The sequence below is a fragment of the Leiobunum rupestre genome, chromosome 7, assembly GCF_980474605.1.
Source record: "Leiobunum rupestre chromosome 7, qqLeiRupe1.1.hap1, whole genome shotgun sequence".
Taxonomy (NCBI): domain Eukaryota; kingdom Metazoa; phylum Arthropoda; class Arachnida; order Opiliones; family Sclerosomatidae; genus Leiobunum; species Leiobunum rupestre.
The window spans coordinates 42331610-42382225 of NC_143390.1; the positions used below are offsets into that span (position 1 = coordinate 42331610).

The window sequence follows — 50616 nt, forward strand, 5'->3', positions numbered from 1 at the left end:
CTACTGATCACCACCCTAACAATGGCGACGGGAATGGGATACCCACGACAACAGTAGACGCCCTTCAAGTAACATCGCAGCATCAGTATAACAAATCCATCATCGAGACATCATGTCGGTCAACACGAGGTCAACAAGCATCGGACAATTCCCACCTTTCGACACCTCAGCCGACCACTGGACAATATACGAAGAACGGTTAGAACCGAGAAAAAGAAAGCCATCCTACTCACCGTCATTGAAGCACCCACGTACTCAATCCTGCGAACCCTGATCGCACCCGCCAAACCGCAATCGAAGACGTTCTCCGAAATCATTGACATCCTGACGAATCACTTCTAACCGCTGCCGACTGAGATCGTGGAGCGCTGCAAGTTCTACAAGCGAGATCGAAAACCTGGGGAATCTGTCAAGGATTATATAGCCGTCATCCGCAAGAAAGCAGAATTCTGCAATTTCGGTGACACACTCGACACCATGCTCCGTGACCGCATAGTATGTGGAATTAACAACGACCACATTCAGAAAGAATTACTAGCATTAAAAGGTATCAATCTTCAGACAGCAGTCATCAGAGCGCAGGCTCTAGAAACCATTGAGCAAGACACCAAAGTCATTAATGATCATGATAACGATGACAACACCGAAGTACACCGCATCTCGTACCAGTCACGGCACAAGACCACCTACAAGCCCACCACAACGGGACAGGGTCTGGATCAAGACCACCACAAAAGCGACAACCTCCGCCGACGCGAACCAGGACAAAGGACATTCCCACGTTGTAACGATACGGAACACACACACGGGGAATGTCCATACACGACATACGTATGCCGAGAATGCGGAATCCAAGGTCATCTAGCCAGAGTGTGCCGCAAGAAGTCAAACAATTCCCGCAGACAGCCAAGGCGATCACACACGGTGAGAGACGACCAGGAACGGCGGATAAATCAAGGACGATGGCCTTTCATCAAAGACAACAGCAACACACGCATGAACATGATCGAGTGCCACGGTCGAGAACACGACGATCCGAATCATCAAGATATATACATCACAGCCTCATCAACAGCAAACCACGCAGAATATGATATTTTCATGATCAAGGAGAACAGCCACGATGACGCCAATCGACAGAGCAACAGCCCTCCTCCATATGAGACAAGCGACTTCACACGATGTCCACAGAGCAGACCACCACCGGCTATCAGAATCAAATGCATGGTCAACGATACACCAATGTCATTCCAAATGGACACCGGATCCGGCTACACGATTATTTCAGAAGCACAGTTCACTCAGATACGTCACCAGGGAGTCATAAGACCGGGCCCAGCAAATTTAATGGCGTACACAGGACATCCACTCGATATCAAGGGCGAGGTCCTGGTAAACGTAAAACACCGCAACAAGAAACTGAAGTTACGACTCATCGTGGTAAGTGGGCAAGTGACAAGCATCATGGGTCGAGACTGGATCTTCTCCGACTTGCAGATATTACCCGAGATCTACCAGTCAATACAAGCAGTCGACTCGCCGAACGACGCACTATCAACATTACTAAACAAATATGAAGACATTTTTTCACCGGGCATGGGACTTCTCAAAGACGTCAAGGTGAAGCTGTACATATCTGAAGACAACGAGTTACAGTCACTAATGCAATCGTGCGAATCATGTCGACAACGCGCACCGATGCCAGCTCAACGATTCGTACCGTGGCAACGAGAAATCCTCCCATGGCGCATAGTCCACATCGATTTTGCCGGACCGATCGAGAACCACTACCTCCTAATCACCGTGGACTCCTGTTCCAAATGGATGGAAGTGGACATTACCAAATCAACGTCATCCGCCACAGTTATTCGACATCTGCGACCACACATGGCGCGATTCGGAGTTATCCCCACACTGGTATCGGACAACGCCACCTGTTTCACGAGCGAGGAGTTTAAGACGTTCGTAGCCGCAAACGGAATTAACCACATAACGTCAGCGCCATATCACCCAGCTTCGAACGGTCAAGCCGAAAGATCCGTCCGAACGGTCAAAACAACGCTAAAGAAAATTACAGGGAGGACGACCCCGGCGATTGACGTCATCAACGGAGGACTGCACACATTCACTGACGGCAGCCTAGAGATCAGAATAGCCAGAATTCTCATGAATAATCGGCGCACTCCAGTAAACGGTGGGGCCATCTCCCGCAGATATGATGTTCAACCGTACGATACTCACAAAATTGGACTTATTCAATCCGAAGCATATGCCAGTCAGAGCAGAGGCAACGCAATTACCAGTTGAGCAACCAGTACTCATCAGAAATTTTGGTAGAGGGAAGCGATGGGTACCAGGATACGCCACCAAACGCATAGGCAGCACGATGTATGAAGTCAGAGTTGCCGACGGTAACACGATCATGCGACGACACCGAAACCAAATATAGTTCACGGACGAACCTGCCAGAAAAGGGAAACCAAACATCACGACGATGGACGATGAGACAAGAACCAAGGAAATGCGAGCAAACGGCGAAGCAGGGACCACCCAACGCGGAATGAAACATCACGGACCGACCACCAAAGCAGCTACTGCGACTCGACGCACCTACCACGAACACGAGTAGCATGACACACGAGTTTGATCACGACGCCAGAGCAGAGCCACGTAACCGAATCCAAACTGGCACATCCAAGACTAGCGTCAACTACACACCGGACGAGGCCAATCACGATGCCAGCCCAGCACCGAACGATGCGGATACACTGGGGAATGGAGTCCCTGCGACCGATGTCACGCTACCTCCGCGGAAAGCACGCTCAAACACGGACTCAAATGTGGACGTGCAAAGCGACACAACAATGGAGCCACGAAGATCTCACCGCTCAAGAAAACCCACAGAGTTCTACGGCATGTGGCCCACCATACCCCCGGATGCGAATCATGACTTTCTAAAGGGAAGAAGTGATGTTGAGTAAACAACAAGATAACGCGCTTATCATAGTTCATGTTTGTATAGTTTTTTTATATGCACTATAAATACGAACGCGTTCTGTATATTGGCAGTTCCACGCTGACTGCTGAACCATGTAAATAGTCTGTGAATAAACGTCTAGTTAAGATCTTATCTCTCTCAGTTATTTACTACTGATCACCACCCCAACAGAAAGTCAATGGGCGTTCAGACTATAGAACGTTTAAAGGCCAATTGGATTAGCCACTAGGGCAGTGCGAGTACTCGAACATCATCGAGTACCCGATTACTCGAATAAGCTGCTCTCTAAACTCGTCGAGTATTTCTTTTTTCTATCCTCGTTCAAAGTTAAAAGAGGAGTTTTTACAACTTTTTGGTAGGCAATAAACGGTACCTACAAAGTTGTCGAAACTGTGGTTCATTTAAATTAAAGGAATATTTTAATTAAATATCATAATATTTTTAATAAAACCATCTCCTAAACAAGTACTCGTTAAAAATATTACTCGGAAGTTTTTTTTGTTACTCGACTCGAATAAGAGAAAGTTTCCGCTTAATCAAGTACTCGATTACTCGATTCGAATACTCGATGAAAAAAATTGATACTCGATAACCGACTCGATTGCCTAAAACCACTTCTCACATAGGCCTATTAGCCACCAAACTTATCCAACTAATTGGCAGTGGATTAAGTAGTGTGAAGAACATCAAACGTTGGTACACGTTTTGCTGGACCAGCACGCAAATGTTTTCGATTGGATGACCGATTTTAGTGTGTTTTGTTTGAGATATACCATTATTTGAAATTAGGTATTATTATTTAATAACTTTATTCTTTTTTCAAAATTTTCCAAAGGGGAAGACACTTGATTTTTGACCCTTCACGCCGCCGCCGACCCAACTCAAATCGGCGCTATGCTCTAATTATAGTAGACGACAATAAAAATACGAATAATCGTTATCCCTCGTGCGAACAATTGTCGTGCTACAAACCAAAATTGAATATAAACGCATTGTTTGGTGGAAAAGCGTAAGGTGGCCCTTTAATTGATATATCAGATATGAACAGATAATTTGGCTCCAATAAAATTGCATAGTCTGAACGGTACTTCAGTGGGTGAAAATTTCGTCCTCCCTATTTTGCGAATGGCTTCGTCTTCTGTTTGGCCGTTTCCCCTTACGCTTGGAAGTTGACGACGGAACAGACTACGTTATGACGTAGGGGAAGTAAGCATTCTCAAGGTAGGGGAAAGTCATTTACACTCACTGACTTTCAAAATTGATCTGTTGTACCGGTAATTAGATTAGTAATTGTAACGCACAAATTGATTTTGAATTTTTAGCTAATTTACTTCCATAGAGGGTCTTTACAACGTAACTCGTGAATTTATTATCAAACAGGGTTGCCACACGTCAGGGAAAACAAGTAAATCTGGGAAAAGTCAGGGAATTTAGAAATTGGCCTAAAAAGTCAGGGAAAAGTTAGGGAATTTTAAGAATTTGTAAAAATTCATGGAATTCAATTTTAACTTGACACTTTTTGAAGGTAATTTTACTCTAGATCTATGACAAATTCTATTCGATTATCATTTATTTCCTTGAAAGTTTGGCTAATTTTTTCAACATTGCAATAATCTTTTTACTGAAATATAAGGCCATTCAAATTTATAGGGAATAGTCAGGGAATTTGAACCTCAAAAGGTGCAGGTTCCAAATCGCTGTACCATTTAAGGGCATGTTCCAAACATATGCAAGCTAGACGTTTGGTCTCAAATCTCCACTTGAAAATTTGGTCTCCGGTCTCTGATCTAATAAAGGCAGCAAAATTTGTCATGTTTTGTCGCCAATATCTTGTCGCACTCGAATATCGAGTCTTTGGTTCCCATTAGAATATTTGGTTCCGGTTTCCAGGTCTCCAGTATCCGTGGTTTCAATTGTTTCCGTTTGCAGGACCTCCAGTATCCGTGGTTTCAATGGTTTCCGTTTGCAGGACCTCCAGTATCCGTGGTTTCAATGGTTTCCGTTTGCAGGACCTCCAGTATCCGTGGTTTCAATGGTTTCCGTTTGCAGGACCTCCAGTATCCGTGGTTTCAATGGTTTCCGTTTGCAGGACATCCAGTCTCCACATTAATAGTAAATCTAGGGTTTTAGGGTGGGATCGAGACTGGCTATTGAGCTCAATCCAGCCGCCAATGTATCATTCTAAAAGCGCAGTTCGCCAAAATGGCAGTGGTCCAAATGGACAGTTCCCTAACTAAACTCAGTTTATAATAAAATGTTCCTTAAATGGATAGTTCCTCTAAAGTGCAGCCGACGGCCGTAATGATTTTCTTAAGACTGAATATTTGTGCCCCTCATTAAAATTAATATTAAGATGAGAAAATAGCTATGGCAATTTAAAAAAATTATTTAAACAAAATATTTAAAAAAATAACTTTTATAAGGGAAAACGTTCTAAAATACCAGTACCAAATAAGTATCTTCTAAAATGAAAAAACAAACAAATACCTATCTTCTAAAATACCAAAACTAAATACGTATCTTCTAAAATACAAAAACCAAATACTTATCTTCTAAAATACCAAAACTAGATACGTGTCTTTCAAAATACCAATACCAAATAAGTATCTTCTAAAATACAAAAAACAAAACAAATACGTATCTTCTAAAATGCAAAAACCAAATACTTATCTTCTAAAATACCAAAACTAGATACGTGTCTTTCAAAATACCAATACCAAATAAGTATCTTCTAAAATACAAAAAAACAAAACAAATACCTATCTTCTGAAATACCAAAAACAAAAGAAATACGTATCTTCTAAAATACCAAAACTAAATACGTATCTTCTAAAATACAAAAAAGAAATACGTATCTTCTAAAATACAAAAAAGAAATACGTATCTTCTAAAATACAAAAACAAATACGTATCTTGTAAAATACAAAAATAAATACGTATCTTCTAAAATACAAAAACCAAATACTTATCTTCTAAAATACAAAAAACAAATACCTATCTTCTAAAATACCAATACCAAATAAGTATCTTCTAAAATACAAAAAAGAAAACAAATACGTACTCTTCTAAAATACAAAAAAGAAAACAAATACCTATCTTCTAAAATACCAAAAACAAAAGAAATACGTATCTTCTAAAATACCAAAACTAAATACGTATCTTCTAAAATACAAAAAAAAAACAAATACGTATCTTCTAAAATACAAAAAACAAATACGTATCTTCTAAAATACAAAAAAAAAACAAATACGTATGTTCTAAAATACAAAAAACAAATACGTATCTTCTAAAATACCAGTACCAAATACGTTTCTTCTAAAATACCAGTACCTAATACGCACGTCGGGGAAGCGGCGAAGTGTTCCCTCCTGCTGTTGGGACTGGCTACGTCTGGGTTGGTTGTAGTGGTCGTTCAAGTCCCACTCTACTTCTCTGCCTGATGGGTCGGCAACAAGGGCTTTTATACCCCAGTCCCCGTAAGCGAGCGGGGGAAGTCCGAGTGGGGGGGAATAGTCGGCTCCGGGACTTCCAGGCCGGTTCACGGTGTTTTCCCCGGGGCTCGGTCGATCACCCCGGGTTTCCCCTCTGGGCTGCTGTTGTTCCACAGGGGTCCGTTACATAGGTCCCCCCGTCGGAAGGGACCATCCCGGTCTGAAGAAATTGGACATCCCTCTGGTGTGCGGGCTTCAGGTGGGACACGTGAACGACTTCCTTCCTGGGACGTCCTCTTCTGGAAACGGTGACGAGCTTGTAGATCACTTCTTCAGTCTGACGTAGATTTTTCGTAGGGACCATGGAATTGGTGAAGCAGTTTCTCGGCTCTGCCGCGTCGGCGGGTGGGTCGATGAAGATAGACGAGGTCTCCGGCGGTGAAGGAGCAGTCCCGGTGGGTCTCGTTTTAGAGTCTTGCCTGGCGTTGTTGAGCCTGGGAGTGGTGACGTTTTCGGAGTTGACCTGGGCCGGCGTAATAATTGTGGAGAGAGCGGTCCAATACCAGCTCGAATGGTGTTGTTCGCGTTGACTCTTGACAGGCGGTGTTGTAAGCGAACGCGGCTGCTTGAATTGCCTCGTCCCAGTTCTCTCATATCAGCCAACGTCTTGTTTAGTCGCTCCGTTAGGCCATTGGTCTGGGGGTGGTAAGCTGAGGTTCGCACCATCCGTAGAACCTCAGGGGTGAGCTTGGTCATAAACGATGTGCCTCTATCGGTCAGTAGTTCTTTGGGAGCTTCGTGGCGGAAGACGATTTGTTCGACGAACAAACTTGCTGCTTCGGCAGCTGTACCATCGGGAACGGCACGGAACCCGGCCCATTTGTCAAATAGTCTGTGCAGACTGGGAGCGTGGAAAGGGGCCAAGGAAATCCATCCCGACCCGTAAAAACTGTGAATCTGGGCATGGCAGTAGCTGCATGAGTTCGGCAGGAGCCAATGGTGGTTTGTTGCGGGTCTGGCATGCGGTACACGTCCGGACGTAGTGCTGCGTAGTAGTTCTCATTTTGGGCCAATAGTAGAGCGGCATAAGATGGCGAAGGGTGCGAAAGAATCCCAAATGACTGGCAGACGGGTGGTCGTGAGCTGAGAAGAGGATATCGAGGCGTAAAGAATGTGGAATAACGAGGCGTTGCGGTAGAGGACTTGGTTCTGCAGGGTGAACTTCTTGGCTTTCTTCTGAATTGACCGGGGAGCGTCCGGCAAGGTTTACGCAGTAACGAGATGACGGGCTGTAGTGTTGCTCTTGTTCCTTTGTCATTGAGGAGTCTGAGATCGTAAGGTATGTGATCGTCGAGTCTGTTTGGCAGGATCTCGTTCCACAAGGCGGCTGAGACAATCGCCGTTTCTGTGTTTGTGGCCACTGCGGTGTCTAATTTCTTTATCCTGGCCCTGTAACTGCAGTGCCCCCGAGCGAGACGTCCGTGTGGATGCCGAAGACTGCCCAACCAGCAAAGGGAATGATGGTCGGTGATGATGGTCACGTGGCGTCCGTAAACGTATGAGCAAAACTGGCCCAACGCCCAAACCAGGGCCAGGAATTCCTTCTCTTTGGTGCTGTAGTTGCGTTCCGTCTTGGATACGGCTTGGCTCGCGTAGGCGAGAACGTATTCTTTGCCGTCCTTGCAATGGCTCAAAACGGCTCCAATTCCGTCGTTGCTGGCGTCTGAATACAGCTCGATCGGTAGTGATGGGTGAATGTGTGCGTTGATTGGTGGACTGGTCAGTAGTGATTTCAGGGCATGGAAGGCTTTGTTGTGCACGGCTGTCCACTGGAAGGGGACAACGGGACTGGTAAGCTCGGTTAGCGGTCTGGCGACTTTGGCGAAATTCTTGATGAAACGGCGGTAATAGGAAGCGAGGCCCAGAAATGACTTGAGATCCCTTCGATTCTGGGGTGGCAGGGTATCTCGAACAGCGGCGATCTTTTCTGGGTATAGGTACAAACCTTGCGAAGAGACCACGGGTCCTAGGTACTTGATTTCGTCCATGGCGAAGAAGCACTTGCAAGGCTTTAGAGAGAGCTGGGCTCCCTGAATTCGCTCGAACACTTCACGGAGCTAGGTTAGGGTTTGTCAAAAGTTCTCGAAAAGACGATGATGTCATCAAGGAAGACAAATCCCACGAAAACAGCGTCCATTGCGCGTTGAAAGGAAGCGGTGGCGTTAGCGAGTCCGAAAGGGAGCACATTGAACTCGAACAAACCGTCCGGAGTGGTGAACGCGGTCTTTTCACGGTCCTGCTCTGCAACTGGGATTTGCCAGTAACCGGAAAAAAAGGTCCATTGTAGAAAAATAGCGCGCCCCTTGAAGGCGGTCCAATGCGTCGTCGACACGCGGCAGGGGTAAGCGTCTCGCTTCATTATCTCGTTGAGACGGCGAAAGTCGATACAGAAGCTCGGCGTTCCGTCGTCTTTCTCGACCAGCACCACTCGGGAAGCCCAGGGGCTCGAAGAAGGTCGTACCACGTCGACTTGGAGCATCTGCTTCAATTCCTGTTGAATGATGTGTCGTTCGGTTCACGGCAAGTAAATAGGAAGGTGTTCTTCAGTGTTGATGGTGTGATCTTTCAAGATGGATGATCATAGTGGCCCGGATGGATCGTGAAAGCAGTTGCCGTATTCTTGCAGGAGATGATCTAGCTGGGCGCGTTCGTTATTGTGGAGTGTTTGTGCGCGGCTGACCTTTCGTGAGAAGCAGTGGGACGTTGGTCTGAAGGTCGATGTGCAGATGATAAGGTGGGCTGAGCCCCGGAATACGGGTGGTTGTGGACGGCCGGATATCACTGGCTCCTGGCTCGAGCGTCGTAGTACTGGATAACGCGAGTAGCTGGCTTGACTGGGTTTGCGGTGGCCTTGTCCCAAGCTCGCCGTCGGTTGACCGCGTCCTGGGCTTCGGTAATGATCCGCACGGCGTCGCAAAGTTCCTTCAAGGTACTGGGCTCCTCTCAGTATACGGCTCCGACTAGATCAGTTTTGAGGCCTCGCATCAAATGCCATACCTTTTCGGGCTCGGTGACGATTCTGCCTAGCTGCTTGCATAAACCGAGAACATTCTGGTAGTACATCATGAACGGTTCGCCCGAGGCTTGACGGCGTGCAAAAAGTTGTTCCGCTACATATAAGTAAAGTAGCTGAGATCATGACGTTTTATTCAACCTGAATAACGATTCCCAAATCAACGCATCCCACACAGATTCCAAGAGTGTGCCAAACTCCAACAAGAAATAACTCGTGAGGATCTAAAAGTGTCATCAACGGCACAAGTAACATCGAGTGTCGTCAAAAGGCCCTGGCAGATCAGGGGTCTATTACGAAAAAACAACGAAAGCAGTGGTGTTGTGGACCCTGCCTTATAATGAAGCGTACCAAGTTACACAACCATCACAAGTACCATGCCTTAATTCTAAGAAATGTCTTCATGGATGGTGATTCCCTTTTTAGAAGTTCACGTTAGCAGAAGTGCGTTAATACCACTTATGGGCCCTAGATACTGGGGTCTTCTTACAGCCCCTCGAGAATTAACACAAAATGTTACAATGTAAGTTGCCCCCCCCCCCGAGTGGGCAAATACTACACCATGCAGTAAAATCCTTAAGTAGACTAATTTCCACATTAAAAGTAAAGTTAAAGTAAAACATTCACAGGTTGATCTCACGTTATTAATATTTTTGCCGTTAGGGGTGCTTTTAGTGGTTTTAAATGGTGTAAAATCTGTACTCTGTAGGAGCCTCTATTTCAGTGGCGATAAAATAGGGGTACAGGGGTACTTTATATCCCGCAGATTTCAGTCGGAGATAAATGTACATATTTTTACCTGCCATAAATAATAAATCCCTTTTCAATTTATACATTTGAATTAGAGACAATACTTCTTTTTTTAAACTAACGTGGCCTTCTTGTTGAAATGTTGCTCTTACGTCACAGTCTCTTACTTTCACGAGCCTACTAGCGCGCGCTACAGTCGCGAAGAATATAGGTTTTTTAGCGCGCGTGCAAATCGCTCGTGCCCAAAATACACTTATAAAGCTGTGTCTTGTGACGTAAGAGCAACATTTTAACAAGTTGGGCAATACCACTTTTTATTTTATAAAATCAACTATTTTGGTTCAGGAGGAAACACGAAATTCATGAGACGTTTGAATCAATTTCATTTATTTTCTGGTAAAGCAGGGTATACGATGACAGTAAAAGAGTAGCTGTTTGGACAATATTAACAAATTAAATTTAAATATTTTGGGTTTTTCTTTTGAACCCCACAAATATTTAAAATTAGTGAAACCTTTTGTGGATTAACTTTCAAATTCCTTAAAATTTGTTACTGTGAGTACAGAAATTGAAAATCTAAGGATGAATCACCATCAGGGGAAAGGAGGCCATAGAATCATAGTAAGGGGCAGTGGCGCCGATCCCATGGGGGCGGCGGGGCCGAAGCCCCCATTGGGAAAAATCAATGGGGGCTCTGCCCCCATTGGTAAAACCCCCGATGTTAAAGGCCGTTTACTTTTAAGCATCCGTAGCAAGAAAGTGTTGACAGCAGCCTCATTCCAAGTTTATTAACGAGCTTCGGCCCCCATTGGGAAAAAAAGCGATCGGCGCCACTGGTAAGGGGTCCAAAAATAATAAAAATATGGTGCCCCCCTACTTACTTGGCCTATCTGTCCAAAAATACCTGGCATCGCTGTGTAAACTTGGGGAAAAAACGTGAATATCCAAGAATGACCTTGACTTTCCTAAAGTCTATATTCCAACGTGGAGGTACCGTCGTTATGAGCTCTGGGAGTTGGTTGCAACAACTTCTGCGTAGAGTTGCAAGTTCTCTCCTCATTGGTTAAAGGGGTTTTCCCTTTCCATAAAAACTTGTAGAGTTTAACGATTATAGTAAGTGTAGGGAGCTGTTGGCTCGCGGGGCATGAAGGGCTTTCCACCACCCTCCTACGCATTGTAACCCGTCCACCTGAATTAAAGGCAATAAAAGTCGCTAGATGGCTTGAGCCTAGGGTGGTGCCAAGAGTATTAGCCTGGCTAATTGTTATTATTCATTCCTTTTCTATCGTTTCTAAAATAAAACAAATTTGATAGTATCTGCTTTTGAAAAATTTCTATAGACGGCGCTACATTAAATTGAGTAGTATCATAACGCACGGAAGAAGTTCCGGTGTCGTCCCGTTTTTAAGTCAGTATTAGAGCGATCAAATTGTTTTACAAAGCGACTCCTTACGTTTGTTCCGCGTGTTTTGTACATGTTAATTAGTACATATTTCAACATTTTACATTATTATGAAAAGTAATACATTTTGAGCCGTGATGCGGTGTACACATCCGCGATTCGGCGGGAAATTCGCGTCCAATGGAATCTGCGTAGATCCTGCGTAGGTATGTTTCGTTTTTATTATTTATATGAATACTTCTCTCAAAAATATATATTATAAACTTCTGGTGTTACTAAAAATTACTTTTACATGTTCCTATAAAATAACGAATGATATAAAAATAAAAAATTCTTAAAATAAAGTTTTAAACTACAAATGGAATCACAAGTCCATATTATTTACTATTACTTTGTGGATTTATTTCCAGTTTCTTAGAAAATCACATTTGTAAAAACACTACAACTGTTGATACAATTTAATATAATTGTACTTTCACAAACCGAGAGCGCTTTGATATTCCGAGAACTGTCTTTAAATAACGTTATATACAAAAACCAATTTTCAAAAAAAAAAAGTTTGTAATTAATGTTCGTCGATCAAAGGCGTGGCGTCACCAGCGGGAGTATTCTCAACCATCGGACTAGGAAACGATCTGGGAGTAGCTTGCTTGCTGCTAGCGGATTTCGACGAGGGCGTCGTCTGCTGCTTCTTCGCCCACTGCTCGGCCATCCGACCCCAGTCGGCGGCGGTGGGAGCCTTGCCAAGCGACGATGGCGGTTTGGTCGGCACCGCCGGCGTCAGTCGAGGGATGGGTCTCGGAGCGCTGCTGGGTGTTCTCGGAGGCATGGCTTGTCGGGGTGTTAGAGGAATCGGCCTAGGTGTCGTTGGTATTTGGCGTAAAGTTTGACTGGGATGAGCCCAATTGGTCTGAGGACCGTATCTCGGCGTAGCGGCCACCGACTGAGCCGGAGTGTTCAACGTGTGGTAGGAAGGCGTCATGAGAGGAGTGTTCATGGGTTGTGACGGGGTGTAAGGCTGATAGCCGAAATTTCCGGCGGGTGTAGCGTTTCCGCCGAAATTGGAAGCGTTTGACGGGAAACCCGGAGTCTGTCCAGCTACTTGAGAAAGAGTGTTGAAAAGATGACTGGGCATACTAGCCGCCGCCCTTTGGATAGCTTGCGGGTCGACGTTGGCCAGGTTGATGCTCGGCGTGGCGCCGATGTACGCCGAGTTTCGGCCAGCGGGAGTTCTGGCGATCGTGCTTGTCGGAGTTCCGGGCACCGGGTCCCTGAAATGCTCTTTGAACCATTTGAAAAGCGAATTTGTAGAGTGGAAATTTCTTTGGCGATAACGGAAGCCTTCGGGGGAGACGGTAATGTACTCGTTGCGAGGTTTTACCCTCGGAAGATACGACAGTATAAATTTGCCGGGGAATTCCTTGGAGGCCGAGACGTAATAAGGGATCTTTGACGGGGCTTTCTTCTTCTCGTCCATCACCATCTTCTCCATCGCCTCTCGATTGCCTCCGTTGGCCTCTCGGAAGTAACGGAACCCCGTCAACTCTCTGGCGTAGGCCGCCATTGGCTGAACGTGACGCGCGATAATTTCGTCCAAGTCTTCGAATTCTTCGTTGCCGATCCACAAAGATTGGCCGAGACTGAAGGCCTTTTCTTTGCCTTCTTCTCGGACGTCAATATGCTGATTGATGCCGTCGAACACTTTCCACGTGACCGTCAAATGATCGACGCCTTTGCTACTGGGACGTATGATCAGATCGCCTTGGTCCATCTTGGCCAAGGCGGCTTCCGCTTCCTTGAAGCTAATGTTGTGAAACGAAGGATGGACAATGACTCTTTTAACGTAAGCCGGCCTGTTTTGTCGTTTCTTCTGATCGTCTTCGACCTTTTTGTCCTTATCTTCGGTTTCAAAGTCGTAGTAGACGTCTTTCTGCGGCCTCCATTCGCCGTTTTTATCGGCCAAATCGGACGATTTACAAGTCAAATCCACGGAGAATCTTTCAATATTTATCTTGGTTATTCGGCAATTGACGGTCATTCCCACTTTAACCCTTTCTTCGGGATTCGTCACCCTTTTATCACTAATGTTCTTGGTCGGGATAAAACCGGATACGCCATTGTCTAGGTAAGTTCTAACTCCCATTGCTTGACCGGGACAACTTCCGGCGTCAAAGTGATTCCAAACTTCGCTCAACTCCGGGAAATCGTTTTTAAGGCAGAACGGACACTGCCATAGACCAGACTCGTTGTCACGAATCGGATTGGCCTGGTCGAGTTGTTCGCCTTGCGGCTTACGGCGCGCGATTCCCACAACCCTGGCTAAGACCATTTTGCCAATGAAGAACGTCTGCGGAGTTTCCTTGGTCAGCATGTTGAAAATATCTTCGGGTGCCGGGGGTTGGAAGTCGATTCTGAGATCTTTGTACCTATGATTTAATTCTGCCCTTATATCGTACAGGGTAATACTTTTATTTCCGAAGCCTTGTCTTTCGAGTTCTTCGGCGAAAGCGTCGAGATCCAAGTCCTTCAACTTTTCGGGATTTTCCAAGATTTCTTCTAAAGCTCCGGCGGGGTTGACGTCTTCCGACATGTCGTCGTATTCCAAAGCGTCCACCGCCATTTTTCTGGCCCATTCGTAGGCTTCGGGATGAACTCTGGAACCGTCCAGAACCTCGACGTAGGCGTCGCTGTCGCCTAAGGAACTAGTGTCAATTTTAATGAAACCGGCGCAGTTGATAAACACCTGCGGTCCCATTTTGCAAAGGGTAACCAATTGCGTACGCGACTCTAATCTGTGGTGGTTCTGTTTCAGAACTTTAATCAGTTGGGTGGCCTTGCGAGGACCCAACCCGCAGACGAATTGCATCAGGTTTCCAGCGTGATTGTGGGTAATGGTGTAATTCACGTCTACGCCTACCTCGTTGGTTCTATTTACGAATTCCAAGTAGAGCGCGTTCAGTAGAACGTCTTTGCTTAATTGGTCTTGCAAGGGATGGAACTTCAAGCACAAGATTTCTTCATCGTGAGTGCACAATTGGGAAAATTCCACTAAAGGTTCCTGCAGCCTCCTGGCGAGGGATATCGCTTGTCTGAGAAGTTCTGGATACTCTCTAAAGTCGTTTTCGGCCTTTTTCGAGTTCATGTACACAATCGCTAAATCGTTTTCCAAAAGTTCGACGTTTATCGTCGGCAGCTGGTCCGACTCGGCTAAATCTCCGACGACTTGTTTGACGTCTTCGATAATTTGAGTGGCCTCTCTAGATTCGCCGCTGACGCAAATGACGTGGGGTTTCTTGGCCAGGATGAATTTCTTGAGCGACTTCATGTCCCTTTCCTTCAACTGTCGCTCTTCCTCCTTCCAGGCGTTACGCCGGTTAAGAATATACGGAAGTCTCAAGAAGTCGGTTACTTCGCCATCTCCGTCAATCATGGCGCCGAAAGCCGGGACGTTACGGTCCGGCAGGTAAGCAATAGCCAGGACCCGGACTCCGTTACGAGTGTCGTAATCGTCGTCTTCTTCGATTTGCTGGTTCACGGAATAAGGAGCCACTTTCAACCAGTTGTATAGTTTACGGCAACAGGCTTTAAGAATGCCGTCTTTAGCTTCGCTAATCAGTCTCAGCCTCAGTTCTTTTTCAAACGTGGGGTAAAGGAAACGCGTTAAGGCCATGTCGACGGCTTGATTGCGAATCTTATTCCATTCCAATACGTTGCTGCTGAATTCGTCTCTTTCGTAAAGCAATTTTATCTCATCCGCGTAGCCATTTTTCTCCCCAAATTTATCGAGTCCGATCGTCAATGTCAGAAGTCCGTCTTTCTCGGCTTGATTTATCTTCAGAAACTGATCTCCGGTCAAGTCCCTGATTGGTTTGTTTTTAACGTATTTGTACGAAAAGCAGGGATTAGTTTCGTCAATTTCTTTGACTCCCTTCTTCGTGGGAGATATCGTTATCTTAGCTCTATCGAAATAGACTTGACGAACGCATCTTCTGACTGCCATGTCTCTGGAAATCTGCGTAGCTACCATGAGGATGCCGGCTTTTAGAACTTCATCCGGTGTAGAAAATCTTTTAGTTACGTAATCTCCGGCAAGTTCCAAGGGGGCAACTGGATATTGATCAACTTCGTGACGTTGGTAATTATCCCTCATGTTCTCTCCAAAATGTTCCGGAGTAAGGCCAAACTTTTTGGCGAGTCCATCTAGTCCGTGTTCTCTGCAGACAGCGTAAATATCTCTGTGTACCGCTAGCTTCACTTTGGTCAGCTCAGCTTCTGCATCATTCTCCTCTTCCTCTTCCTTCCGAGCTTTGTTTTCTTCATTTACTTCTTTATCAACACCGACCTCACCATCCACATTTAGTTCTTTGTTCAACTCGTCCTCAGTTTTTTTATTTAAAAGAGCGGCGGCTTTCGCAGCTTGCCTTCTTTTCCTTTCAATAGCAGCTGCGGCTGCGGCGGCTTCTTTCATCGCTGGCATGTCTTTGGAGTAGTAAAGCTTAAAGTGAAGGTACGCGTCGCATAATTCTTCTGGATTTTGAATTTTACGTAGTCTTTCAAAATCGGAGTCCCCGATAATTCTCATATCTTCAGCGAGAGGTTTATCGGGATCTTTCATGATAATATCACATTGATAATCTTGCATTTTCTTGTACAAGCGAGTTAAGTTATTTTTCCTAATTTTAAGTTGACACCATTTTTCATCCCATTCTAGAACAGTCCATAAATCTCTGATACCTAATTCAGGTTCAACATATTCCTTTCTATAGAACGCAATGAAGGGAACCTCCAAGTTCTGGTTTCTCATGAATTTTAAGGCTTCTTTAATTTTATTAACGGCCGCTGGTTCCTTTGAGCCTCCAATTGGTTTTCTAACAAACTCCGGGGCTGTCGCTCCCCCAGCTACATCAACATTGGGTGCGTGTACTGACTGTAGCGAGATTGTGGGAACGCTAAAGGCATGCTTAAAAATCCATTGAGCCTCTTCATCAATTTCATCATCATCCGCTTGAGTAACTGGAACAGCTCGAATTTGAAATCTTTCGGGTATATCAGTGGCTTTGATACGGTTGTCTTCGTCAGTTAAATGCCCTCTAATGAGTTCACTTGGTTCAAAAACATCAAAAATTGTTTTCTTAGAGGCCTTCTTGCGAGATTTTTTAGTGCGACTACGTATTTCCATTCCTTCTTCCTCTTCTTCTTCGTACTCTTCAGCATCCTCGTAATCTTCAGCAACATTCTCAAAATCTTGAAAGTCAAAATCAACTCCAAAGATATCCTGCGCATCTTGAAGAGCAGAATCGTTAAATCGGATATGCCTTTTCTTCTTCCCTTTACTTATTGGTTGCCCATTGTCATCCACAATAAAATCATCAGGATCAGATTCCATCTCAGATCCTGACAATTCCTGATAATGCTCTTCTTCATCTATCGGCTTTTCAGCAATTTCCCCTTCCTCAGACCCTCCTTCGAATAGTCCAATTGCAATATCATCTTTTTCATCAATGGGTCCTGCTTCGTCTTCACTTTCGTCATCTTCAATTCTTTTAAGTCTTCTAAATTTCTTTTGCCTCTCTACTTTTACTCCAAGATTTTCTTCAATTAGTTCATAATCATCATCCTCTAAATTATCATCAAAATCCTCCCGTCTTTTTCTTTTCTTTCTTACAGTTGATTCATCCGAATCTTCAGCTTCCTCTTCATCTTCATCGTCATTGATCAAATCTTTCATTTCTTCTCGTAATTTCTCTTCATCATCTTCCTCCTCCTCCTCTTCTTCATCGTCATCGATAAGATTTTTACGTTTTTTCTGAATAACTCCTTCATCTTCAGATTCTTCAGCCTCACTATCCACAAACTCTGACATTATTTGCTGAAGTGTCTCGAATGAATAACTTGATTTTGTGAGTTAAAATGCCCTGTTTCAATGAATGAAAACAATATTAATGCTCGAGTGCTAAGAAACAAGGACTATAAGTGTTATAGGCTGAAATGAAACATTCATTTGTAGCTAAACCAAAAAGACCGAACCAATAGCATTAAGATTAATTTTTATTACATAAACAAACATGATATATTACCAATTATATAACTGTTTTCACAAAAGACAAATTTAGGCCTAGAAAATAAGCCTGGATCTGATCAGCACTACACCAAGTCTTAGTATCTTACACTTTATCTCACTAATTTGCTAGTTATTTTCATGATTAATTCGATTTCTGTAAATCATTTTACAAAAAAGGTTCCATAATACTGAAAATTACAAGTTATATTTAATTACTAACCTGCTTAAGTTATCTAATGGATAATTTTTCCAGGGCACGGTACCGTTGTACCATGGTTTTACTCAAGTTCACCGTCTGTTTTATTTTCATGATTTCATCAGTGCTTCCACTGTGGAAAACTTTAAATTCCCTTTTTCTGTACTTTTTTTTTTGATATCCACACATCGGTGTCGACCCAAGGCCTTAGACACCAGCACACAATAACTGATTAATCAGGGCGAGATATGTGTAACGGCCACGCCAACGGGGGGATACGTGGGGACAGGGGTGGGGACACCCGTGGCGGAAGTACGCCGACCACCCGTTGGGGGATTGGTGGTCGTCCTCACACGTCCATCCACAAACTCTGCCTCCCAGACGCCTGGGATTACAGGAGTGAGCCACTACTCCCGGCTCCTTTTTCTGTACTAGGCAACCTAAAAAATTGCCCTTTTTTCCTTTTAAATGTTAAAAATTCCCCAAAATTCCCCGAACATATTAATACGGTAAAATATGGTTTTTATAATAGACAAATAAAAATTACGTAAACGCGAATTGGCATGTGTTGCTGAAAATTCCCTATTAAGGGCTTCATATAATAAATTTATTTAACTAAGTAGACAAATCAGAATGATATACGTGGATTTTGCTTTCAGGCTTTAATGATTCCCACCGCTAGAGATAGATGGCAGCATCGCGAGTGATAACGTTTCAGATTTGAAGCTAAATTTTTCTCCCGCGACTACCAGATTTCAATTGTACCTCTAATTATTCCCAACTCAATGGTTCGTACTAATAACTAATTTCGGAAAAATGTACACGAAACGAGATTACGAGAATCCCTTAATCAGACGAAACTTTTAAAACGACTATTTTAGCAAAGAATTAAAAAATTAGCTTAAAAATCTGCTATCATTCAGACCAGGAATTCATACCTCAAACTTGAAAATCGAAAGAGAAAACTCGTATGCTTTGACGTCAAAAGGAGGAAGAAAAAAACGGTCCCCTAGATAGAGACGGAAATCGGCCGAGATAACCATTCCAAGTTCGAGGTATGAATTCCTGTTCAGACATAGGGCCATTATTGCAGCGGCATCTGTCTCTATACCAAAAAATACAATATTTATTTGTCAATGAACATTGAACAACAATAAAAAATATGTGGATTTCATCAAAGATAATTTAAACTCGTACCCTAGATTCGAATACTGAGAGCTTTCCCATTGACGGTTTTGTTACGAAGCGTTTACCTTTTTCCGGCACGTGACCTCAGAAAAATCGGGCTCCATCGGTTGCGGCACGGCCAACTTCGATCACACGCTGCTGCGATAGCACGTGATCGAAGTTGGCCGTGGTTGCGGTAAGGCGCAAACCATGGAGCGAATTTTTTCTGAGTTCCGGCGGGAAGTGGGTAAACGCGCGAGAGAGTGATTTCGAATCTAGGGTACGAGTTTAAATTATCTTTAATTTCATTGAAACAAAGTTCACTGACGTCTACGGATCTGCTGTGATCGAAAATAATGGTTATTTCCATTGTTTTCGAAAATAAGATGAAAATTCATTCTTTACCTTTTTTTCGAAAACAATTCCCTTTTCTAATTTCGAAAGAAGACATATGGAAGCAGTTTTTTATATCGATGAAAATAAAACAACGGCACCGGTTCGCCTTCGCCATCTATCCTTGAACTTATTCGTCACATCCCTACCAAGAGCAAAAGTCAAGCTAAAAATCACTATTTTGAGAAATCTTTTTTTTATATATTTGAAATAATTATACTATGTAATTGTGTTAAATATGGTAACAGTAATAATGTAATATTGGAAACTTACAAAAGAAGACTTGCAATTACCTTCAAAACTAAGACTTAATAAGATACAATTATTATTTTGAATTTCTTTCAAAAGCGGCACAGTGCATGAAATGGACCCAAAAATGGTCACTTCACAATCAACTAACGATATTGAAATTATAATTTGTAAAGTTAACGCTTTTATCTTATCAATTGTCACTTATTAATTTACCCCCTCAAATTAATTTTTCCCAGTTTGCCGAATGGACGGATTTCCATTACTCCTACTAACGCTTTCGCTGCTAGCAAGCTTCGAGCCATTCAACACCTCCATTCCATTCCGGTCAAACTGGTTGACGCTCCGAATCTCCAACCTCTCCACCGCCGTAAAATCATTCGTGTTCATTCAGGTGTTGGATACTCCGATGCCGAAATAAAGGTCGAAATCTCGGCCAGCTCCAATTCCCTCGTAGAATGCCGTCGTCTAGGTCCTAGTAGTAGCGTAGTCCTTCTTGGGTTCTCCACATACGTCCCGCAAAGGGTTCAAATTTATGGTGAGCTTTTTTACGTCTTACCTTTTGATGATCGTCCTATGCGTTGTCGCCAATGTCTGCACTACGGGCACACTGAAAAGCGATGTCGTCAACCTGAAAACAAATGGCGCTGCTCCCGTTGTAGTGAGACGCACCCCGAGACTGACAGCTGTACGAAACCATACAAATGCAACCATTGCCAGGGCCCCCACCCTAGCTTTTCTCGACTCTGCCCTATTTTTGGGAAAGAAGTGGAAATTAAGAAATTCCAGGTGGAGAAAGGAATTACTTTTTCGGAAGCTCGGATTTCAGTCACTGCAAATTATGCTGCCATGGCCAGAGCTGCCCCTGTGACCCCTCCTTTCACCGCTGGCGTAATGGATTTCCCCCGGTTCCCACTCTACGTTCCACTAAACCGTCATTGGGTTTACACCCATCTCCTCTTATCCGCACCTCGGATGCTTCATCTGAAGTCTTCATTGAGCCCCCAGCCACTGCTTCTCGTACTGTTGTGGCGGAGGTTATTATGCCTTTTCTTCTTAAACTCACTTCCTCTCTCCAGGAGCCTCGACTGGTTTCCACGATCACCAGTGTGGCCGTGTCACACTTCAGCCATATATCCGACACCGTGGATGCCCAACTAGCTAACCTTGGAAAGTTTGGTAGGCGATCTAAGTCTTCCGCTATGGACGTCGCCGATCCTTCCAATGAGTCTTGATTATAGTTTCCTTCAGTGGAATATTAGTGGAGTTCGGGCCCACCTAGGTTTCTTGTCTCTCCAAACTTCTCCTACAGTTGTTGGTCTCCACGAGACTTGTCTTTCGGAATCTTTAACTATCAATTTACGTTTTGGTCGTTACTCCGTCTATCGTAGTGATCGTTCTGGCCGCCCTGGAGGGGGTGTGGCGATGCTGGTCTCCTCCTCTGTTCCCCAGTTTCGTACTCCTCTCCCCAAGTTTGTCACACTTGACGTTGTTGCAGTTACCTGCTTTATTGCTAACCGCTGGGTGGTGGTTGCTAGCGTTTATGACCCTCATAGCTGCGCATCGCGTATCGACTTGGATCTTCTTTCCGGCTGCCTCGGAGACTCCTTTGTGATTATGGGTGATTTTAATGCCCATCATCCTTTATGGGGTTCACCTTCCACTAATGCCCAGGGCGTTTTATTGGCCGATTGGTACGAGTCCCTGGACAGATTCACGTTGCTCAACGACGGGTCGATCACTCGCAAGGGTAATGTAGTTCAGAATGACTCTTCGATTGACCTCACCTTCGTCAGCTCTGACTTGGCTCTTACATGTCAGTGGTCTGTGCTGCCGGATTCCGGCAGTGACCATTTCCCTTTGCTTATTAGCTGCTACGAAGGTGGTGCTACTGTAAATGATGCCCCTCCTCGTTGGGATTACGCTCGAGCTGACTGGAATCGATTTCATTCCCTTGCTGGCCAATCGTTTACAGGTTGGACTTCCTCCCCCTCATTAGATACCGATGTAGAGGCCTTTACTTCCCATGTTGTCACTGCAGCCCATTCCACCATCCCTGTCCATTACTCTAGTCCTGGATCTCACTCTCCGAAAACTCCTCCGTGGTGGTCTAATCGCATTGCCATTGCCCTCAGAGCCGCTGCATCATTGTGGCTTTTCTTAAGCCAGGAAAGGATCCTAACGATCCAGCTTCTTATAGGCCCATTACACTATTGTCTGTTCTCGGGAAGCTTTTCGAGCGCCTCATTCAGCGTCGCCTTGATTGGTGGCTTGAATCGCTGGGTGCTCGCTCATCTTTTCAGACGGGTTTCCGTCATGCCCTTTCCACACAAAATTCTTGTGTGGCCGTTTTCCTCGACATCAAGGATGCATTTGGAAACGCCAATCATGATTTTGTCCTTCGCAAACTAACAGCGCTGGGCTTTGACGCTTCGATACTAACCTTCTTCCAGTCTTACCTCACGGACCATGTCGCTTCATGGCCCTGTTAGATCGCTTCCCTACTCCTGCCGTGCTTTATCGCTTCGATCGTGCGCCGTCCCCGTCATGCTCAGAATGTGCACTACTAGGAGACCTGGATCATTTTCTCTTTTCATGTCCCCGCTTCGCGGCTCACCGCGACCCTTTAGTACGCTGCCTTACTGGCAGACTTGGAATTAGCGGGAGTCTTGGGGCCAATTGCTCTTAATAAAAATCAGTGGGCTCTTAAAATAAATCATTCGAATGGGGGTTGCGGGCCACCATGGCTCTCAATTTAATTAAAAAATATTTATTAAACATTTTACAGAAATGTTTTCCTACCCTATACGAGAGCGGGATCTAGCCGAAGGGCTAACCACTCTTAGAAAGTCTGTACACCGATTACGCCGGATTACGCTTAGATTAGCACTGCCAAAGGCCGGGACTTCAAAGATTACGCGTAATCCCATTAGTACAGTCAAAGTTACGGCTCTGTGCACCGATTACGCGGAGTGATCAGCCCCTCGGATCTAGCGTTACAAATGATTATGTGTGATATTATGATATACTTGCTTGTTTTAAAGTTAATAAATGTTATGTAAGTAACGTAACCAATTTTTATTTTCCTATTTTCCCTACCTAATTTTAAATTTTCCCCCCAATTCCCCCCCCCCTGGGCCAGTGGCTCTCAATAAAAATAAACTTAAGGGGGTCGGGGGCCCGCAGGGCCCCCATAAAAAATATCACTATTTCCAAGTCTGCTTACTGGTCATCCGTTTCATCCTAGTGGCTCTCATTTAGCTCAAGCTCTTACCCATGCGCATCACCCGGCTTTGCTGCGGGCCCTTTCAGTGTTCCTCTCTCACCTCATTTCTGTTGGCCTTCTCTAGTCTTATCTCTTACTTCTATGGCTTTAATCCCGGTGCAGGGCGTCTAAGGATTGCGTAAGATACGACGCCTTACTTGTTTTATCACAAAAAAAAATAATAATAATACCTCCCAACTCAATGAGGAGGACCCAAAGACTGGCCCGGGCCAGTGATTCAATTTTCATTCTCACCACTGGGCTTAACCTAGGAGTATGAATGGTACAAGTATTATATTCCTAGACTTAACCACGGCCAACTTTGATTTCTCGCGCATCTCTCGCGCTACAGCGGCCATCTCATTCGTTGACGTTTCTGTCAGCCTTGGAAATAACGGTGGTCAGGTGGTCAAAGACCAGTTAATTAATTGCTCAGACCAGTTTATTAATTCGAAATAATAACAAAAAAACAGAAGGTGACCAGTTTAATAATTCCAAATAATAGGAGATGACCTATTAATCCAAGGTTCATATCAATTTTGATTTCCCTATTCACTGGATTTCTATGTACAGCGAATCCGATTACTACCGCCACGACCGCACGTCGATGTTTTATGTATAGTCCCTTCGCTCGCATCCCTCGAACGAGTCGAACTGTCTAACCCCCCTCTAGCCTCAAACCCTCAATTCTCTAGTCTCGCTTTCCCCCGAGTACGGTAGGCTACCTGGCTCCGCGGTAACGGACCGGGGACTCTGGAATTACGGGGCCTAGAGAAAGAGAGATAATACGGTAAATTTACTAAATTACGAGGGTCTTCTAGGCTATGGTAGTAGTCTTAGGTGAGATAGTACTATATTGTACTATTCTTGTCGTACTCATAATATAAAGTTAACTATTTTGAATACGTGTAAAGTTAAAGTTACCAACATAATCTAACTTCTCAACATGTAGTATAGGTTTTTTTTAGGCTTGTAAATGACATAAGAACATTTTATATAAGACCAGTTTAATAATTCATAAGCTAGGGGGTCACTGGTCATAAGGACCACTTTAATAATTCATATGCTAGGGGGTCACTGGTCATAAGGACCAGTTTAAAAAAAAACCTTATTTCCAAGGCTGGTTTCTATGTTAACCTATGAGCAAAAGATGTGCATGACGTCAGCGCCCCTAGCGGATTATTATTTTTAGTATAGTTTTTACATAGACAATATAACCACCGAGCGTGGCGCTGACCTCCTACACATTATAGTACAGTTTATAGGGGGAAAATCCTTGCTCGCGGAATTTCGACGAATGTGTTGGCCGTAGTAGCGCGAACAGCGCGTGATCAAAGTTGGCCGTGGCTTAACCAAGTAATCATTTAAAAAAAACCTTTCGTATTCCTTAATAAATAAGTAATGATTTAGTTAATAGTTATAACTGAATATTCTATCATCATAAAACAACACAACATAACACAGACTAATTTGCTTTGGAAATAAAATTACAATTTTTAACTTTTAACAATATGCTATAAAAATATATTCTTTTATGGCAACTTACATCATCAACTTTGTATAAAGAACAGGTATAAAATTTTAACATTGGCCCAGATAAGAATTTTAACTATTTAAAAATATATTTGAACTAAAATTGCCTTTAAAAAGTTTTCAGAAGAGACCTTCGACTTCTTCGGTATCCAAATTTAGATCCATATCATAAACACATGGTCGGGTTGAAAGACCTGGCATTGTTGTAACCTAGTCGCAATAGTTAAAACATTTAACAAAATTCCTAATATCATTAGTGGCAATTATAATAATTTTAAGGAAACCTACTTCGCCAGCTAGAGGAAACAAAAATCCAGCACCAACACTAGCCTTTATGTCTTTAATTGGTACAGTGAATCCAGTTGGTGCGCCTTTCAATTCAGGATTATGAGACAATGATAATTGCGTTTTGGCGATACAGATGGGTAAATCATTGAATCCCTTAAAAGACCACAAAAAAATTACTCAGAAGTAGTTCAAATGATAATATCATCAGGATCTTTGTATGATATTATTTTGCAGGGCTTAAAATAGTGGGCAGTTCTAAAATCAGATTTGGGCAGTGCTATTTATAGTGAATTTATCGCAAAAAGTGAAAAATTTAAAATAGCTGATTTTCTCGTGGTAGATGTCGACGGGTCTTTACAGTACATATCAACAAACGCCAATTTTGCTGAACTAAGTTACTTATTTACAGCCCTTTTGTGTCTCATAATTTTGTTAAAATATTTATCTGCTACAAATTCTCAATTCCAACTGTTATAACAGATCATTGAAATTATGTTTATGGGGGTTTAGTTTGTATGTAGCAGTTGCTCGCCATTATTTTTTTTTGGGCAGTTCAAAAAAATCCTTATTTTAGCCCGTTATTTTGAAACTAGAACACGCCAAGAAAGCTGCCAATTAAATCGCAGTAAAGACCGGCGCAAAATTCAAAACTTGAAATTGATGTTCCTTACTTGTGTTTTGAACATTTGAATGGCTTCTTTGGCTTTGGAATGAATTTCGATACCATCTGCTCCATACATTTCTTTGGCGATTGTTTCAATTTTACTTTCAATGGGTAACTAGGTAAATAAAAGTTAATTTTTTCATAAATGACGTAATAATTTTATATTAATACTACTTACATTTAAGTCGTAAAGAAAATGAAAATTTGATGGTTTTTCACCAACTCTGATAACAGCTTCTGCCAAATCTTTAGCACCTTCTCCACCTAAAGCCCAGTGGTTACAGATAATTGCCTCTGCAGCGCCGTTTTCTAAAGCTCGCTTTTTTAGCAATTCCAATTCCCCAGGAGAATCAGTGCTATGTAAAACCAAAATATTATCAGTTATAGAAAATTATTCATTATAATACACAATGAACTCACTGGAATGAATTAATGGCAACAACACAAGGAACCCCAAATTTCCTGATGTTAGAAATTTGCTTGGCCAAATTGCAAATGCCTTTATCAAGCAATTCTAAATTCTGTAATTAACACCAATTAGAATTAGAAATACTTTGGATTATAATGTAAAACTAACTTCCTGTATATAAGCTTTGGCCAACGGTGCTCCTGAAAGAACCTTTGGCCCTCCACCATGCATTTTGAGAGCTCTAATGGTGGCTACCAGAACCACAGCGGTTGGTACCAGACCAGAATAACGACATTTGATGTTGAAAAACTTTTCCATTCCAATATCAGCTCCAAAGCCGCCTTCAGTTACTATATATTCCACAATTTTTGTTTAATTTTCATTAAATTTATTGGGGTAAAAGTAATCAATTTACCAACAAAACCATCTTCTCCCACAAGCTTCAGTGCAATTTTATCAGCTAAAATTGAAGAGCTTCCATGAGCAATATTAGCAAAAGGACCAGCATGAACAAATACTGGTGTTCCCTGACAGAAAACAACCAAAAAAATTATTATATACTGTTACTAATGTTTAATATGTAATTATCGAATAATTACTTCAAGAGTTTGCATAAGATTTGGTCTTATAGCATCTTTCAGTAAAACTGTCATGGCCCCAGCACAGCCCTAAATAATTATTTATAAAATTATTATAATCATGATTGTAGAGCAAACTTTCCAAAGGCAAAATTTTACCAAATCCTCCGCAGTAACTGGGTTTCCAGCCTTATCACTTGCCACTACAATTCTGGACAACCTTTCCCTCATATCCTTTAAGCTGGTAGTCAAAGATAAAATGGCCATCAATTCGCTAGCAACAGCAATGTCAAATTTGGTCTAAAGAAACAAATTGTTAATTACTTTATAGAAAAGTAAACTACCACAACAAATTACCTCTCTAGAAAGACCCTTCTCAGAAGGGGATAACCCAATTACTATTTTTCTTAGATGTCTATCACAGGTATCAATAACTAGCAATATGAAATGTTATGTAAGTCCCGTACAAAAACTCAAAAACACTTTGCACACCTCTGTTCCACGTTATCGTGTCTTGATCAATATCCAAACGGGCGAATTTTTTTGCTTCTTCTGGAGTTAGCTCATCCGGATTGACCTTGTTAATACCTAATTTCTTAAAATAACAAAAAGTAATTTGCTTATCTACATACTTTATTAAAATTTTTTATTTCATTTATACTGTACCATTATTCTGACCATCTGGCTTTTGGAGAATTCCCTTTTACCACGGATTTTGGGAACTAAACGACTGTATAATGCCTAAAGTAAATAAGAGAAATGTTTCAATTTAAAGCATGATGCTAAAATGAATAAATGACAATTATAAATACCTCATCAGACTGGGTTGCTTCGTGAAACATTCTAGCGTCCATTTGTGCAGCCAGTAAATTATTAGCAGCCGTAACTGCGTGAATGTCACCAGTCAGGTGTAGGTTGAAATCTTCCATTGGAATAACTTGGGAATAGCCCCCTCCGGCAGCTCCACCTACGTTATTTGACATTTAGTATGAAAAAAAAAATTTACTTTAAAATTAGACCTTTAATTCCAAAAGTGGGTCCTTGAGATGGTTGTCTCACGCAAGCAAAATTATTAACATTGTAATGCGCTCCTAACGCTTGGCATAAACCAATTGTAGTTGTACTTTTTCCTTCTCCTAATGGGGTTGGGGTGATTCTAAAAACATTTTTAATTTCAAGTGGTCAAAGAACGTTTGATTCAAAATTATCAAAAATTCCCACACACCCACAAACGAGGACATATTTTCCATCTCTTCTATGCGATAATCGGTTATATACTTGTAGCCCAATTTTAGCCTTTTTATTGCCATAATATTCTACTTCTTCAGGCAATATTCCAATTTCACTTGCCAAGTCCGATATGTTTTTTGGAGTTTGGGCTCTCGCAATGACAATATCACTAAAAAATATGCAAATTATTTCAATACCTTTTTCATAATTTAATTTCCAATGCCTAAACTAACCTCGGAACAGGAATTTCACGTTTCAACGTTAAATATCTCATATTCCAGCGATCTGAACCTGCCTAGCATAAGATTTGATGTAAGTTAAAAATCCAAAAAAGTTCAGCAAAATGTTTTAGAAAATTCAATAATTTTATTTTGAAGGTTTTTTATATAAATATACAAATAAACGATCCACAAAACAATGATAAACTTCCATAATTAACAAAGAAGTACCAATACAAGAACGATACCCAAAAAACTTTCCCGGAAATACTGAGATTAAGATTATACCTTCTGCTCTTTAGCTTCAAGCTTCCATTTGGCTGATAAAAAGGTATTTCCAATCAATTCTACAACCGTCATTGGTCCCACACCTCCAGGAACAGGTGTAATGTACGAAGCTACATGTTTAACTTCGTCAAAATCAACATCTCCAACGAGCCTTGAACCTGATTTCTTGGTAGCATCTGGAAAAAAAATCTAAAATTTTCAAAAAGGTTTCACTCTTTTTATAAGGAAACTTTACCAGGAATTGAGTTAATTCCACAATCAATCACAACCGCTCCTGGCTTAACCCAGTCTCTTTTAACCATCAATGGTTGTCCAACTCCAGCGACAACAATATCGGCTTCTTTAACTACAGCAGCTAAATCTTTAGTTCTCGAATGACAGATAGTAACTGTTGCGTGATGCCACAGTAAAAGTTGGGCCATTGGAGAGCCAACAATTTTACTTCGACCAATAACAACAGCTCGGCTACCACCAATCTTTACACCTGAAATTGAATTTTAAGTTAGTAAGCCAATTAAAAGATAAAGGGGTGTTATGCAAATTTACCTGTTCGTTTGATAAGTTCCATACAACCTTTTGGGGTGCATGGTAAGAAATAGCCTTCAAGCTGACCATGGCTGAGTTTGCCAGCATTTTCATTGCTTAATCTTTGGAATAAAACTGCCAAATTTAATATCTATGGAAAATTCGATGAAATATTCAATATTACCCATCAACATCTTTACTAGGAAGAATGGTATTTGTAATTAGATTAGCATCAATTGGGTTGACACTATCCAAAGGCAGTTGAACTATAATACCATGAACCTTTTCATCATTGTTTAATTTTCTAACTTCGTCTATTAGCTAAAATTTAAATTCAATATTTTAAATTTTAGTTATATCCTGGTAATAATAACAATATAATACCTCGGTCTCATTAATTGTATTTGGGAATTTAATATGTTTGGCTGAAACACCAACTTCATCACAAGCTTTAACTTTCATTCGAATGTAGACATTGGAGTCTTCTCGTCCTCCAACCTTCATAGAAATGCAATAATTACAATATGCAATAATAATATATAAAAATAAATTTTCATTACTTGAACAATTGCTAAAACGGGGTCAAAATCTGGGGCTCGCTTTTTAATTTCACTTATTTCTGCAGCCATATTAACCCGCAATTCCCTAAATACATAAATATATAATTACTCTTTAAAAAAAAATGGAATTTTGGTGAAGTATAAACGTGGCAGCTGTCTAACAACTTTTCTCAATGTTTTTACGTAAATAACAGTCAACAAATGTTGGCACTAACTAGGTTTCGTATATCATATACATTAGCTATTACAAGTAAATGGAAATCCATACACCCTTCAGTGCCAATTATGAATGACATGAAATGCCGAGTGTTAAGAATAAAAGGGTTTCAACATACTTTGCCACATTTGTTCCAGATAAAAGTTGCGCAAAATTCTGATTAGAAGTCATAATTCTTCGTTTATATTTAATATTATTAATAGCCAATGAGTTATTTATTATTTTTCTCACTATAAAACCACGAATAAAGTAATTGAGCATGCTACAAGTTATTCAAAGCGGACGACCGACCTTCGCGAGCAGACGATGCCGGCGGCCATCAAAATTTGAAGTGCATTATGGATAAAAAGGTAAAAAGAATTTCCAGAGAAAATGTAGATGAGGAATAGCAACTCTAGCTTTGAGAAAGGCTTCAAAATGTATCTCGAAGTTCTAAAGCTAAGTAACGAGATACTTTCGCTTAATATATATTTTAATAACGAGGTGTAAGCTCTAACAATAACGGAAGTTAATTTATAGTCCTAGAGGCTAAAGTGCAAGAGACAATAAAATGTCTGAGTTGCTATTCCTCTGTAGTATTTCAAGGTCGAACGTAAATTTCGCAATCGGTACTTGAGCCAGGGATGATAATGCTGAAGTATGTTAAGACCATGGAAGAAGTTCTTCCATGTTAAGACATTGCTATATTCTGCTTCTAGCGTAAACCAAATTATTTGGGTTAAATTGAATAACACTTTTGAAGCTGTGAATTTTTCCTTTTACGCTTTCTTGATCGACCTTGAAATTACATTCTAAAAGAATTCGTAAAGCTAAGAGTATAGAAAGTTGAAAACTTGCTTAGCAACGGCGTTTCCAGAAAGCAATTTCCCATATTCAGTCATTTTCTTTAAATTTAGACAATATAAAAACGAGGATCAAAAATACAAACGTCTTCCACACTTCAGCGAATCTATCAATGTAGTATCGAACGAGAAGGAATTCGTTTAATCAAAAAATTGGCGGACCCCCTCCCCATATTGCGTCATAGAAAGAGGCCTCAGAAAATCGAGCTCCCTGGGAATATGATTAGATAAGAGTTTCTGTGCGAACGTTAATTTATTATTGTGAAATTAAACTTACAAATTACACATTTCCGCTATTGAGCTACGCAAAAATTCATAAATTTAAAGTGTCTCAAAAATAACGTAATGTCTTTGTATTTTGAAATTTCCGCTAACTTTTTCGACAATCACGGGTTACATTCTCACCAAGGTCATATTTTGCCATATTAAAGGCATGAATCGGGAAAAGTATATAATATTTAGAGTAATGCTTCATTAAACATTAACCCAAAATAATCTCTGATTAGGGAAAAAACGTGGACAACAAGTTACTTAGAACAAACAACTATTATTATCAATTCATGTTGGGTAGAATTTTTTTTCAATAGGGAAAAGCATGGGTGACGTCGTGAGTCGTAGAACTGTTAGCTCCCTATAAGTAATAAAAAAAAAACTTCAAATGATCCAATCCAAAGTTACAATAACGTCGGTGGCGCCCCCATGAAGAGTTTTTTCAAATTTTTCCGTGAACGCGTTCCGCCTTCCCGCCTGCGCCAGCAGCTGCTGGCCATTGTACGTTTGCTATCGTTGTTCGTTGTTATTTACCATCTGTAAAACAAGAATCAAGGATAATTTCTGTAAAATAATTAAGAAGATATAAGTGGTAAGAACGTTTGTAAAACACAAATGCATTTCTAGTCAAAATATTATTACTAATTCTGGTACTTATCATTGAACTATAGAACTCAAAATCATATGAGGGAACAACAGAATGGATCTCATGAAAAATAAGACCCCTGAAGTTATGAAACTTTTGAAAGAATTTCCCACCCTTGAGGACGGCTATGATGTACTCAGTAAAATTGGTGAAGGCTCATTTAGTAAAGTATATAAAGCATCAAAGAAATTGGGCGAAACTGGCGATCCCCAATTGTACGCTTTGAAATGCATCATTTCCTCTAGTGAGCCAAAACGAATAGCGGCAGAACTAAAATACATGATAAAATTGGGTGGTAGAAACAACGTTATGGGGTTAAGTAACTGTGAGATCATAAACGGGAATGTTATCATGGTTATGCCATATTTCCAACACTGCAGCTTTGCAGATTATGTAGAACAACTTAATTTTATAGAAATTAGGGATTATATGTTTAATTTATTTATTGCCTTAGAATGGATTCATGAGAATGGAATAATCCATCGTGATGTAAAGCCCAGCAATTTCTTGTATAATAGAGTAACGGAAAAGTATTCTTTAGTAGATTTTGGTCTAGCTCAATGCGTGCTAAGTTTGAAAGCAAGCTCAACAACTAATTCCAAACCATCACGTTCACTCAAAGTTCCTAAAGTTAAAGATATCAAGGCTTTATCAGTTAGTCGGGTAGAAATTAGCCAAAGCTGTAAAAGGAACTTGGAAAAGGATTTAGACTTTGTGGAACCACTGACTCCAGAACATCCAGCCAAAAAGTTACGCGTAGTCGAAGATGCAACAGTTCATAATACTATTCCTAACACATCAAATGAGACTGTCAAAGCTCTACAGCCACTCGGAACTTCAAACAGGATTAATGTAACTGTACTACCTCCAGGATCAGATGCCATTAAAAAACCCGCCATAGTACTACATAGGAAAGTTTTGTTTAAAGAAAATAACAAAGCAAATGACACCGTACCAAAAATGCCATGCTCAACTAAGGAATCTGCAATTGATCCGCCTGAATCGTTGTCTGTCATAAATGTATCACGACCTATCTCTCATGTAACTGCACCAAAACGGATAATGTGCACCATATCTGCACCAGGCACGTCGCGATCATCTATCATATCTAAATCTAGCCAGTCTTGCCAGTGCTTTGGAAAAAAAACAATTTGCTCAATTTGTCTTGCTAAGACCCAGGAATATGCCCCAAGAGCTGGAACTCCTGGATTTCGTCCACCCGAAGTTTTAATAAAATACCCAAATCAGACTACTGCAGTTGATATGTGGGCTGCTGGAGTTATTCTTATATCTCTCATTAGCCGCAGATACCCATTCTTTACAAATTCTGATGATATGATTGCCTTATCGGAGATTATTTGTGTATTAGGTATCAATAGGGTAAAAAAGGCCTCATTGAGAATGGGGAAATTAATAACTATACAAACTGATTATCCTGCCAAGGATCTGCATATGTTGTGTCAAGGTTTAAGAGACAATTTAGAGACCCCTAACACTGCCAATTGTAAAAAAGAGACTATTCCCTCAAGTGCGATTAATCTGCTCTATCACTTATTGGATCCAGATCCAGCAAACAGAATTACTGCTTCTGAAGCCTTAAAACACCCTTTTATTAACCATAAAACTATGAAAACTAAAACAAGTAAAATGTTGTGACAATTTCTTATATATTTTTAAATAAATTTTTATAATTATACAAGGTATTAGATATCTAGTTTTTATTTACATTATACATTAAATTTAACCTACATTTCCGTGAAAAACCAAGTATTGTTATATTTTGTTTACAATTTAATTTTACAACCCAGGTTGGAGACCAAAACCAGGTCCTGTAGGTGGTTCAGTAAGTGATGTAAGTCCACCAGCGGGTTCAGAAGCAAACCTACCATTTCTTGGACCTGCTGCTGGCACTTTACCAGCCTTGAGGTCATCAAGGATCTCTTCTACATCTTTCAAGGAGAGATCTTCGTAGTAATTATCGTTGATTTGCATCATAGGTGCATTAACACAAGCTCCGAGGCATTCAACAACAGCAAGGGTAAATAGGTTATCCTTGGTAGTTTCCCCTTCTTTGATACCCAGTTTATTTTTAATGCAATCCAAGACTTCATCAGCTCCTCTTAGCTGGCAAGGTGTAGTAGTGCACACTTGCACGTGATACTTTCCAATTGGATCTCTATTGAACATTGTGTAGAATGTTGCAACTTCATAAACTCGCATTTTTGGCATGTTCAACATTTCTGCTACCTGAAAAAAAAATTGTTTATTTTCTAACAGAAATCGCACCATAAGTTTTAAATTGACATATTATGGCCATCCTAATATCTTAACTGACCTTAAATGGTGAAACTCTTTTATTTGACACCATTTGTCTGTTATGACCACTAGTGTCATCCTGGAAATCTAAGAAAGCTATCTTTACCTTATGCATTGCTGAAATTGGTAGCCATCCATCATGTTGGCGTTGAGCCAGGTCTAGCAAAGGAATAGTTGCTGCAGCCTCATGACCAACTGGATAAATGCTTATTATGGCTTCTGCTCTCTTAAGATTTTCTGATGTGAATTCAAACTTGACGTTGGGATTATTTTCTGGAGAGTCTCGATGGACAAAAAGCTTGTCGCTAAGTTTTGAAGCTGAGGCATGGAACTGCTTAGAACCAATAAAAGTAATATATTTTTGGGCTACAGTCCTGAGTAAAGACATGATTACCTACATGAAATTAAAAGATGCAATTAATAAAAATAAATTACATTTTAAAAACGAATAAAAGGTTTATAATCAACTCACAAATTGGTTTAACGTTCACTCGAAGTTCTTGAAGGGAGATCAGAGTTCAAAGTTCAAACACTTTAGTAACCAATCACAAATTAGGATTCGACGTTTTAAATAAGATTTTGGCCAATCAAAAATAATTCGTTTCGATTCGTCTGCTCCATTTTTCCACTCTTTCTGCCCTTTTCAAAGTTTTCAAGTTCTTCGAGGCTGCACCGCGCCAGAGTGCTGACCGCTGAAACTGCAAAGTATTTTAAGTTAAAGTAGTAGTTAACGTTGGGCTTTGAAAGTTTGGTTGAATTTTCAGCTTTATATTGTTTAAAATTAGGATTTTTTTATTGTTATGTATCGTTAAGGACGTTACTTTGCGGTTATATTAATAATTTATTAGGCCTTGGCCCTAAATTCTGATGGATGAATCCGGGGCGCTGGTGGGGACTCCCAGCATGAAGCTACAATTTATTTTAGGGGAACAATTTTCGTCCATAAATACAGATATTGCCGTCAAAATAAATAATTACATAGAGTCTCAGGATCGAAATATTGATAAACTGAAAACTGAATTAAATCAATTGAAAGCTTCTGAAGGTAAAATTAAAGAAGAAATATCTGTTGTAGGGTAAAGTAGACTTATAAAATTTATATTTTAGAGCGGAGGAACTTTCAACTAGAGACTGAGTTAACAAGTAATCAAAGTCAACTTGCTGATGCAAAAAACAATTATGAAAAATTGAAGTCTGAGATATCTGAATTAGGTAATTTAAAGGGAAAATCCTTCCATCTACTTACAAAAGAGGTGATCTTTTTTGGTATAGGCTGATGGCATAACTAGGGTTTTAGGGCCTTCCAGTGAAACATGCTTTGTGGGGACCATTTTTAGCAGAATCTTATGGTGTAAATAGTGAGGCTCTGATGAAGGGAAAAAAAACTATCTCCTAATTACTTATTTGATTGGCACAGGCAAAAGCGTAGTTTTCAACACTATTGGAAACTTGTGGTTCCTCATTTTTCTTTAGTGTCAAACTATTAGTTGTGGACTGGGTTGGCACTTTTTTGATTTTTTGTTAAAAAATCAAATCAATGGATTTTATTGAATTTTATACAATGGATTTTCCTGTATAATTAACAAATATTTTACTTTTATCAGTTTGCTAATCTTGAATTAAATGAAATCTTAATTAAATTTAATTACTATTTAATTTTTTAGTTTTCTCAGATTTTCCATGTATTTTAATTTTTTAAGAACCTATTTTCTGCCATTTTTTATTAGAATAGAATTGAGGTTTATTGAACTGAATAGAATATACAAGAGCATGCTCTTTCTGGATCAGCTTCTCTTACACAGTTTTTACATTACATTACATTACATTGGGTGAAGTATTATGAACATGCATAACATACAAAAGTGATTAAAAGTATTCCGCTTGACAAATATCTTGGCACCCAACCCATATACTTAAAAAAAGCATAGCATTAAAGTACATTGTGTGATTGTAAGCTTCAATGGAAAAAAATTAAAAGGACCTTAATTGAATGTGTTGGGCAAAACCTGAAAAAATCTGAAAATTAAGTTGATCGAAAAAAGTCATAAAAACTTCAAATGTGTAGTAAAATTAGTAATTTTCTGATGGTTCATAAAGTAGTAGAGATAATTCCCAAATGGATGACTTTGATACTCTTGTACCAGGCATTTTTGTATGATCCTTGTTATTGGGGAGACGAGACCAAACTATTACAACATATGCATTATAAATTGTTTTAATCTACTCATTAAGTATTTGGGGAAAACTAAATCCTTCTTGACCAATATTACCAACTAAAGCTAGGAGCTTTCCCTTGAAAAAAAAACCTCGGCTACAAATTACATCAAAGCTAGTGATTGTGTTTTTTCTGCTATGTTATTTCTTCTTCAGGGAAAAATGTTCTTTTTCAGGAAATTTTTGGGTTTCAGCAAATGTTTTTTTTTTGTGAGTGAAGGCAAAGAAAAATAATTTTCAATTGCCTAAATATAATTTTTTTTACACACCAAAGTTTTACATTGTTGCTCCATTATTTAACATTGTAAGACCACAGTTTAACCTTTTTCAGGCCATGGCAGACATGTTCAATTTAAAAAATGTGTAGCAATAAATGGTTATTTTCACTGAGAATTTAAAAAGATAAACTATACTTTGGATTAGAGACAGAGGGATTAGAAAATTAGAATCCAAAAGTTTGAATTAACAAAATTAAAGGTTCGAATAGAAAATATAACACTAGGACAAAACTAACAATTGACTATGAATGAGTAATAACTCTTGGCTTATCTAAAAGTTGCTAACTCTAGTGATCCAATATTTTTTGGATATGTTTGCAATTCATACTTGGGTGGATCCCTCCCTTATCTAAAGTAGACAATCAAACATGCATTATTCATAGAACTGTCATTAAAAGGCTTATCGATTGTACTTTTTAGAGGAGAAATATAATAATGCTCAAAAGAAAAATGAAGCACTTCAAGAAACTCACCAGAAAACTGTTCTGGAATTGGTAATTGGTGATAAAGTCTTGTCCTGATAGTTTTTAATTTACTAATAAGTTTATTTACTTCAGCAAAATCTGCAATGCTCTGTAAATCAGCTGAGCAATGAAAAGACTCAGCTTTCAGATATTTTAACCAGGAAAGGGGTTGACAATCAGAATTTAAATGGTATAAATCATTGTAATTTAATGTACACATATAATAAGCTTCGTTAATGAGTGGGTTTTTGTGGTAATAGAACAAACAACTATTCTTCAAAATCGATTGGCGGAAGCCATATCTGCTAAACAAGAGTCACTAGTGAAGATGGAAGAAATAGAGATTAAAAACCTTAATATTGAGGTAAATGTTAAACAATTTATGTTCCTCTTTATCCCCAGATTTAATCATACATTTTCCCCAGCATTCAAATAGGAAATTAGAACAAGAGAAGGATCTTTTCCATCAGCAAATTTCAACTTTGAATGAAGAATTGTCAGAAAAGGCCCAAGAAATCTTGAGGCTAAGAAAGGAAAAATCTTCTAAAACTTTAGAACTACAGTCAGAGCTGGAACAAAAAGTTGACGAGGTAGAACTAAAGATGATATAAGTATTTTTTGAAAAATGTTAACTGTAAACATTTAATTTTGCAGGCAAGGATTGCGAAGGAGTTTTCTACTGATTTTAAGAAACAGCTGGCAGAGAAGGAGATAAAGATTGAAAGTCTAATTTTCAAAAATAAAGAGTTGCATGATAACTCGTTAATGGTGGAGGAACAATTTAATCAAGAGCTTCAAGCGCTGACCAAATTGAAAGACTTGCATAAAGTAATGAAGCTATTTTTGGTAATAAAATTAAGTTATTACTTATAATTCTATTTTCTAGAAAAATTGGGAAGAAAACCAAGAAAAGATTAAAGAACTAGTTAAGACAATTGAAGAAATGCACAAGTTGTTGAAACAAACTGGGGAAGAGAATAATCAATTGGAGAAAAGTATCAATGAAGCCCAAGATGATTGGCAAACAAAATTGGAAGAAAAAGATGTTGAAATAGCGAGACTTAGTAATGAGCTGCAAAACATCAATGAAATTTTGTCTAAGAGTAAAGGTAAAGTTAAAGCTAATTTTATATCACTTCTTCCTTTTACGAAATTAGACATTATTATCCATTTATAGTTGAGGGGATGTTCCCAAGCGCAGCTGCAACCAGCAATGTTCTAAAATCTGGAATGTCTCTAACTCAAATCTATTCAGAGTTGGTCAAGTCTCAGGCTGAATTGCAAACTGAACGCTTTGAAAAACAGCGTTTGCATGAGCAGCTAAAGCAGATTTTGGATGTAAATGCATAAATTTCATAATTAATTTTTATGAAATGTTAGATTAATTTTCAACACTGTTTTTAGGAGATTGAAGAGAAAACGCCATTGTTTAACAAAAAGCTTCAGGAATATCAAAATGCATTGGAAACTATCACTTGCCTTAGAAATCAACTCGGAGAATCATTAACTGTACATTGTTTTTAACAAAAACGATAATTTACTTTTAATTATTATCCTTATATTTTAGGATCAAGAAAGACTTCAAGCTGAGAGAGATGATGCAATAGGTAAAGTGCAATACTATCAAAGGGAGAGCCAGAGGACCCAAAACTTGGTGTCTGATTTGTCCCTGCAGGTATTTTTCAACTTATTTTTATTTTATTTGTGTATTTTGAATCTTTAATAGCCATTTGTGAGTGCTAAGATTAGTTTTTTGAGTATAAAGATACTTAATAATTTTTATTTTAAGGTGCGCAATTTGCTTAAAGAGATTGAAGAAGCGAAAGGAGGACCCATTGTTGATGATATAGATATGACTGGGATTGGTGATTCTGATGTTAGCAATGTTATTACCCAGCATTTAGTAACCTTCAAAGACATAAAAGAACTTCAGGAAAAGAACCAAAAACTATTGGCTGTGGTTAGAGATCTAAGTGATCAAATTGAAGAAAATGAAAAGAGCAATAGTAAAGCAAATTTGGCTGAAGTTAAACAAAAATTGGCAGACACTACCAAACAGTTGGAAGAACTACAAGAGGAGCGTAAACATCAAACCACTCTTGTTGAATCAGTTATGCGACAAAAAGACATGTACAAGTCCATGATGTCCCAATATAATATTACTATGGTAAGACTTTATTTAAAACCAATCTAATTGCAATAATTAACATTATTTTGTATACATTCAGCCATCAGAACCTTTTTCATCTTCAACACCGTTACATGGATCAAGGAAATTGTTGGATAACTCTCAGTCCTCCCTGGAAATTCAAGAAACGCTAAAACAACTGCAAGATGAGTTTGATAATTACAGGAAAGAAAAACAGCAAGATTGTCTGTAAGTTAGTTGTGTTGTACATCTGTCTACCATTACTGTTAAATAATTTTTTATATTCTAGAATGATAACTGAGCAGCTTGATAAGTTCCGCGATGAATTATCGGAATCCAGAATCCAAAATGCCAAACTTAATTCTGAGGTATCATTAGCAAATCAATTGCGTATGTTGAATGTGCACTTATGTCATTACATTTTATTTAGCTGGAATATATTAGAGAAAAGTGTGAATTGGCTCAATCTAAAGCTGAAAATTATAAAAAAGAAGTGACCATCTTCAGAGAGAAATCTCAAAAGTATTCGACAAGTACCATTCAACACCAACAAACTATTTCCGCTTTAAGACAGGTAAATGGAATTTTTTTTCATAAATTTTGGTATAATTTAGTTATTTTGATTTTCAATCTGTAGGATTTAATTTCAATGCAAGAGAAATTAGCAAAAGCAGAATTAACTGTTCAAAATTTACAAGCCGAAAGGGAACTACTCAAAGCTACAGAGATTCGATTATTGCAAGAAAAAGAAACTCTAAATCGTGAACAACAAAGTCACGCCCGTGTCATGTCAAATTTGAAGGCTCTGGAAGTAAATAACTCTTATATTAATGTTCTTATTCTAAACTTTTTCCTAATGAGTACAATTTTTTTTTGTAGAATAACATTGAACGTATGCAATCTGAAGCAAAAACTAGCATGCAGAAACAGATTGAAAAGCTTGAGCAAGACCTAGAATTAACTAAAGGAAAATTAGATGCTGAAATTGAACGATATCAATCTACTGTCAAAGCTTGGGAAGTTAGTATTTCTCTGGAGGCTGAAATAAATTTTCTTCGCTTAATTATTGTTTATATTAGGCAAAAACGCATGATTTACAAACAAAATTACTAACTGAAGTGGGTAAGAACAACAAAACCCACGAAGATTTAGTTGAAGCTTACTCCCAACTTCACGAATCTAAACTGGAAGTAAGTTCTTGGAGTACAATGTTTATTTGAAGGGTCTTAAATTTATGACTTTTGTTTATCAGATTTCAACACTTCAAGCTAAATTGAGTGCAGCTCAAACTCAATTGTCTAGAAAGGCTCCTGGTGATGGAAGAAATATTTCAAATGAAGTTAGGCTACTTCAATCTCAATTAAATGATGCTAAAAATGAAATAAATGGTAATTTTTTATTATAATTATTTCCAGTATTTCTCTAACTAATCTTGAATGTTTGTCAATTAGATTTGAAACAAAAATTAGAAATAAGCCAAAAGAGCTATGAAAACTCACAATCTATTGCCAATGACTTGGAAAAGCATATGAAAGAGGAAACTGATGCTTCGAAGCAATGCAAAGAATCTTTGGATAAATTGTTGAAAGACAAAGAAAATGGTATATAACTTTTTTAACCAGTTTTGCAACTCAGTGTAATTGTCTTGTCTGCATTTTCAGAAATTTCAAAACTAGAGTCTATGCTCAAAGATTTGGAACAACAAAATAATGGTTTGAAGGAAGAAATAACCAAGTTAACTTGTGATCGCGACCAATTGGTAATTGAAAGAAAATTGCATTAAAACTTTCATATGTAATTTTTTAATGGGTGACATTAAATAGATTAAGAATATGGATACCCTGAAGCACGAACTGGACAAATCCCTATCTCTAGTCAAACAAGCTCAGAAAATTGAACAAGATGCCCAGAGTGATAAACAAGAACAAGCAAGACTAGTTGCCGAGGTATTTTTGTTTGATTCACGATGATTTCATTACCTAAATATTTTCCTCAAAATCTAAAGGCCCAAGAAAATTACCAGCGAGAGTTAATGTTGCATTCAGCAGATGTTCAAGAATTAACTACCTTGAGGGAACAAGTGCAAGGAATACGTCATGATTTAATGGCTGCTGAAAGTGAGAGAGACGGTATAAAGCAATCAATGTTGGCCAATAAAGAAGCGTTTGATGAACGCGAGAGCTTAATAAAGAAAGAGATGGAGATCATGGTACAAAAATGCCTAGATTTACAAATGCAAAATGAAGCTCTTTTCCAACAAGTTGAAGTGGTAAATTACAAAATTTATCTTAATTAAATTATCTTTTTAGTGATGAATACTTTTGTTCTTAAATAACTGCTTTGAAATTTTGTAGTTGAGCAGTCAATTGTCTACACTCAAGAATAGCGATTGGATGAAAAGTGACAGTGCATTGACCTCATCATCAACGGAGCCTAGCACTGAACATTTAATGGAAGTGGTTCGTTATTTGAAAAAGGAGAAACAAATTGCGTTATCACAACATGAAACATCATTGGCCGAATGTAATCGTTTCAAAATGAAGAATGAAATTTTGGAAAGGAAAATTGGTGAAGTAGAAATGGAATTACGAACAGAACGAGAGAGAGCAAATGTAATTAAGTTCAACTAAAGCAACTAATTTACTTGACTTGTTAGTAAATAAATTTTTTACAGCTCATTGCTGCATCAGAAATTCAACATCAAGAGCTTTTAAAGAAAGTTGAAATGCTGAATCTCCTTTCTGAGAGTAATCGTGTTCTGAGAGACGAAAAAGATGCAGCGCTGCAGAAAAACACCTCGTTAGAGGCTAGGGTGGTTCAGTTGGAAACTCAGCTAGCTCCCTTACAAAAGAACTTGCAAGATTCTGTGTCACAGATGGATGTGGTCAATGCTGAATGCGTTGCTTTGCGACAAGAAATTAAGAAATGGCAAGCCAGGGTATCGCAACTTCTTGAACAATCTCGTAAACATGACCCAGAGGACATAAAGAAATTACAGTAATTAATTTAAATCAAATAATATATTCAATTTTACTAAATTATCACCTTAAATGTTTCAGGGAGGAAAATAGCAGTATGAAATCTCAACTTGGTTCACTGAATGAAGAAAAAATGCGTATCAAAGCTGAACTTTCTAAACAGTCAGCCACAATTTCCGAGTTGCAGAAAGAATTATCCAATCTTCAAGGCAGTAGTGAGAAAGATAAACAGAGTGTTAGTCGTTTGGAACAAGAGCTTTCAACATCCAAATTAGAGTCTGCTGAACATCAAAGGACTACAATACAAGTGAAAAAGATAGCCCGGAAATACAAGACGGAGTACACTGATTTGAAAACTCAATATGACAATATGGCTACTAAGCTAAATACGTCTGGGGAAGCGTCAGCTGCCCAGTCAGCCAAAGAGCAACAACTCCGTCAGGAAATGCAACTAGAATATGAAAATAAAGCTAAAGAAGCCAATGAAAAAGCTGCTAAAGCAACTGAGGAAGCAGAAAAATTAAAGGAAGAAATGGCAAAATTATTGAAAAATGAGGAAAATAGCAAAGCTCAAGAGGAGAGGTTAAGGAGATTAGTTCTTCAAGTGAAAAAACGAATTGGCATGGTCACAAGTAAGTGCTTTAGAAAGTTAATATTCTTCTACTGTTAATAATAAATTTTCTAGCGGAACGAGATAATTTAGTTAAAGAAAAAACTGATCAAGTCAGAGAAGTAGAGGAATTAAACAACAAGATAATGACTTTAGAACAAAGTTCAGGTACAATACTTTACAAAATAAATATAAAATGGCAGAAGTAATAGGTAAAGTTTAATTTTTAGAAGAGGAATCTCTCAGATCTAGCTCCTTTAAATCTCAATATGAAGCCAAAATTTTGAAAATGGAGAAAGAAATGAAAGCACTGAAGGAAAACAAGGAACGACTGGAAAAACAAGTTGAAGAACTATCCAGGGTATGTAAGTTTAAATTAATTTAAAGTAATTAATTGCAATTTGAATTTTACTTTTTAGCAAAAGCAATCCGCAAGACCATCAACTTCTGCGGGTTTAGTTGAAAGAGCAAGTTCAACAATATCCGAAACCCCCTTAATTCGTCCGTTAACCCCTCCCATGGTATCTTCTGGTGGGCCAGGAAGCTTACGCCACCCATCCCATTCGCACCAAACTGCTTCTTCTGCAAGATCTACTCCCACTGCAAGTATTAGACCTATGGCAATTGGTACAAGTACATCTTCTGCAACAGTGGTGGCATCTCATGCCTCCTCTTCAAGAACTGCCACTGTTACACCTACCACGGCCACTACTATAACTACTTCAGAAGCCGACAATCTGCCAGTCACTACAGCTCATGTTCTCCCATCTGTTCCTCAAGCCACTGTGCAGCCTACCCCGGCAGTTGTTGCTAATATTACTGCTGTTTCCATTGCACCATCTACTTCATCTGCCAATGATCAACTATCTGGAGAAGTTGCTTCTTCAGTTTCAGAAAGCTCAGAACTGGTTTTTGTTTCAGCCATTGGAGCTGTTCCTGCATCCCGTTTCAGACAATCCGAATTACCAGGTAATCCTAATTTGAGTTATACTTCAGCTTCAGAAACTTTAAAAGTGTTATTTATATTTATATTAGGCTCTCAAGAGGATTCCAGGGCTGGTCAATCTGAAGCAGATGACAGCTGTTCTTCCAGTGTGGTTTCAGTTTCAGTTGTCTCAACTTCGCCCCAAACTCAAGTGGTCACACCAACTGTTAAACGGCCAAGAGAGGAAGTAGAGCCACAGAGCTCTGTGATAACGCGAGACACAGACAGCCCTGATACAACAGGTTCATCAGCACCTCAAGTGAAACGAATTCGAATAGTTGGAGATACGCAAGTCACAGTTGAAAGAGCTAGTGTTGTTACATCTGGGACTAGCTTGTCCATCCCAGTGGAACCAGTGGTAGTGAATCCCCCTAGCTCCCACCAGCTAGAGTCAACTTCAAGTGGAATTACCAGGGACGATCATCCTTCCACGACACAGCCCTCTAAACCCCAAGACGAAGTGATGCCTGAAAGGCCTGGTGTCATTGTGACCCCAGAGCCTCAAACTACGCCAATTACCTCTGAAAGTGGTAATAGCCATAACCCTCAATCAACTCCAGAACCAGAAACCTCAGCAAAAGAAGAACCATCTAGAACTCAACCAGTGTCACCTGAGAACTTGTACTCCAGCTCTCAGCAATCTGCAGATGGTATTTTTGTGAATACTACCCTTACAAATCTGTCATTTCTGCTAATGACGCTTAATTGTTTTCTTAGCTGATGCTGGTGAATCCAAACTTAACAAAAGCTCTATTGAATTTGATGAAGCCGATGAATCTAAAAAGGTGAAATGGGTTTTTATAAAAATAGTTCATATGGGAGAATGATTATAATACTTAAATGGTTGTATCTTAGAGTTTCACTGAACAAGAATTTGATGATGAGGAAGATGTGGAAGCAGATGACGAAGTAATGGATGAAGGAGAAAGTTACGAGGGTGAAGAGCAAATGCCAGACGCTGTAAGTATTATTTGATCGTTATACAACAATTGGTAAATAATTGTAATTGAAATTTAGCAAGATGATGATGACGATGGTATGGGCGATTTTACTTATGATAATGATGAAGAAATTGCAGAGCATAATTCAGACGAAGTTGAAATTGCCATTGAAGACGATAGTCAAATGGATGCTCAAGATATTTTGGGTGGATCATCTCCGTTACATCATCCCACTCCTTCCAATGATAATGTGCCAACATCTACTAGTAATCAGCATGATTTGCAATCTGCTATGGTTACAGGCAATACCAGCAGTAGTGGTAGTTCCACAATAATGACAACTAGTATCGGAAATTCCTCTTTAACAACACCTGAAAGTCAAGATGTATTGGTTCCTGGAACACCCCAGACCCACCACAGACCAGCTATTCTTCCTCGTGTGCCTCCTCGTACTGAACGTATTCCTTCTGTTGGTCATCAACATTTGACCCCTTTTTCAATTCCGGTAAGAAAATTACTGATGTTTTTGACAATTATCCAATCTTTTCCAATTCTTTGCAATATCAATTCCATGTTTTCAGGGACAAAGTGGAACCTTTGAAGATGGAGATGACAGTATTGTTCCTAGTACACCAACTCTCTTTGTTCAAGGAAGGGGTGATGGCTTTTCGGAAGCTGTTAGGTTGGTTTTTAAACTAATTAATCGTACTTTATGCCCTTTATTTAAATTATTGAAACTATAAATTCTCAAAGTTCTCCTCAAGTTCCTCATGGAAGGTTTGTGTTTACCAATACAAATGATCCTGGAAACCAACCTGGCTTGTGTCAACTGGTAACCCAAGGGGCTCTAGGCGTTGATGACACTAGAATGGATTTATCTCAGTTTGATGAAGGAAGCGGGAGAAGCGTACCTACAACACCTTTGCAAGTTTCACCTCCAGGTAAGAACACTAAGCCTAATATTTGGTATAATGACCAGTTTGTGAGGTTTTAATACTTTACAGCTGATACCCCAGATGTTCCTGATTCTCTTTCAACATTACAATCGAGTTTGAAAAGTCAAGTGACTACTACGGGATTAACTGATCCTCAAGTTTCCTCCACACACAACATTCCAACTATTATGGTTACACCTAATGAGGAAATATCACTCACCTGTGTGCTTGATGCATCAAGTGAAGGGTAAGTGTCAAACTAACTTTTTCATTATTTATTTCATTATATAGTAATGATACTTTGATTAGGAGTAGTAGGGAAGCTGTGACGATTGATGAAGCTAATGTTACGATTGAAGAACCAAAAGAAGAGGAAGCATTAACGATTGGCGCAAGTTCTGAATCTGGAACTACCATATCTGAGCTAGGCCCAACTGATGAAGGTGTAGGTTTAGACAAAGAATCTACAACAAGCACTTCCACCATTGTTGAACCCGAAGAAGGAAGTGGAGAAATAGGAACTAATAAAGGTCTGTTGTTGGGTTTAGTATTTTAGTGTCATATCTCTAATCTATTAATTTATGGTTTAGGTCAATCTCAGCGTAAACCTATTACATGGGACGGTACGAAAGGATCAACAGCAGCTAGTAACACAGCTCCTGTTTCGACTATGGTACCATCTTCCAGTGGACCAAGCCCAGCTCTTTTACCTTTCCCTCATCCACCTCCAAGAGCGTCCAGACCAATGGAAAATGTCCAACGCGGACGCCGTCTAAGGATCAGAGGAGCAGGCACCACCTATAGCCCAAGAGGTAGTGGTCAACATGGTAATTGGCCTAATTATTGGAGAGGTCGTGGACGTGGTCCTATGTAGTCAAGTTTTAGAAATACTGCTATGTTTGTTAATAATTTTGCTTCTTTTTTTTAAATTTTAGTTTTAAATAAACCTCGTATTAAAAGATCAACCAATGACTGAACGATTTATTCGAATACAAATGAATGTACATCATAGAAGAACATTCATACTTTTAAATTAATGGTGTGAAATAAAGCATTTGTTGTTTTTGCATGCAGGATTGTGGGCTTAATTCCTATTTTGAGTTTTGCTTGGCCTTAAGAAGTTTGATGTTCTAAGCTTTTGCTTTCACTAATTTTCAAATTATTGTAAAATTCTTCCAGTAAGTTAGGTTCAACTTCCTGTTCTTGGTGTGGCTCTTGCTGAATAGGATAGCCTAAACTTTTATAATTGAAAGAAGGCATGCTGGCATTTTTGTGGGTGTGGGTGCTTTCACTTTCCATTTTTATTGTACTTTCTTTCAGTTCTAATTCTTGGTTGATAGTTTGTAGTTGTTCATGCAGGAAAAACAAATTTTTTCTGTAAAGAACAATTGCTTATTATTTGTGCTAAATAAGTGTCATACACTCATACTAGTCGAAAATTAGGGTGGGGTTCATTTCCCTAACTTTTCATATCTCCAGCCGTTCATTTCACCAACTAAGCATGGGCTAAAATAAGGATTTTTTAGAACTTTACAAAAAAAAATGGCGAGCGAGCCGCTATGTATTAACATAAGTTAATGATTAATCATTAACTTATGGTATTAACTAAACCCCCAAAACATAATTTCAATGAGCTATAAAAGCAGTAGGAACCTAGGAATTATTTTATTTTTTAACATCTTGTTAAATAATAACAATAGCAACAATAATTGCGATAAATTCACGATAAATAGCACTGCCTAAATCCGTTTTAGAACTGCCCACTATTTAAGGCCCTGACACTAATGGCGTTTTCCATTGGAGTCCTCTGAGTGCTCCTGGAGCGCTCCTAAATATAAAACGTGTTCCATTGGGACAAAAAGGGCAACTCCAAAAAGGAGGCACGTCTTCCATTGGCACTGTTGCTCCCTCGTGGATTGATCCGAGCTGCCCCAACTCGAGGGACGGGGCAACCAAAAAAGAGCAATTTTTAAGCAAAGTGACTCCGAGAAAAATTCGTATTCCATTGGGAGGGCTGGAAGTCTAGTCCTCCGAGCACCTAGCGGAGTTCTCCGTGGTAAAGCGATGACGTAGAAGGCAAATCCGGATCACGCTCGGAGCAGTCCGAATGGAAAACGCCATTATAGTGTTTTCCATTTGACTGCTCTGATCAAAGATAATTTAAACGCGTACCCTAGATTCGAATACTGAGAGCTTTCCCATTGACGGTTTTGTAACGAAGCGTTAACCGTTTTCCGGCACGTTACCTCAGAAAAATCGGATGCGGTAAGGCGCAAACCATGGAGCGAATTGTTTCTGAGTTCCAGCGGGAAGTGGGTAAACGCTATCGGCAACGCGCGAGAGAGTGATTTCGAATCTAGGGTACGAGTTTAAATTATCTTTGCTCTGATCAACAGTTAGGGCAGTTTCCCGTAGAAATTGGCAAATTCTTCCAGATTTTCAGTCTGATAACTAATCGCGGATTCTTAAATTCATTTTCCGAGTTAGTGTCCATTTTCTTTCCGCCGCGCGGCTTTTTAGTAGCAAAGGCCGCCCGCCAACAAATTTGAAAAAACGCGTTACGTCCATAAAAATAGAAATGAGACTAAAAACACTGCGATATCCGGTAAATCTCAAGGAAAACGAGCAAGCTAGAAGCAGGGACTCCCTGCAAGAAGGCTGGAGTGCGCCATCTATTATAAAAATTTGGAACTTTAATTTTTTTAAAATAGATGTCGTGCTCCCACAAAGATTACTGGCGATTCCACTCTCATGGCAGCCTTCTAACTCTTACATCTCACCACAATATAATCGTGCTTCTAGTCTCATTTCTATTTCTACGGTTACGTCTTACATTCGACCTAGTTTTAGCCCACAGACATGGATCCACAAACATTCCTGGTTAAACTAACATCATGGAAAATATCTTTACTCAATTTGCCCCACACCAAATGCCTCGGAGGAGCGAATAATTTTAGTATCATGTCTTACTTGGACTCTTGAAGTTGCTCTTCGAGTTCCATTTGCGTTTTTTCTGTAGTTTCAACTTCCGATAACAACACATTATGAGGTAGATCGTCCACTATTTCATTTTTGTGTGCCCATTTTCGTCTTTCTAATCTAGTCTGCGCCAGTTTCATGGGTTGTCTCATTTCGTTCAAACATTCGTTTGTTTCCATTATTTCGCGATGAAGCCTCGGTATTTCCGTCTCGAGCTATAAGACGGTGAATTGACCCTTGTTCCTCTCCATTTAAAATTTCCCTCTATAAAATTCTCACCTTCTGCTTTTGATTGGTCAACAAGTCCCGTTGGTTTTCGATTTCCTGAAGGCGTTTTCGTTTCAAAGCTTGTGTCCTTCGACGTTCCTGATCAAGCTCCAGTTCAAATTGGCGTATCAAGGTGTAAGCTGAGCTTACGGTCTCCCTGCATTTATCCAATAAGACGTTTAACTCTAGCAGTTTTTCGCTCAACTGCTCAACCCAATGACGTTCGCTCATAATCCTAGAAGGCAAGTGAAAATTGCGTAAAACAATGCCTCGTTACACACGAACCAGGGCTTACAGCTTATGACTTTCAAACGCAAACGGTTTTAGTGAAATTTCTGGAGACTGATGATTTAACTTCTCTGAACTGTCGTCCCTATGGAATGACAGAAACTTACTATTTTCCTCTCGTCTAATTACCTGCAGCAATTCGTTTAGTTGAAAGCGAAGTGTCCAAAGTTCTTGACTCTTTTGAAGAAGTTTATCTTTGCTCTTTTCCAAAAAATCTTGTTCCTGTTTATGTTACGATTAGGTTTCGGTTAGAAGTCAATTATACGTCCTTTTACCCTTTCCAACTGGACATGAACATCGTCGCGGACCAAGTCGATGTCTCGTCGGTGATCTCGGATATCCAAACAACATCGCACGGCCGCTAAATAAGGGTTTTTGTCCTGAAGAGATTGTTCTGTAGCTGCTTTAGCCCTGATTAATTCTTGCAACTGCTTTTCCGCGTTTTCATGAGCATTTTCGACACGTTTCCACCAATAACCGATATCTGTTTTACGATCATTTAATGCGTTATTCGATTCCTGGAATACTAGGGCAATTAGTTTTAACTTGGACGATGCAAATATTGGAAGAAAGCACAATGCTAAAGGGAGTATATTGTCTTTTGAAAAGGGTAGTAATTTAATTTCAACTTCCCATTTCACACTTAGCCAAATCTGTACTTCTTTCTTTCGACGAATCATCTTCCACTACGCCCGTGTGATGGACACCGGTGGAAAAATTAGAGGCACTTACGCAATTATCATACTAAAAAAAACAACCAACAGCGCTCATAACGGGGAAAACATGATTGTCGATGAAGCGCCATCAAACCTCCTACTTTATACTCCCTTTACTAATGCTAACTTGAAATGAACACCGCGCTTGTGGGTCAATTTGAATGTAAAATTAAGTTTATAAAATATAATTTACCCTAAGGTGCAACTCGGTAGTTCTTAAAGCTTTACTTCTTAATTCTAGACTTCTGTGTCGGCACGCGCTTGATTCTCTGTGGATAACTGTAGTGTTCTGTAAAAGTTCGTTATTGTTTTGATACCATTCGTCTTTACTGCGGTAATCAACTGGTTTATACGAAAAAGGTGGGGGTAGAGGCATTTTTGGTAAAAACAAAAACTGACTGTATGATGATAGTTTTCTCAGAGTGGTTTCCCTAATGAGTTCGTGGTCTCTATGGAAACGCTCAAACAGAAACTCAGTTACTAGGGTAAAAGGGCAATCCATCGAAAATATAGAATAGGAGTAGCAACTCTGCCGATTTATCGTCGTGGGGTACTTTAGGTCAAGTAACTTCCGGTAATATTATGACTTAAGCCTCGTTTACTGAAGTATGTTAACCTGAAGTACCCAACGTAAACCCCTAGCTTTAGAACCTCGAGATACATTTAAAAGCCTTGTTATACAGTTGCTATTTCTCTTCAATATTTTCTATGGGCAAACTCTCGAACAGAAACTCAGCTAGGGTAAAAGTAAAATCTTTGTGAGTGATATGTTAATTCCGCGAATAACGTTAAACCGAGGGGCTAGCCTGGGCGAAATAAAGCCCGCAACGGGTGGGCAGTTCGTTTTCACTAGTGGCTGAATTTCCGCCCTCGGAGTCCGGTTTATTTAAACCTCGTTCCATCTCTAAACGGTGGAAACTAAGGCAAACTATATCGCATCAAGATTACATATGGTTTTAGTGAACGTTTGATTTAAACAATTTTTTTTTTAATTTTGGTTCATTTGTACGAAATGATAAATAATAATAAAACAGGGTGCCTAATCGAATTTACTTTTATGTCCGGGGCTTTTCGTAGTAAAACGTCATCGATACGTCACCCGTGACGCAGAAGCAACTTCAAAACAAGAAGATCAATGTTACTTTATAAAAAGGCCTATTGTACCTAGTGAAATAGTACGAACTGAAATGGTACTACGTAAAAATACGACCAAAAAACTTAACCTTTTAAAAGTTAGTAGTGT

At 39.7% G+C, this 50616-nt stretch overlaps 6 protein-coding genes across 12 annotated transcripts; 2 read left to right on the plus strand and 4 right to left on the minus strand.

The window, feature by feature from the left end:
• Nucleotides 1-12029: 12029 nt before the first annotated feature.
• On the minus strand, nt 12030-18077 carry Spt6 (transcription elongation factor Spt6). The gene is made up of 2 exons (XM_090154536.1): nt 17936-18077; nt 12030-17569 (listed from the first exon to the last, which is right to left on the minus strand). Exon 2 carries the CDS (start codon nt 17515-17517, stop codon nt 12220-12222), a length of 5298 nt encoding a protein of 1765 aa, XP_090010662.1. The 5' UTR covers nt 17518-17569; nt 17936-18077; the 3' UTR covers nt 12030-12219.
• Nucleotides 18078-24499: 6422 nt separating this feature from the next.
• pug (pug C-1-tetrahydrofolate synthase, cytoplasmic) lies at nt 24500-29887 on the minus strand. Its single transcript, XM_090152955.1, has 23 exons — nt 29614-29887; nt 29279-29363; nt 29103-29216; nt 28903-29039; nt 28740-28840; nt 28429-28677; nt 28194-28369; nt 27921-27982; nt 27683-27856; nt 27477-27613; nt 27270-27424; nt 27124-27198; nt 26950-27052; nt 26815-26891; nt 26617-26757; nt 26479-26547; nt 26295-26406; nt 26048-26229; nt 25891-25991; nt 25649-25826; nt 25478-25585; nt 24807-24959; nt 24500-24728 (listed from the first exon to the last, which is right to left on the minus strand). Exons 1-23 carry the CDS (start codon nt 29754-29756, stop codon nt 24639-24641), a joined length of 2922 nt encoding a protein of 973 aa, XP_090009081.1. The 5' UTR covers nt 29757-29887; the 3' UTR covers nt 24500-24638.
• Nucleotides 29888-30991: 1104 nt separating this feature from the next.
• On the plus strand, nt 30992-32969 carry LOC149936364 (cell division cycle 7-related protein kinase-like). Of its 3 annotated transcripts, none has more exons than XM_090152957.1 (3): nt 30993-31199; nt 31279-31401; nt 31708-32968. In XM_090152957.1, exons 2-3 carry the CDS (start codon nt 31308-31310, stop codon nt 32907-32909), a joined length of 1296 nt encoding a protein of 431 aa, XP_090009083.1. In that variant the 5' UTR covers nt 30993-31199; nt 31279-31307; the 3' UTR covers nt 32910-32968. The 3 variants fall into 3 exon arrangements, with proteins under 3 accessions (XP_090009082.1, XP_090009083.1, XP_090009084.1); XM_090152958.1 differs by having other exon boundaries at nt 30994-31199; nt 31798-32968; XM_090152956.1 differs by having other exon boundaries at nt 30992-31199; nt 31279-32969.
• On the minus strand, nt 32955-34193 carry ND-24 (NADH dehydrogenase ubiquinone). 2 transcript variants are annotated; one of them, XM_090152968.1, is made up of 3 exons: nt 34042-34193; nt 33676-33963; nt 32955-33500 (listed from the first exon to the last, which is right to left on the minus strand). In XM_090152968.1, exons 2-3 carry the CDS (start codon nt 33955-33957, stop codon nt 33051-33053), a joined length of 732 nt encoding a protein of 243 aa, XP_090009094.1. In that variant the 5' UTR covers nt 33958-33963; nt 34042-34193; the 3' UTR covers nt 32955-33050. The 2 variants fall into 2 exon arrangements, with proteins under 2 accessions (XP_090009094.1, XP_090009095.1); XM_090152969.1 differs by lacking the exon at nt 34042-34193 and having other exon boundaries at nt 33676-33996.
• Nucleotides 34194-34203: 10 nt separating this feature from the next.
• Nucleotides 34204-46202, plus strand: LOC149936366 (nucleoprotein TPR-like). Of its 4 annotated transcripts, none has more exons than XM_090152953.1 (39): nt 34204-34614; nt 34677-34781; nt 36482-36555; nt 36619-36715; nt 36786-36889; nt 36951-37115; nt 37180-37353; nt 37412-37634; nt 37703-37863; nt 37930-38034; nt 38093-38200; nt 38315-38692; nt 38754-38902; nt 38964-39042; nt 39105-39248; nt 39312-39485; nt 39554-39694; nt 39754-39864; nt 39927-40062; nt 40126-40275; nt 40336-40433; nt 40498-40620; nt 40680-40943; nt 41029-41286; nt 41349-41671; nt 41734-42284; nt 42338-42430; nt 42493-42623; nt 42682-43231; nt 43298-43897; nt 43965-44032; nt 44103-44207; nt 44265-44693; nt 44770-44870; nt 44942-45129; nt 45193-45370; nt 45433-45653; nt 45714-45950; nt 46059-46202. In XM_090152953.1, the coding sequence occupies exons 1-39, from the start codon at nt 34437-34439 to the stop codon at nt 46097-46099; spliced, it is 7515 nt and encodes a 2504-aa protein (XP_090009079.1). In that variant the 5' UTR covers nt 34204-34436; the 3' UTR covers nt 46100-46202. The 4 variants fall into 4 exon arrangements, with proteins under 4 accessions (XP_090009079.1, XP_090009080.1, XP_090009077.1 ...); XM_090152954.1 differs by having other exon boundaries at nt 45714-45935; nt 46059-46194; XM_090152951.1 differs by having other exon boundaries at nt 45714-45974; nt 46059-46191.
• Nucleotides 46099-49833, minus strand: LOC149936367 (tektin-2). The gene is made up of 6 exons (XM_090152960.1): nt 49567-49833; nt 48933-49175; nt 48665-48879; nt 48382-48604; nt 48094-48317; nt 46099-46498 (listed from the first exon to the last, which is right to left on the minus strand). The coding sequence occupies exons 1-6, from the start codon at nt 49747-49749 to the stop codon at nt 46237-46239; spliced, it is 1350 nt and encodes a 449-aa protein (XP_090009086.1). The 5' UTR covers nt 49750-49833; the 3' UTR covers nt 46099-46236.
• Nucleotides 49834-50616: the final 783 nt, after the last annotated feature.

Bases quoted from the DNA above. Each gene is read 5' to 3' on its own strand.
- Spt6 (XM_090154536.1), bottom strand. From the start codon at position 17,517: ATGTCAGAGTTTGTGGATAGTGAGGCTGAAGAATCTGAAGATGAAGGA.
- pug (XM_090152955.1), bottom strand. From the start codon at position 29,756: ATGCTCAATTACTTTATTCGTGGTTTTATAGTGAGAAAAATAATAAAT. The intron at 27,857-27,920 runs GTTAGTTTAGGC...CATATTTTTTAG, and splicing joins CGTGAAATTCCTGTTCCGAG to TGATATTGTCATTGCGAGAG. The intron at 27,614-27,682 runs GTGTGTGGGAAT...AAATGTTTTTAG, and splicing joins AAATATGTCCTCGTTTGTGG to AATCACCCCAACCCCATTAG.
- LOC149936364 (XM_090152956.1), top strand. From the start codon at position 31,308: ATGGATCTCATGAAAAATAAGACCCCTGAAGTTATGAAACTTTTGAAA.
- ND-24 (XM_090152968.1), bottom strand. From the start codon at position 33,957: ATGTCTTTACTCAGGACTGTAGCCCAAAAATATATTACTTTTATTGGT. The intron at 33,501-33,675 runs GTAAAGATAGCT...TTTTTTTTTCAG, and splicing joins CAATTTCAGCAATGCATAAG to GTAGCAGAAATGTTGAACAT.
- LOC149936366 (XM_090152951.1), top strand. From the start codon at position 34,437: ATGGATGAATCCGGGGCGCTGGTGGGGACTCCCAGCATGAAGCTACAA. The intron at 36,890-36,950 runs GTAAATGTTAAA...CATTTTCCCCAG, and splicing joins TTAAAAACCTTAATATTGAG to CATTCAAATAGGAAATTAGA. The intron at 45,130-45,192 runs GTAAGAACACTA...AATACTTTACAG, and splicing joins TTTGCAAGTTTCACCTCCAG to CTGATACCCCAGATGTTCCT.
- LOC149936367 (XM_090152960.1), bottom strand. From the start codon at position 49,749: ATGCCTCTACCCCCACCTTTTTCGTATAAACCAGTTGATTACCGCAGT. The intron at 48,880-48,932 runs GTAAAAGGACGT...TAACATAAACAG, and splicing joins TTCATGTCCAGTTGGAAAGG to GAACAAGATTTTTTGGAAAA. The intron at 48,318-48,381 runs GTGAGAATTTTA...ACCGTCTTATAG, and splicing joins TGACCAATCAAAAGCAGAAG to CTCGAGACGGAAATACCGAG.